This window comes from Arachis stenosperma, chromosome 6 (genome assembly GCF_014773155.1).
Source record: "Arachis stenosperma cultivar V10309 chromosome 6, arast.V10309.gnm1.PFL2, whole genome shotgun sequence".
Classification (NCBI taxonomy): Eukaryota; Viridiplantae; Streptophyta; class Magnoliopsida; order Fabales; family Fabaceae; genus Arachis; species Arachis stenosperma.
The window spans coordinates 60,004,208-60,076,296 of record NC_080382.1 but is presented as its reverse complement, the minus strand read 5'-3'; the positions used below and the strand labels follow the sequence as shown (position 1 = coordinate 60,076,296).

Genomic DNA, 72,089 nt, shown 5'->3' with positions numbered 1-72,089 from the left:
AAAAGGAATGAAGATAGATAAGCATATATGTCCTTATTAGTAGGTAATTGAATGTGGATCATGGGGTTTTATGCAGACAGAATGCAGTTCAATTATTATAAACTTCCAAATGTAAAATGCCTCTTTGAGTGCTAACTAGAGTTGCTGTGATGAAACCTTTATTCCTTATTGATCCTTGTTAGAAAAATTTTCTTTCTTTCCTTTACTTTAGAAACTTATTTTTCAATTGTAGCTCAGTGTCAAGTGTTGCAGCAGATTTTTGGCTCAATTTTCAATCAACACATCTTCACTACAGACACTTGGCTCACAATTCTTAAGAATATTGATGCCTAGCACCTCTTTGGGTTACTAAGTGTCTTGTGACTAGGTTGCTCTTGATAGTAGACTTTTGGTTGATAATCCCAGGTTAGTTAACCCAAGTTACCAAGTGTTGAAACACTCCTTAGAACCTAATCATCCAAGCAGATCCGAGTACAAAGACACCACATGCATGTGTCTTAAGGTCCAAGCTATTGGTGTCTAGCATTTATTCTTTGTTTCTTTCATTTGGTTGTTGCCAATTCTTGGCTCTTCTTTCTTTCCTTCTTACTTTTTCTTCTCTTCCAAGGACAATTATTTATCAAAGATTCACAACAACACTTAAGTTTACACTAACAAGAGACATTCTATCCTTTGTTAATCATTGTTCATATTTCTAGTCTTCTTACTGCCATATTAACTGTTTGATCAATTGCATCAACCAAGCTAACAACTAACAAGGGTTTTTACTTCACTTATCCTTTGCTGGCTGTTTGTTGAATGTATGACAGGTAGAAGGGGAGAAACTTCATCCTCCTTCGATAGTGAACCTGAGAGGACCTTCCTTAGATTAAGGAGGGAAGCAAGAGGCAAAGGCATAGTTGGAGAAGAAGTAGTGGAGGAGGAACTGAGAACTACTATGGAGGAAGAGGTGCATAACCATGTTAGAGAGGACGCTGGCAATCATATTGGGCAAGAGAGGAGAGTCTTAGGCTCTTACATCAACCCAAATCCAGGAAACTGTGGCAGTAGCATTCTAAAGCCAACAATCCATGCTAACAACTTTGAGTTTAAATCTCAACTCATCACACTTGTCCAGAATAATTATTCATATGGAGGGGGTGCTCAAGAGGACCCAAACCAACATCTCACTAAATTTTTGAGGATATGTGACACTGTGAAATCCAATAGTGTACACCCTGACACTTACAAGCTACTCTTGTTTCCTTTCTCACTCAGAGATAAGGCAGCAAAGTGGTTGGAGGCATTCCTCAAAGAAAGCTTGACCACTTGGGAGGAGGTTGTGAATAAATTTCTAACAAGATTCTACCCTCCAAAGGAGTCAATAGGTTGAGAACTGAGATGCAAACCTTCAGGCAATAAGAAGGTGAAACATTTTATGAGGCCTAGGAGAGGTTCAAAGACTTGACAAGGAAGTGCCCTCCAAATATGTTCAATGAATGGGTTCAACTACACATCTTCTATGAGGGGCTATCATATGAAGCAAAGAAAGTTGTAGACCACTCTTCAGGAGGTTCACTCAACAAGAAGAAGACCATTGAAGAGGCCATAGATGTTATTAAGACTGTAGCCAAAAATGAGTACTTCTATGCTTCAGAAAGGGCTCAAAATAGAGGAGTGCTGGAACTCATCTCTATGGATGCCTTATTAGCATAAAACAAGGCAATTGTAGCATAATTAGCATCCTTAATAAAGAAGGTGGAGGCAAGCCAAGTCTCAGTTATCCAAGCTCAAGCATCACCACAAGAAGAAGATGCACCAGAAGCTGAATGTGAATGGAAGCAGGCAAACTATGTGAACAACCCATCTAGACCACCATATGATCCAAACTCTAAAACATACAACCAAGGTTGGAAGAACCACCCAAATTTTGGGTGGGGAAACCAACAAGGCCACAAACCATATCACTCCAATCATCACAACAGCCACAACCCCAACCACCAATCAAGCAACAACAGACCCTACCACAACTCACAAAACACATTATATCACCCTACACAGTAAACACACAACAGCCACCACCAAGATACGTCAGCCCCCACCATGCAACCATGTGAAACCAGCAGTAGTTTCTCAAAATTGGAGGCAGCCATAGCTCGATTATCAACACAACTGATCGCAACTATCTCCACTATTCTGGAAAGACAGCTACAGGTTGACAGAAAGATAGATGCTTGGTGCACGAAATTATGATCACACTTTTCACAACTCTACACAACTAACCAGCAAGTGCACTGGGTCGTCCAAGTAATAAAACCTTACGCGAGTAAGGGTCGATCCCACAGAGATTGTCGGCTTGAAGCAAGCTATGGTCATCTTGTAAATCTCAAACAGGCAGATTCAAATGGTTATGAGGATTTGATAATTAAAAGATAAATAAAACGGAAAATAACATAGAGATACTTATGTAATTCATTGGTGGAAATTTTAGATAAGCGTTTGGAGATGCTTTGTTGCTTCTGAACCTCTACTTTCCTATTGTCTTCATCCAATCATGTGTGCTTCCTTATATGGCAAGCAGTATGATCCTCTCAGTGAAAATGGTTCGGCTACAGTTTCTGTACGGCTAATCAACTGTTAGATTTCTCGTATCGGATGAAAAATACCAGGCACAGCTACCGCAGGGCTAATCATCTGTCGGTTCTAACTTGTGTCGGAATAGGATCCCTTGATCCTTTTGCACACTGTCACTGCGCTCAATAGTCGCGAGTTTGAAGCTCTTCATAGTTATCCCTTTCCAAATCTTACTCGGAATACCACAGACAAGGTTTAGACTTTTCAGATCTCAGGAATGCTGCCTATTGGTTCTAGCCTATACCACGAAGGTTCTAATCTTAGATTCGGATGCTCTGTTGTCAGGAGAGATGATGCAAATCGCGGATCAGAGACCCAAGAGAATATACTCCAGCTGGCGTCCAATGACTATGTTGAACATCATGTAGACCGCTTTATGGTTGTTAGGCACGCGGATCTTGGCTAAGCGAGTACTGAAGATAGTGGGTGATTGTCACGGGTCACCCCTTCAGTCTGATTTAACTTAATTAAGTACGAGAGTATATCTTGGAGAAGAAGTAGGCATGAATTGAAAGAAAAACAATAGTACTTGCATTAATTCATAAGGAACAGCAGAGCTCTTCACCTTAATCTATGTGGTGTAGAAACTCCACCGTTGAAAATACATAAGAACAAAAGGTCTAGGCATGGCCGAATGGCCAGCCTCCCAAATGGCATAAGAATTCAAAAATATGGGAAGAAGACCTGATCAAAGGATCAAAAAGTCATCCAAAGATCTGAATACAATAGTAAAAAGTGCTATTTATACTAAACTAGTGAACTAGGTTTACAGAAAATGAGTAACTAAGTGCAGATAGTGCAAAAATCCACATCCAGGGCCCACTTGGTGTGTGATTGGGCTGAGACTTGAAGCTTTCATGTGCATAGGCCATCCTTGGAGTTAAATGCTGGCTTGGGTGCCAGTTAGGGAGTTTAACGCCAGCCTTGATGCCAGTTCCGGCACTTTACGCCAGAAAAGGGTCTCTGGTGGGCGTTTAGACGCCAGTTTGGGCCATCAAATCTTGGGCAAAGTATGGACTATTATACATTTCTAGAAAGCGGAAGATGTCTACTTTCCAACGCAATTGACAGAGCAGCAATTGGGTTTCTGTAGCTCCAGAAAAACCACTTTGGGTACAAGAGGGTCAGAATCCAACAACATCTGCAGTCCTTTCTCAGCCTCTGAATCAGATTTTAGCTCAAGTCCCTTAATTTCAGCTAGAAAATACTTGAAATCACAGAAAAATACGCAAACTCATAGTAAAGTCCAAAAATGTGATTTTTGCATAAAAATATATTAAAAAGTAACTAAAACTTACTAAAAACTACCTAAAAAATGTCAAAAAGCATATAAATTATCTACTCATCACAACACCAAACTTAAATTATTGCTTGTCCCCAAGCAATGAAAAACAAAATAGGATAAAAAGAAGAGAATATACAATAAATCTCAAAATATCAATGAAGTTTAGTTCTAATTAAATGAGCGGGGCTAGTAGCTTTTTGCTTCTGAACAATTTTGGCATCTCACTTTATCCTTTGAAGTTCAGAATGATTGGCATCTATAGGAACTCAGAATTTAGATAGTGTTATTGATTCTCCTTGTTTAGTATGTTGATTCTTGAACACAGCTACTTATGAGTCTTGGCCGTGACCCTAAGCATCTTGTTTTCTAGTATTACCACCGGATACATAAATGCCACAGACACATAACTCGGTGAAACTTTTCAGATTGTGACTCAACTTTGCAAGAGTCCCCAGTTAGAGGTGTCCAGAGTTCTTAAGCACACTCTTTTTGCTTTGGATCATGACTTTAACCACTTAGTCTCAAACTTTTCACTTGGACCTTCATGACACAAGCACATGGTTAGGGACAGCTTTATTTAGCCGCTTAGGCCAGGATTTTATTCCTTTGGGCCCTCCTATCCATTAATGCTTAAAGCCTTGAATCCATTTTACCATTGCCTTTTAGTTTAAATGGTTACTGGCTTTTTCTGCTTGCTTTTTCTTTTTCTTTCTTTTTCTTTTTTTTGCCTTTTTTTTCTCTTTTATTTTCGCAAGCTTTGTGTTTTTCACTGCTTTTTCTTGCTTCAAGAATCAATTTTATGATTTTTTAGATTATCAATAACATTTCTCTTTTTCATTATTCTTTCAAGAGCCAAAAATTTTAACATTCATAAGCTTCACTATAAAAAATAAGCATTGTTCAAGCATTCATTCAGAAAACAAAAAGTATTGCCACCACATCAAAATAATTAAACTAATTTCAAGATAGAATTCGAAATTCATGTACTTCTTGTTCTTTTGCAAATAGAAACATTTTTCATTTAAGAAAGGTGAAGGATTCATGGAACACTCATAGCTTTAAGACATAGACACTAGACACTAATGATCATGTAATAAAGACACAAACATAGACAAAACATCAAGCATAAAAAACCGAAAAACAGAAAAATGAGAACAAGAAAATTAAAGAACGGGTCCACCTTAGTGATGGCAGGTAGTTCTTCCTCTTGAAGATCCTATGGAGTGCTTGAGCTCCTCAATGTCTCTTCCTTGCCTTTGTTGCTCTTCCCTCATGGCTCTTTGGTTCTCTCTAATTTCATGGAGGATAATGGAGTGCTCTTGGTGCTCCATCCTTAGTTACTCCATGTTGGAACTCAAATCCCCTAAAAAGGTGTTGAGTTGTTCCCAATAGTTGTGTGGAGGAAAATGCATCCCTTGAGGCATCTGAGGGATTTCTTGATGAGGGACTTTCTCATGCTCTTGTTGAGGTCCATGAGTGGGCTCTCTTGTTAGCTCCATCCTCTTTTTTAGTGATGGGCTTGTCCTCTTCAATGAGGATGTCTTCCTCTATGACAATTTCGGCTAAATTGCATAGGTGACAGATAAGATGAGGAAAGGCTAACCTTGCCAAAGTGGAGGGCTTGTCGGCCACCTTGTATAGTTCAAGAGGTATGATCCCACTTCCTCTCCAATCATGATGCTATGGATCATGATAGCCCGATCCACAGTTACTTCGGATCGGTTGCTAGTAGGAATGAGAGAGCGTTAGATGAACTCTAACCATCCTCTAGCTATGGGTTTGAGGTCAAGCCTTCTCAGTTGAATCGGCTTGCCTTTGGAGTCTCTCTTCCATTGGGCTCTTTCTACACAGATGTCCATGAGGACTTGGTCCAACCTTTAATCAAAGTTGACCCTTCTTGTGAAAGGATAAAGATCTCCTTGCATCATTGGCAAGTTGAATGCCAACCTCACATTTTCCGGACTGAAATCTAAGTATTTCCCCCGAAATATTGTGAGCCAATTCTTTGGGTTCGGGTTCCCACTTTGATCATGGTTCTTAGTAATCCATGCATTAGCATAGAACTTTTGAACCATTAAGATTCTGACTTGTTGGATGGGGTTGGTGAGAGCTTCCCAACCTCTTCTCTGAATCTCTTGTCGGATCTCTGGATATTTGCTCTTTTTGAGCTTGAAGGGGACCTTGGGGATCACCTTCTTCTTGGCCACAACTTCATAGAAGTGGTCTTGATGGAACTTTGAGATGAACATCTCCATCTCTCATGACTCAGAGGTGGAAGCAATTGCCTTCCCTTTCATTTTTCTAGAGGTCTCTCCAGTCTTAGGTGCCATTAATGGTTATGAAAAAAGAAAAAGCAGTGCTTTTTCCCACACCAAACTTAAAAGGTTTGCTCGTCCTCTAGCAAAAAAAGAAAGAAAGAAGTAGAAAGAAAGGAGTGGTTCGGCCAAGGGAGGTTTGGAGTGTTTGTGATGTGTGAAAATGAAGGAGTAAGGAGGGATATATATAGGGTAAGAGGGAGAGGGAATCCGTGTAAGAGGGGTTGGGTTTGGGAGGGAAATGGTTTGAATTTGAGTGGGTGTGGGTAGATAGGTTATATGGTGGGAAATAATGGATAGATGTGAGTGGTGAAGAGGTTATGGGGAAGATGGTAGGATTTGATAGGTGAATGGTGTTTGGGGAAGGGTGTTATGGAAAGGTGTGAAGAGGAGTGAGAATGAGTTGGGGTAGGTAGGGATCCAGTGGGATCCACAGATCCTGAGGTGTCAAGGAATTCTCATCCCTGCACCTTTCTGGCGTTTAATTGCCCTCTGTGTGGCATTTCTGGCATTGAACGCCAGGCTGCTGCCTATTTCTGGCGTTAAACGCCAGTTTGGCTACCAGTTCTAGCGTTTAACGCCTAGAATGCTACCAGACTGGGCGTTAAACGCCCATTCTGCTACCCTTACTGGCGTTTAACGCTAGCTAGACGCCAAACACCCTTTTTCGGTGTTAAACGCCAGTCTGTGTGCCATTTCTGGCGTTTAACGCCCAGAATGGTGCCAGACTGGACGTTAAATGCCCACTTTGCTAGCTTTACTAGCATTTAAACGCCAGTAAACTCGCCCTCCAAGGTGTGCTATTTTTTGCTATTTTTGATTCTTGCTTTAATTCTGCAGCTATTTTTGTGACTCCACATGATCATCAACCTAAAGAAGACGTAGACTAACAATGGAAAATAAAATGAAAGAGTAATTAATATAGATAAATAAAATTGGGTTGCCTCCCAACAAGTGCTTCTTTAATGTCAATAGCTTGACAGGAAGCTCTTACAGAGCTTCACACACTACAAGAAAAAAGGCCTGTCGGCACCCTTTTTTCTTGTCACGCTTTTAAAGCGTGCCCAAAAGTGGTCTATGGGCACGCTTTTGCGAGGGTGGCCACTGATTTGGAATTTGGCCACGCTTTTTTTTGCCATGCTTAAAAAGCGTGGCCATAGAGAGAAATCGGCACGCTTTTATGAGGGTGGCTACTAATTTGTGATTTGGCCACGCTTTTATTTGGCACGCTTCAAAAGCGTGACCATAGAGAGAAACCGGCACGCTTAAAAAGCGTGGCTAGTTAGTTTTTCAATGGTCACCTTTCTAAAACGTGCCCATATCTTATGTTTATTTGGACACCCTACAAAAGCGTACCGATAGAGTTCCCTCCTTCCAAAATTTAGTTTCCCACCCCTTTTTTTCACACCACTTTTTTTTTCTAAGTTTCATGTTTTAACCCTAGACTAGAAGTGTTGGTTTCGAAAATCACTTTTAACCCTATGTGGCCGTCACTCACCCTTCTCATATCTGCAACCCTAACTCCCTCTCCCAACAACGCCGCTGTCTCCCTTTCTCAACCCGTCACAACCCCTCCCTCCAACTCGTCGCAGCACCACCAACCATCAGCACCACTCGTCGCTCATGCCCCACGCCGCCGTCTCCCTCTCTCACGCGTGGCGCCAACCATCAGCACCACTCGTCAGCGCCACTCGTCAGTGGCAACCCGTCAGCGCCACTCGTCAGTGGCAACCCGTCAGCGCCAACCGTCATTCTGCTAGTGCCGACGTCTCTGGTGTTTATAGGAAACGACCGGTGGCATCTCCATTGAGCTTGGCGTCGGATGCATCGCTGGCGTCAGCGGTAAAGATTTGATTCATGGTTTAGGGTTTCTCTGAAGTCGCTGCTTGAAAGGTTCGATTCCTTGCCCCTCGTCTTGCTTGAAACCATCGTGAAGAATTGCGAGAAGGCTTTCTCTGAAGTCGCTGCTGAGAGGGTTCTTGATGATATGGTTAGGTTAATTGACGATCCTCAAACAGTTTTAATAACCGCAACAAGGCTTTGATCATGATTGAGGCTTGAGGCGAATCCACCATCGAGCTTCATTATCTCCCTGTTTATGAAGAAACTTACAAGGTACTACTACCTTTTTTTCCTATTTCATGCATATCTGCTTTATTGTTAAGTTGATGTCAAGGGACAATTTTGATAATCATATCATGCCTAGAAACTAGAAACTCAAAATCCTATGCTAAATTGATTGGGTTAGTTACTAGCTCTAGCTGTTGAATTTGCTAGTGTGGGTTATTGTTAGTGTTATTGTTGATTGCTTGTTTCCATTTTGTGGTTCAGAGTCTGAAATCAAGGGGTATTCAGTTCCCTGGCCGTCACAACGAGAGCTTGGCGCCTATTTTCAGTGTCTGAGGTTGAACTTGATCTTTCATGCCAGACTCAGCATGATGATATTCCTGTGCAGAGTTTTACTCCTGAACAAACTAAGGAAGCTTTTGATGTTGCTAGAAACAGCATTGAGCTTCTTTCTACTGTGTTGTCTTCTCCACAACAAGATGTCTTGTAGGTAGATTTTATATATTTAGTTTGGTGTAATATTTGTTAGTATATATAGAAATATGCATGATAGTGGAAAAATATGTGCACACAGCAGGGTCCAAATTAATTAAAGGTTCCACTATGGAATTAGGTGTCTCTTGTACCTGGGTGAGTGAACAAACTCAGCTTTCATTCACGTGCCTTGTTCAAAATGTGATTTTTTTTATGCTATGGAAGCGTTATAATGTGCCTACATGATTGCATAGTTTCTGTTTTGTGAGGCTGTGTCTGTGTTCGTCTTTGGTAAGTGTATGTGTCTGTGTTCTTCTTTTTGTCAGTGGCTTTTTCTTACTATTGATTGGAACTGGTTTTTTCTCTTTTTTTTGGTGTGTCTTTCTCTGTTTGTTCTTGATTCATGTGTAGTAATTGAATTGTTCATTAGAGACTATTAATACCAAATTGTAATTGTCTCAATATGTGACTCACACTACTGTTTTGTGATTAAATTTAATCTTAGTAATTCTTATCTGATTGAGAAACAATTGTCATTGGCTTGTTTGTAGTATATATAACTATATAGCTCTTAGTTCTATGGATTAATTTGGTTGTTGGAGAAATACTAGGTGTTAATTCTAGACGTTTCATATTAGATTATTTTGGGAGTGAAGTGTTTATGGGTTGACTTTAGCTCTGTAGAGTGCATGGCTATAAAAGATTGCTCTTTTTTCCCTGTACAGTGAAGAAGAGATTGCTCTTTTTTCCTATCAACAAGGATGTCTGGGTGTGTTCCATTTGATTTTACTCATGTCTTATTTATTCAATTTTCTCATAGATTCATAAAAAAATGTCACTTTTCTCATAGATTTCATATCTGAAAACTGTCCCTGCTAATGCTTCAGGTATAGATCTCTCCTATTTCAATCTGGGTACATTCCTATCTTTCTCAAATCCATTGTTTTCAACTTCTCTTTTCTTTTTTCGTCATCGGGTTCACTTCAAAACTGGACTTTTTTTTGCCCCGTTATATGGATTCGTGTTCATTATGCTAAGAAAAACTCGTGAGGTTTTAGCTTCCAAAAACCGTGTTTAAAACTTTTTTTGGGAAGGGAAATGGGTGGTAATGTGGTGATTTAGCTTCATGTGTTTATAAGAGGCAAAATTTTAAGGATATTGTGGGATTTCAAATTCAGAGGGCTTTTAGTTAATCATGTTTAACATTTTCTTCTGGTTTTCAGGTAAAGAGTGTTGGTGTTCTAATCTAGCTTGGTACCAAATCCAACGCTTATGAGGTACTATTTCAGTATTTCTTGCTCCCTTCCTTTTCTTTTGGTTCATCATCTTTGTATTAGCAAAAATAGCCAGAAGAAAATGAGAGTGGAAATATTTTATTTTTAAAGTCATATACCCAAAATTAGCTGGTGAATTGGTGATAGCGCTGCCATATTTATTTACTTATTTATTATATATAATTGATAATTGAATTTTTACCTAACAAGATTAGATTATAAGGCCCAGTTATGATTTAAGTAAGAAAACTATTGTATTCCTAGAGATTGAATTTTTCTTCGATTATTTGTATGTACTTTCTAAATAATTTTTCAAATGTTCCAATAAAAAGTTGAATCAAATGCATGAGCTATTTGCCACTTATGAAGAAAATAGCTTATTTTGTCAAACTGAAATCATCTTTGGGGAGCCAAAATGTCATTTTTCCCTCTTTCAGAAGGGTCATTTTATCAAAACTTGAATTTTTTTAAGGCCAAAATGGTAGTTAGTTGATACCCTTTTTATCATACTCTTAATCTGCAGTGAAGAAGGTCTTGTTGTGGCTGCTGAGCCAGCAGCTCCTGCTGAGCATAATGTTAGTTTGCTAACAGTTCCAAGTGCAAAGACTCTTGGAGAATAGGCTGGGGTAAGTCTTTGAAACTTTGTTCTGCCGTGCAAGATTGATTCCGAAGGAAAAGCTAGGAAGGTAACTGGTTGCTCCTGCGTAGTTGTGAAGGTATCATGTTTTGCTTTGCTTTTGTACAAGTTGAACCTTTTGCTAATTGCTATCGTCTCTTGCTTTATTCATTATTATTATTATTATAGTATTTCTTAAACTATTCGTCCCTGTAGGATTTTGGAGAAGAACATGAAGCCTATAATGTTGTCCTTCAGCACGTTAAAGCTCAATGAGTAATTTCTGGAAATTTCTGTGTGTTTTATAGCATTGAAAACTATGATTTATTTATCTGTACTTGACTGAGATATTGCATTATCTTGTTCTATTTTCATTGATAAGGTGATTTGTAGTATCTGATCTATATGAAATTTGGAACTTGTAATGCTATACGCTAGGCAATTATTTGACCTCAGAAATTTTGTTTTTCTCGAGCATAAATGGATCAAGCATTGTTTTGTTTTAGCTTTATGAAATTTATGCATCCTTGCTGAGATTTTATTTTTACTTCCTTCATTACAAAGTTCACAGGAAAAAGGAGACACGGTTGATTTTTCAGGACCCTTAATATCTCAAATTCACACCGTCCATGAGATCTTAGAAAGACATGAGCGACACATACGGCGTACTGTCTGGCGATCGTGGTTTCAGAAAGGTATAACATCATTTTCAAGCTGATAGTTACAGTACAAAACTGCAGTATGTTTTGTGTAATTGTGCCTAGACTTGTTGAAATCATTATTAAATGAAGATAAAATTGTTGAGTGTGTTTTCATGGCATTTCTTTTAAACTTGTTGTTGCAGGTAAGAAGAATGGGAAGTAAAAAAACTGCATTGATAGTCATGCATGAAGAATATAAAATCCTCAAGTGCTACAAAAATGATAGAAGTTCTTCCAAGAGGGCCATCTCCTTTCTCTAAATCACAATGATGTGAGCTACAAGATTCAGCATCATGAGTTTTTGCCTATAAACTGCGAAACTCAACAATATTATGTTTGGATTGTTCATATTAATTTTTTTTATTTTTTTTATTTTCTACACAAAAAATGACAGATAGAATAAGTTAATGACTTTTAATAAGTTTTATATGTATTGATATTTTTTATCCCACTGTATTTTATAACTACTTTGGTTATAAGAGATTGATATAGCTAATTTGGTTTGAATTTTATTAATGTAATACTAATTTTCATTAGTTAATTTTTTTAAATGATATTCACATATTTTTGTCGATGTTTTTTTATTGTTTTTGGAGTGCATTAGAGTACTTTAAAAGTATAGCCAGATTTTTTTTTAATTTGATAAGGGTATAGCCACGCTTTAAAAGCGTGGCAATAGGTCTATGTTTCTTTGACTATTGGCACGCTTCAAAAGTGACACTATATCTTTTACTGTTGGCACGTTTCAAAAGCGTAGCCATATCTTTCATTTTTCGGTACGCTTTTAAAGCGTGCCGATAGGTTAATACATATCGCCACGTTTTTAAGCGTGGCAAGAGTTAAAAGCGTGGCAAAAAAGAAAGCGTACCGATAGATCTACAAAAGCGTGGCGATAGAGCAACCGGCACGCTTGCAGATGTGACCCTTTCAAAAGCGTGCCGATAGCTCAAAAAGCGTGGCGAAAAGCTGTCGGCACCCTTTTTAGCACTTTTCGGCACGCTTTAAAAGCGTGGCAGAAAGCTTATTTTCTTGTAGTGACAGGTGCTCGAGCATGATTGTGACCTCCCAACACCAAACATAGATGTTGAGTGTGGGGGCTCTGTCTGACTCGGTGATGAGCGGATAATTTATACGCTTTTTGGCATTGTTTTTAGGAAGTTTTTAATAAGTTCAAGCTACTTTTAGGGATGTTTTCCTTAGTTTTTATGTTAAATTCACATTTCTGGACTTTACTATGAGTTTGTGTGTTTTTCTGTGATTTCAGGTAAATTCTGACTGAAATTGAGGGACTTGAGCAAAACTCTGAAAAAGGCTGACAAAAGGACTGCTGATGCTGTTGGAATCTGACCTCCCTGCACTCGAAATGGATTTTCTGGAGCTACAGAACTCCAAATGGCGTGCTCTCAACGGCGTTGGAAAGTAGACATCCAGAGCTTTCCAGCAATATATGCTGCTGTCTAGAGTTAAACGCCAGAAAAACGTCATGATCCGGAGTTGAACGCCCAAAACACGTCATAACTCGGAGTTCAACTCCAAGAGAAGCCTCAGCTCGTGGATTGATCAAGCTCAGCCCAAACATACACCAAGTGGGCCCCGGAAGTGGATTTATGCATCAATTACTTACTCATGTAAACCCTAGGAGCTAGTTTATTATAAATAGAACTTTTTACTATCATATTATCATCCTGGATTGTATTTTTGATCTAGTGATCACGTTTTGGGGGCTGGCCTCTCGGCCATGCCTGAACCTTTCACTTATGTATTTTCAACAGTGGAGTTTCTACACACCATAGATTAAGGGTGTGGAGCTCTGCTATACCTCAAGTTTCAATGCAATTACTATTATAATCCTATAAACTTCATTTATTCTTATTCCAAGATATTCATTCGCACCCAAGAACATGATGAATGTGATGAGTTAGATAACCCTCATCATCATTCTCACTCATGAACGCGCGTGACTGACAACCACTTCCGTTCTACATGCAACAGAGCTTGAATGCATATCTCTTAGATTCCCCAACAGAATCTTCGTGGTATAAGCTAGATAGATGGCGGCATTTATGAGGATCCGGAAAGTCCAACCTTGTCTGTGGTGTTCCGAGTAGGATCCTGGGAATCCGGAAAGTCTAACCTTGTCTGTGGTATTCCGAGTAGGATTCCGATAATGAATGACTGTGACGTGCTTCAAACTTGCAACCTGCTGGGCGTTAGTGACAGATGCAAAAGAATCAAGGGATTCTATTCCAGTAGGAGCGGGAACCAACCGGTGATTGGCCGTACTGTGACAGAGTGCGTGAGCATTAGCTTTCACTGCGAGGATGGGATGTAGCCATCAGCCATGGGTGATGCCTCCAGACTGGTTAGCTGTGCGAGTGACAGCCGCATAGGATATTTCCCCGAGAGGATTGAAAGTAGCCACAGCTGATGGTGAACCCCTATACAAAGCTTGCCATGGAAAGGAGTAAGAAGGATTGGAAGAGAGAATAGTGAAGCAGAGTTTCAAAGAGGAGCACAGCATCTCCATACGCTTATCTGAAATTCCCACTCTTGATTTACATAAGTATTTCTATCCTTTTTATTTTCCTTTTATTATTAATATTCGAAAACCATAAACAATATTTAATCCGCCTAACTGAGATTTACAAGGTGACCATAGCTTGCTTCATACCAACAATCTCTGTGGATTCGACCCTTACTCACGTAAGGTATTACTTGGACGACCTAGTACACTTGCTGGTTAGTTGAGCGAGACTGTGAAGTTGATTTTAGACCATGGTATTGTGCACCAAGTTTTTGGAGCCATTACCGAGGAATATTATTCGAGTTGTGTGAAAGTATAAATCACAATTTCGCCCACCAAGTTTTTGGCGCCGTTGCCGGGGATTGTTCGAGTATGGACAACTGACGGTTCATCTTGTTGCTCAGATTAGGTAATTTTTATTTTATAAAAAAAAAAAATTTCGAAAATCTTTTCAAAATCTTCTCCCTATTTTCGAAAATTATTCAAAAAATTTTTTAATATGCATTCTAGAATTTCATGAAGCATGTTGAAGCCTGGCTGGCTGTAAAGCCATGTCTAAATTCTTTTGGACTGAGGCTTCCAATAATAAGTATATGAAGTTAGATGAAATATCAACTGCTGTATGCTTGATTTGTCACTTAAGGCTTAGCTGGCCATTGGCCATGTCTAGTGTTTTGGACTGGAGCTTTCATTGAAAGCTTGGCTGGCTATTAAGCCATGTCTAATTCCTGGACCGGAGCTTTAGACTAACATTGCATGATTCCTGGAATTCATATTAAAAACTTTGAATTTCTTATTTTCCTTTTCTTATATGTTTTTCGAAAAAATCAAATAAAATACAAAAAAATTAGAAAATCATAAAAATAAAAAAATATTTTGTGTTTCTTGTTTGAGTCTTTTGTCAAGTCATAAGTTGGTGTCAATTGCATGTTCATCTTTTTCTTGCATAAAATTTTCGAAAAATTCATGCATTCATAGCATTCATCATGATCTTCAAGTTGTTCTTGATGAACTTTCTTGTTTGATCTTCATATTTTCTTGTTTTGTGTTGTATGGTGTTTTTCATATGCATTCTTGCATTCATAGAGTCTAAACATGAAAAATTTCTAAGTTTGGTGTCTTGCATGTTTTCTTTACATTAAAAATTTTTCAAAAATATGTTCTTGATGTTCATCATGATCTTCAAAGTGTTCTTGGTGTTCATCTTGACATTCATAGTGTTCTTGCATGCATCATGTGTTTTGATCCAAAATTTTCATGCATTGAGTATTTTTAGTGTTTTTCTCTCTCATCAAAAAAAAAATTTTCAAAAATCAAAAAAATATCTTATCTTTTTAAATCTTATCTTTTTAAAATCTTTTTCAAAAATCATATCTTTTCCATTTTTTCATCATTTTCAAAAATTTCAAAAATCTTTTTCAAAATATTTTCAAAATCTTTTCTTAACTTTACATCATATTTTCGAAAATTGCATCAAAAATTAATGTTTTGATTCAAAAATTTCAAGTTTGTTACTTTCTTGTTAAGAAAGATTCAAATTTTAAGTTCTAGAATCATATCTTGTGATTTCTTGTGAGTCAAGTCATTAATTGTGATTTTAAAATTCAAATCTTTTTCAAAACTAATTTCAATCTTATCTTTTCAAAATCATATCTTTTTAAATCATATCTTTTATATCATATTTTTTTCAAAATTTTATCTTTTTCAAAAATTTGATTTTAAAATATCTTTTCTAACTTCTTATCCTCTTATCTTTTCAAATTTGATTTTAATATCTTTTTCAACTAACTAATTAATTTTTTGTTTGTTTCTTATCTTTTTCAAAACCACCTAACTACTTTTCCCTCTCTAATTTTCGAAAATACCTCCCTCTTTTTCAAAAATTCTTTTTAATTCATTAATTGTTTCAAATTTTAGTTTTAATTTTCGAAAATTACTAACCCATTTTTCAAAATTATTTTCGAAAATTCTCCTTCTCTTTTCTTATTTATTTAATTAATTATTTACTAACACTCTCTTCACTTCTCTTCATCTAAAAATCCGAACCATTCTCCTTTCCTTATCCCCTTTCTTTCTTCTACTAACAATAAGGAACCTCTTTACTGTGACATAGAGGATTTCTCTTTCTTTTCTTGTTCTCTTCTTCCCCATATGAGCAGGAACAAGGAAAAAGGCTTTCAAAAAAAAAAAAAAAGAGAAAAAGGAAAGACAAAAAGCTTCCACCTCCAAGTCATGGGAGATGGAAAGACTAAAATATAAGCCGTCATAGCTCAGTGGTAGAACATGTGGCTGCAAATCAAGAGATTCCTGAGATACCTCAGGGGATAAGTGGTCCTCCACACAATATTGGAAGCAACTAAGGGGAGGAACACCAAATTACTATGAATCATTCAACAGAAGCAAGGAAGAGACATAGAGAAGCTCAAAGAGCACCATTGGACCTTCAAGAAGGCGCCACCCTCACTCAGGTGGATTCATTCCTTGTTCTTTATTTCTTTCTATTTTTCGGTTTTTAGTATTATGTTTATCTATGTTTTGTGTCTTTATTTCATGATCATTAGTATGTAACCATGCCTTAAAGCTATGAATAAATTCCATTAATCCTTCACTTCTCTTAAAAGAAAAATGTTTTAATTCAAAAGAACAAGAAGTACATAAATTTCGAAAATAGCTCTTGAATTTAGTTTAATTATATTGATGTGGTGACAATACTTTTTGTTTTCTGAATGAATGCTTGAACAGTGCATATGTCTTTTGATCTTGTTGTTTATGAGTGTTAAAATTGTTGGCTCTTGAAAGAATGATGAACAAAGAGAAATGTTATTGATGATCTGAAAAATCATGAAATTGATTCTTGAAGCAAGAAAAAGCAGTGAAAAAGAAAGCTTGTGAAAAAAAAAATTAGCGAAAAAAAAAAGAAGGAGCAATAGAAAAAGCCACGAGCCCTTAAAACCAAAAGGCAAGGGTAAAAAGGATCCAAGGCTTTGAGCATCAATGGATAGGAGGGCCCAAGGAAATAAAATCCAGGCCTAAGCGGCTAAATCAAGCTGTCCCTAACCATGTGCTTGTGTCATGAAGGTCCAAGCAAAAAGCTTGAGACTAAGTGGTTAAAGTCGTGATCCAAGGCAAAAGAGTGTGCTTAAGAGCTCTGGACACCACTAACTGGGGACTTTAGCAAAGCTAAGTCACAATCTAAAAAGGTTCACCCAGTTATGTGTCTGTGGCATTTATGTATCCGGTGGTAATACTGGAAAACAAAATGCTTAGGGCCACGGCCAAGACTCACAAGTAGCTGTGTTCAAGAATCAACATGCTTAACTAGGAAAGTCAATAACACTATCCGAAATTCTAAGTTCCTAGAGAAGCCAATCATTCTAAACTTCAAAGGAAAAAGTGAGATGCCAAAACTATTCAGAAGCCAAAAAGCTACAAGTCCCGCTCATTTAATTATAATTAATATTCATTGATATTTCTGAATTTATAGTATATTCTCTTCTTTTTATCCTAATTGATTTTCAGTTGCTTGGGGACAAGCAACAATTTAAGTTTGGTGTTGTGATGAGCGGATAATTTATACGCTTTTTGGCATTGTTTTTAGGAAGTTTTTAATAAGTTCAAGCTACTTTTAGGGATGTTTTCCTTAGTTTTTATGTTAAATTCACATTTCTGGACTTTACTATGAGTTTGTGTGTTTTTCTGTGATTTCAGGTAAATTCTGACTGAAATTGAGGGACTTGAGCAAAACTCTGAAAAAGGCTGACAAAAGGACTGCTGATGCTGTTGGAATCTGACCTCCCTGCACTCGAAATGGATTTTCTGGAGCTACAGAACTCCAAATGGCGCGCTCTCAACGGCGTTGGAAAGTAGACATCTAGAGCTTTCCAGCAATATATAATAGTCCATACTTTATTCGGAAATTGACGACGTAACTTGGCGTTGAACGCCAAGTTCATGCTGCTGTCTGGAGTTAAACGCCAGAAAAACGTCATGATCCGGAGTTGAACGCCCAAAACACGTCATAACTCGGAGTTCAACTCCAAGAGAAGCCTCAGCTCGTGGATTGATCAAGCTCAGCCCAAACATACACCAAGTGGGCCCCCGGAAGTGGATTTATGCATCAATTACTTACTCATGTAAACCCTAGGAGCTAGTTTATTATAAATAGAACTTTTTACTATCATATTATCATCCTGGATTGTATTTTTGATCTAGTGATCACGTTTTGGGGGCTGGCCTCTCGGCCATGCCTGAACCTTTCACTTATGTATTTTCAACAGTGGAGTTTCTGCACACCATAGATTAAGGGTGTGGAGCTCTGCTATACCTCAAGTTTCAATGCAATTACTATTATAATCCTATAAACTTCATTTATTCTTATTCCAAGATATTCATTCGCACCCAAGAACATGATGAATGTGATGAGTTAGATAACCCTCATCATCATTCTCACTCATGAACGCGCGTGACTGACAACCACTTCCGTTCTACATGCAACAGAGCTTGAATGCATATCTCTTAGATTCCCCAACAGAATCTTCGTGGTATAAGCTAGATAGATGGCGGCATTTATGAGGATCCGGAAAGTCCAACCTTGTCTGTGGTGTTCCGAGTAGGATCCTGGGAATCCGGAAAGTCTAACCTTGTCTGTGGTATTCCGAGTAGGATTCCGGTAATGAATGACTGTGACGTGCTTCAAACTTGCAACCTGCTGGGCGTTAGTGACAGATGCAAAAGAATCAAGGGATTCTATTCCAGTAGGAGCGGGAACCAACCGGTGATTGGCCGTACTGTGACAGAGTGCGTGAGCATTAGCTTTCACTGCGAGGATGGGATGTAGCCATCAGCCATGGGTGATGCCTCCAGACTGGTTAGCTGTGCGAGTGACAGCCGCATAGGATATTTCCCCGAGAGGATTGAAAGTAGCCACAGCTGATGGTGAACCCCTATACAAAGCTTGCCATGGAAAGGAGTAAGAAGGATTGGAAGAGAGAATAGTGAAGCAGAGTTTCAAAGAGGAGCACAGCATCTCCATACGCTTATCTGAAATTCCCACTCTTGATTTACATAAGTATTTCTATCCTTTTTATTTTCCTTTTATTATTAATATTCGAAAACCATAAACAATATTTAATCCGCCTAACTGAGATTTACAAGGTGACCATAGCTTGCTTCATACCAACAATCTCTGTGGATTCGACCCTTACTCACGTAAGGTATTACTTGGACGACCCAGTACACTTGCTGGTTAGTTGAGCGAGACTGTGAAGTTGATTTTAGACCATGGTATTGTGCACCAAGTTTTTGGAGCCATTACCGAGGAATATTATTCGAGTTGTGTGAAAGTATAAATCACAATTTCGCCCACCACTCGGTATTGAGAGAAGCTTTTCACGCTTCTTCTACATGTTTACAGAAGAAGATCCTTGAGTCTTGAACACAAGGTAGTCCTCATTCAATTGAAGGACTAACTCTCCTCTGTCCACATCAATCACAACCCTTACTATGGCTAGGAAGGGTCTTCCAAGGATGATGAATTCATCCTCATCCTTCCCAGTGTCTAGGATTATGAAGTCAGCAGGGACGTAAAGGCCTTCAACCTTTAATAAGACATCCTTTACAAGTCCATAAGCTTGTTTCATTGATTTGTCTACCATCTCTAGTGAGATTCTTGTAGCTTGTACCTCAAAGATCTCTAGTTTCTCCATTACAGAGAGTAGTATGAGGTTGATACCTGATCCTAGGTCACACAGAGCCTTTTTAAATGTCATGGTGCCTATGGTGCAAGGTATTAAAAATTTTCTGAGATCCAGTTTCTTTTGAGGCAATGTTTGCTGAATCTATGTATTCAGTTCATTGATGAGTGTAACGACCCAACTTCCAGTATGCCATGGTCATATAAGAAGCTAAGTGTTACTAACTTATCCTTCCTAAATATTAACTATTATTTAATATATGATTCTGTTCCTTGTTAGAACGATGCCAATTTTACGAGTAACTTTTTTTTTATTCGTTGCGGTGAAGAGATAAAATAAACAAGCATACATTGAGGGCAATAAAAGGGAGCATAGGAAAATATAGAAATATAACAGATAATATACATCATGTACACTATAACAAAACATGTTGCGTTTACACAAGATCAAGTCAATTTACATCCTCATCATCCTACGTAGCTAATATATACACGATACTCCCAGGGCCTGGCCCATACAAAAAGCTGCTAAACTGGCACCCAGGCTAGCCTAACCACTATATAGCTCCTAGCTCTCGGGTGTAGTAACACAACTGAGAGACTAACTAACAGATAACGTCAGACTAGAGTGTCATCAAAAGAATGCTCATACTGCTGTCAAACTATATCTACACGTGGCCGTTTGGAGAATCGCCGTGAGGCTCGTCCATCTCCTCATCCTGCTCTATCTCTATCTTAGGATCCTCATCCTCCTCATCATCCACAGCTACAGCTATACCCTTAGATCCACCAGAAATACTGCTGTCACTATGTACAAAACCATTCGCGAGCACAGATCCGTTCGCATATTGGTGCACAAATTTGCAATCCGTACAACTAACCAGCAAGTGCACTGGTTTGAAGCAAGCTATGTTTATTTTATTAATCTTAGTCAGGATGCCAATAAGGTTATTTGGATTTAATTGTAAGAAGTAAAAGTGTTTGGAATAAGTAATTGTTACTTTATTAATGGAGAATATGTTGGAGTTTTGGAGATGCTTTGTCCTCTGAATTTCTGCAATGTAATATTCAACTCAATTGTTTGTAAAGTTCCATCCATGGCAAGCTGTATGTAGGGTGTCACCATTTTCAGTGGCTACTTCCCATCCTCTCAATGAAAACGGTCCAGATGCTCTGTCACAGCACGGCTAATCAGCTGTTGGTTCTCGATCATGTTGGAATAGGATCCATTGATCCTTTTGCATTTGTCATCACGCCCAGCAATCGCGAGTTTGAAGCTCGTCACAGCCATTCAATCCTTGAATCCTACTCAGAATACCACAGACAAGGTTTAGACTTTCCGGATCCTCAAGAGTGGCCGCCATCAGTTCTAGCTTATACCACGAAGATTCTAATTAAGGAAGCTAAGAGATGCTCATTCAATCTGATGTAGAATGGAGGTGTTTGTCAGGCACACGTTCATGGATTGAGGAAGGTGATGAGTGTCACGGATCATCACCTCCTTCACAATTAAGCGCGAATGAACATCTTAGATAGGAACATACACACGTTTGAATGGAGAAATAGAAACAATTGCATTAATTCATTGAGACGCTGCAGAGCTCCTCACCCCCAACAATGGAGTTTAGAGACTCATGCCGTCAATGTGTATAAAATTCAGATCTGAAAATGTCATGAGATGCAAAATAAGTCTCTAAAAGTTGTTTAAATAGTAAACTAATAACCTAGGTTTACAGAAAATGAGTAAATTATGATAGATAGTGCAGAAATCCACTTCTGGGGCCCACTTGGTGTGTGCTGGGGCTGAGACTTAAGCTTCTCACGTGCCTGAGCTGTTTTGGGCGTTCAACGCCAGGTTGTAACCTGTTTCTGGCGTTGAACTCCAACTTGTAACTTGTTTCTGGCGCTGGACGCCAGACTGCAACATGGAACTGGCGTTAAACACCAGTTTATGTCATTTATCTTCGCGCAAAGTATGGACTATTATATATTTCTGGAAAGCCCTGGATGTCGACTTTCCAACCCAATTGAGAGCGCGTCAATTGGACTCCTGTAGCTCCAAAAAATCCATTCTGAGTGCATGGAGGTCAGGATCCAACAGCATCAGCAGTCCTTTTTCAGCCTCACTCAGATTTTTGCTCAGCTCCCTCAATTTCAGCCAGAAAATACCTGAAATCACAGAAAAATACACAAACTCATAGTAAAGTCCAGAAATATGATTTTTGCCTAAAAACTAATAATATTCTACTAAAAACTAATTAAAACATGCTAAAATCTACATGAAATTACCCCCAAAAAGCGTATAAAATATCCGCTCATCACAACACCAAACTTAAACTGTTGCTTGTCTTCAAGCAACTAGACAAATAAAATAGGATGAAAAGAAATTAAGAAGTAATAAGATCTCAGAGTTTTAAATGGAGCTCAGATTCTTATTAGATGAGCGAGGCTTGTAGCTTTTTGTTTCTGAACAGTTTTGGCATCTCCCTTTATCCTTTGAAATTTAGAATGATTGGCATCCATAGGAACGTAGAATTCCAATAGTATTATTGATTCTCCTAGTGTAGTATGTTGATTCTTGAACACAGTTGATGAGCGGATATTTTATACGCTTTTTGGGGGTAATTTCATGTAGATTTTAGCATGTTTTAATTAGTTTTTAGTTAAATATTATTAGTTTTTAGGCAAAAATCATATTTCTGGACTTTACTATGAATTTGTGTGTTTTTCTGTGATTTCAGGTATTTTCTGGCTGAAATTGAGGGAGCTGAGCGAAAATCTGAGTTAGGCTGAAAAAGGACTGCTGATGCTGTTGGATCCTGACCTCCCTGCACTCGAAATGGATTTTCTGGAGCTACAAGAGTCCAATTGGTGCGCTCTCAACGGTGTTGGAAAGTAGACATGCAGCGCTTTCCAGAATTATATAATAGTCCATACTTTGCACGAAGATAAATGACGTAACTTGGCGTTGAACGCCAAGTACATGCTGTTGTCTGGAGTTAAACGCCAGAAACACGTCATGATCCGGAGTTGAACGCCCAAAACACGTTATAACTTGGAGGTCAACTCCAAGAAAAGCCTCAGCTCGTGGATAGCTTTAGTCTCAGCCCCAACACACACCAAGTGGGCCCCAGAAGTGGATTTCTACACCAATTATCTTAGTTTACTCATATTCTGTAAACCTAGGTTACTAGTTTACTATTTAAACAACTTTTAGAGAATTATTTTGTACCTCATGACATTTTCAGATCTGAATTTTATACATTTGATGGCATGAGTCTCTAAACTCCATTGTTGGGGGTGAGGAGGTGAGGAGCTCTGCAGCGTCTCGATGAATTAATGCAATTGTTTCTATTTCACTCAAACGTGTGTATGGTCCGATCTAAGATGTTTATTTGTGCTTAATTATGAAGGAGGTGATGATCCATGACACTCATCACCTCCCTCAATCCATGAACGTGTGCCTGACAAACACCTCCGTTCTACATCAGACTGAATGAGCTTCTCTTAGATTCCTTAATCAGAATCTTCGTGCTATAAGCTAGAATTGATGGCGGCCACTCTTGAGAATCCGGAAGGTCTAAACCTTGTCTGTGGTATTCCAAGTAGGATTCAAGGATTGAATGGCTGTGACGCTCTTCAAACTCGCGATTGCTGGGCGTGATGACAAACGCAAAAGGATCAATGGATCTTATTCCAACATGATCGAGAACCAACAGCTGATTAGCCGTGCTGTGACAGAGCATCTGGACCGTTTTCACTGAGAGGATGGGAGGTAGCCACTGACAATGGTGACACCCTACATACAGCTTGCCGTAGACGTGCTTTACAAACAATTGAGTTGAATATTACATTGCAGAGATTCAGAGGACAAAGCATCTCCAAAACTCCAACATATTTCCCATTACTGCACAACAAGTAACGATTTTATTCTCTTTTATTTTTCCAATCTAATAATTCCAACTGATAATTTTAATTAATATCCTGACTAAGAATAATAAAATAAACATAGCTTGCTTCAAACCAATAATCTCCGTGGGATCGACCCTTACTCACGTAAGGTATTACTTGGACAACCCAGTGCACTTGCTGGTTAGTTGTACGGATTGCAAATTCGTGCACCAAGTTTTTGTCGCCGTTGCCGGGGATTGTTCGAGTTTGAACAACTAATGGTTTATTTTATTTCTTAGATTAGGAATAATTTATTTTATTGTTATAGAGTCATCAAATCCTGATAGGATAGTTTCTTTTCAAAAATTTCTTTTCAAAAATATTATTTTTCTTTATTAATTGTTAATTTTTCGTGAGTCTAGTGTCTTGTTCTAAGTTTGGTGTCAATTGCATCTTTTATATTTTTCTCTAAAATTTTCGTATTAGTGTTCTTTGTTCTTCCATGATCTTCAAGTTGTTCTTGTTTATTTTCCTTGTTTGATCTTTACTTTTTCTTGTTCGGTGTCTTTTCTTGTTTCACTTGTGTTCTTTTTAAAGCATTAATCTTTCAAAAGGAATATACCTATTTAGAACAAGTGTTACATTTACTCCCAATTGGCTAGAGCATTGGTTTATATTCTTGATGATTGGGCACTAGTTCTTTTGAAAATCTTTTTCAAGAATAATTTTTCTTGATTTAATCTTGTGCCAAACTTTAAGTTTGGTGTTCTCTTGTTAATTTTAAGATAATTTTCGAAAATTTATCTTGATTTTCTAAAAAATTTTAAGTTTGGTGTTCTTTCTTTTGTTCTTGGTGTTCTTGAGTTTTTCTTGTGTTTTGATCTTAAAATTTTTAAGTTTGGTGTTCCTTAGTGTTTTCCCTCCAAAATTTTCGAAAATAAGGAGCAGTAGATCTAAAAATTTTAAGTCTTGTGTCTTTTAAGTGTTTTTCTCTTTCATCATAAAATTCAAAATTCAAAAAAATTTTATATCTTTTCTAACTAATTTTAAACCACATTTTCGAAATTTTTATATAAAAATTCAGATTTCAATTTCAAAATTTTTCGAAAAATTTTCACAAAATATTTTCAAATTTTTTTTATATATTCCGTTTTTATTTATTCCACTTCTATAAAATAAATAATATCAACATACATATCATCTCCCTTGTTCCATCATGGAATTAAGTGGAAATGAACAGTCTAGGAGGACTCTGGGGTCATATGCTAACCCCACTACTGCTTCATATGGGAGTAGTATCTGTATACCCTCCATTGGAGTTAGTAGCTTTGAGTTGAATCCTCAGCTCATTATCATGGTGCAGCAAAACTGCCAGTATTCCGGTCTTCCACATGAAGAACCTGCAGAGTTTCCGGCACAATTTTTACAAATTGCTGACACAGTACATGATAAGGAAGTAGATCAGGATGTCTACAGATTATTACTGTTTCCATTTGCTGTAAAAGATCAAGCTAAGAGGTGGTTAAATAACCAACCTAAGAACAGCATAAAAACATGGAAACAGCTGTCAGAAAAATTCCTGAATCACTATTTCCTTCCAAAACGGATGACACAGCTAAGGCTAAGCATCCAAGGCTTCAAACAAGGAGATAATGAATCCCTTTATGATGCCTGAGAGAGATACAGAGAGATGCTAAGAAAATGCCCTTCTGAAATGTTTTCAGAGTGGGTGCAATTAGACATCTTCTACTATAGGCTTACAGAAAAAGCTCAGATTTCTCTAGACCACTCAGCTGGTGGATCTATACATATGAGAAAAACAATTGAAGAAGCTCAAGAGCTTATTGATACAGTTGCCAGAAATCAGCATCTGTACCTAAGCAGTGAATCTTCCATGAAAGAAGAAGCTAAAACAGTAACTGCTGAACTCAGTCCTGTAGATCAGGCTAATGAATTCAATCAGCAATTAGACTTTCTAACTCAGCAGCTAGCCGAATTCAAAGAAATACTACAGGAAACAAGAATGGCTAACAGGAATATGGAAGTACAGTTAAAGCAAACAGAAAAGCAATTGTCAAAACAAATAGCAGAAGAATGCCAAGCAGTTCAATTAAGAAGTGGGAAAACATTAAATACCTCACTTCAAAGCAGCAAGAAGCCAAGAAATGAACAAATGGCTACTCAAAATCCCTCTGAGAACAATCAGAGCCCAGAAAGGAATAAAGCTGGCGCTGAATGCCCAGACCATGCTCATTCCTGGCATTCAACGCCAGAAACAAGCATGAATCCGGCGTTGAACGCCCAAAGGGAGCACAGTTCTGGCATTCAGACGCCAGTAACAGATAAGGAGTTGGCGTTTAACGCCACTCCAGCTTCCACCCCTGGCATTCAAATGCCAGTGGGGGATCAGTCACATACAAGTGCTGATAACAACCCTTCTAAAAAGGCTTCCCAACCCACTTCTGTAGGTAATAAACCTGCAGCAACTAAGGTTGAAGAATATAAAGCCAAAATGCCTTATCCTCAAAAACTCTGCCAAGCGAAACAGGATAAGCAATTTGCCCGCTTTGCAGACTATCTCAGGACTCTTGAAATAAAGATTCCGTTTGCAGAAGCACTTGAGCAAATACCCTCTTATGCTAAGTTCATGAAAGAGATCTTAAGTCATAAGAAGGATTGGAGAGAAACTGAAAAAGTTTACCTCACTGAAGAATGCAGTGCAGTCATTCTAAAAAGCTTACCTGAGAAGCTTAAAGATCCTGGGAGCTTTATGATACCATGCACATTAGAGGGTACTTGTACCAAGCAAGCTTTATGTGATCTTGGGGCAAGTATCAAACTAATACCTGCATCTACTATCAAAAAGCTCGGTTTAACTGAAGAAATCAAACCAACCAGGATATGTCTTCAACTTGCTGATGGCTCCATTAAATACCCATCAGGTGTGATTGAAGACATGATTGTCAAGGTTGGGCCATTTGCCTTTCCTACTGACTTTGTGGTGCTGGAAATGGAGGAGCACAAGAGGGCAACTCTCATTCTAGGAACACCTTTCCTAGCAACTGGCCGAACCCTCATTGACGTCCAAAAAGGGGAAGTAACCTTGAGAGTCAATGAGGAGGAGTTCAAGTTGAATGTTGTCAAAGCCATGCAACATCCAGACACCCCAAATGACTGCATGAGTGTTGATATTATTGACTCTCTGGTAAGAGAGGTCAATATGGCTGAGAGTCTCGAATCAGAGCTAGAGGACATCTTTAAAGATGTTCAGCCTGATCTGGAGGAATCAGAGGGAATAGTAGAACCTCTGAAAATCCCTCAGGGAGAGGAGAAACCTCCTAAACCCGAGCTCAAACCATTACCACCATCCCTAAAATATGCATTTCTGGGAGAAGGTGATACCTTTCCTGTGATCATAAGCTCTACCTTAGAGCCATAGGAAGAGGAAGCACTAATTCAAGTGCTAAGGACACACAAGACAGCTCTTGGGTGGTCCATCAGTGATCTCAAGGGCATTAGCCCAGCCAGATGTATGCACAAGATCTTACTGGAGGGTGACGCCAAGCCAGTGGTTCAACCACAAAGGTGGCTGAATCCAGCCATGAAGGAGGTGGTGCAGAAAGAGGTCACTAAGTTACTAGAGGCTGGGATAATTTATCCTATTTTTGATAGCCCCTGGGTAAACTCTGTCCAAGTCGTCCCTAAGAAAGGTGGCATAACAGTGGTTCATAATGAAAAAAATGAACTGGTTCCTACAAGAATAGTTACTGGGTGGCGTATGTGTATTGATTACAGAAGGCTCAATACAGCTACCAGAAAGGATCATTTTCCTTTACCATTCATAGACCAGATGCTAGAAAGACTGGCAGGTCATGAATACTACTGCTTCCTGGATGGATATTCAGGTTATAATCAAATTGCAGTAGATCCAAAAGATCAAGAGAAAATGGCATTCACATGTCCATCTGGAGTATTTGCATACAGAAGGATGCCATTTGGCCTGTGCAATGCACCTGCAACCTTTCAGAGATGCATGCTCTCAATTTTCTCTGATATGGTGGAAAATTTTCTGGAAGTCTTCATGTATGACTTTTTAGTATTTGGAGACTCATTCAGCTCCTGTCTTGACCATCTAGCACTTGTTCTAAAGAGATGCCAAGAGACTATCCTGGTTTTAAATTGGAAAAAATGCCACTTTATGGTGACTGAAGGAATTGTCCTTGGGCACAAAATCTCAAACAAGGGAATAGAGGTGGATCAAACTAAGGTAGAGGTAATTGAAAAATTACCACCACCTGCCAATGTTAAGGCAATCAGAAGCTTTCTGGGGCATGCAGGATTTTATAGGAGGTTTATAAAGGATTTTTCGAAAATCGCCAAACCTCTGAGCAACCTGTTAGCTGCTGACACACCATTTGTCTTTGATAAAGAGTGTCTGCAGGCATTTGAGACTCTGAAAGCTAAATTGGTCACTGCACCAATAATCTCTGCACCAAACTGGACATTGCCATTTGAATTAATGTGTGATGCCAGTGACCATGCCATTGGTGCAGTGTTGGGACAAAGGCATGACAAGCTTCTGCACGTCATTTACTATGCCAGCCATGTTCTAAATGACGCACAGAAGAATTACACAACAACAGAAAAAGAGCTACTTGCAGTGGTTTACGCCATTGACAAATTCAGATCCTATTTAGTAGGATCAAAAGTGATTGTGTACACTGATCATGCTACTCTTAAATATCTACTCACAAAGCAGGATTCAAAACCCAGACTTATAAGATGGGTGTTGCTTCTGCAAGAGTTTGATATAGAAATAAGAGACAGAAAAGGGACAGAAAACCAAGTAGCAGAAAAACCAAGTAGCAGATCACCTGTCCCAAATAGAACCAGTAGAAGGGGCATCCCTCCCTCTCACTGAGATCTCTGAAACCTTTCCGGATGAGCAACTCTTTGCCATCCAGGAAGTGCCATGGTTTGCAGATATTGCAAACTACAAGGCAGTGAGATTCATACCCAAAGAGTACAGTAGGCTGCAATCAAAGAAATTGATCACAGATGCAAAGTACTATCTTTGGGATGAACCATATCTCTTCAAGAGATGTGCAAACGGAGTAATCCATAGATGTGTGCCTAAGGAAGAAGTGCAGAAGATTCTATGGCACTGCCATGGATCTCAGTATAGAGGACATTTTGGAAGTGTGCGAACAGCCACAAGAGTCCTCCAATGTGGCTTCTACTGGCCTACTCTCTATAAAGATTCCCGAGCATTTGTACTTAATTGTGACAGTTGCCAAAGATCTGGCAATCTGCCTCACAGTTATGCCATGCCTCAACAAGGGATCTTGGAGATTGAGTTGTTTGATGTATGGGGTATTCACTTTATGGGACCTTTCCCACCATCATACTTAAACACTTACATTCTAGTGGCAGTGGATTATGTATCCAAATGGGTAGAGGCTATTGCAACTCCCACTAATGACACTAAAACAGTGTTAAAATTCCTCTAGAAACACATCTTCAGCAGATTTGGTACCCCTAGAGTATTAATCAGTGATGGGGGCACTCATTTCTGCAATAAACAGCTTTACTCTGCGTTGGTTCGTTATGGAGTTAGTCACAGGGTAGCTACTCCATATCACCCACAGACTAACGGGCAAGCTGAAGTCTCAAATAGAGAACTCAAAAGAATCCTAGAACGGACTGTAATTAACCGTAGAAGGGATTGGGCAAGAAGCTTGGATGATGCTCTATGGGCATACAGAACAGCATTCAAGACCCCTATAGGGACCTCTCCATACCAGCTTGTGTATGGAAAGGCATGTCACTTGCCAGTGGAACTGGAACATAAGGCCTACTGGGTAACCAGATTCCTAAACCTTGATGCCAAGTTAGCTGGAGAAAAACGATTGCTCCAGTTAAATGAGCTAGAGGAATTTAGACTCAATGCTTTCGAGAATGCAAAAATTTACAAAGAGAAAGCAAAAAGATGGCATGTTAAGAAATTGTCATCCAGAGTCTTTGAGCCGGGGCAGAAAGTTCTGCTATTTAATTCTAGGCTCAAATTATTCCCTGGGAAATTAAAATCCCGGTGGAGAGGTCCATATGTAATTACAAGTGTATCACCATATGGATATGTAGAGCTTCAGGATAATGACTCTAACAAAAAGTTCATTGTTAATGGACAGAGAATTAAACATTATCTTGAAAGTAACTTCGAGCAAGAATGCTCAAAACTGAGACTTGATTAGAGCTCAGTGGTAGTCCAGCTAAAGACAATAAAGAAGCGCTTGCTAGGAGGCAACCCAGCCAATCACAAAATTTAATTTCATTTGTTTTTGTTGATTTTTATAGGTATATGTCAAAGTATCTTCAAGGTAAAAAAGCAATTGATTGAATTCACAGAGTTACAGGGGAATTTGGAAGCTCACTGGCGTGAAAAAGCCAGTAAGAAATGTTTTGGGCGTTGAACGCCCAAAAGAAGCACCCACTGGGCGTTTAACGCCAGTAAAGGTAGCTATTTGGGCGTTAAACGCCAGAAAGGAGCATCTTCTGGGCGTTGAACGCCAGAAAGAAGCACCTTCTGGGCGTTTAACGCCAGATTGACAGCATCCTGGGCGTTCAGAAAAATGCCCAGTGACAAAGGACTTCCTGGCGTTCAACGCCAGAAAGAAGCACCATCTGGGCATTGAACGCCCAGGAGAAGCAACATTTGGGCGTTAAACGCCCAAAACATGCAGCGTTTGGGCGTTTAACGCCAGGATGGTGGGGAGGAGGTAAAATTCGTTTTTCTTTACAAATTTTCTAATTTTTTATGTTTCAATTCATGATTTCTTGCATAAACATGTTTCAAATTATCATCCCTCAAATCAAATTAGTTTTCTAAAAATCCTAATTTCTAAAGCCCTTTCTTTTTAAATATGGCTTCATACATAAACATAAACTTTTTTTTCAATCCAATCAAACTCTTTTTCCAATTTCTTTTCAAACTTAATTATCTTTTAAAATCTTTTTCAAATTATAAATTTCAAAATTATTTTTAAATATCATTCATATCTTTTTGAATTATATCATTTTCTTGTCATATTTATCTTTTATAAATCATATCTTTTATCTTATATCTTTGTTTATTTTCGAAAACCCACCCCCCCTTTATATTCCCTTTCGGCGCCCCTCTCCCCATCCACCATTCCACACTTGCTCTCCTCCTATTCCTCTTCTCGCTATTCTTTTGCTTGAGGACAAGCAAACCTCTAAGTTTGGTGTGCTTATCCGTGATCACTTTGATCATGGCCCCTAAAGGAAAACAACCCAACCCAAGAGGCAAGAAAGAGAATATTCCAAAGCCACTTTGGAATCAAGGGAAGTTCTTAACTAAAGAACATTCAGACCACTACTACAAAATAATGAGTCACAGATCAGTGATCCCGGAAGTCAAATTTGACCTGAAGGAAGATGAATATCCGGAGATCCAACAGCAAATTCGAAATAGGAACTGGGAGATCCTAGCTAATCCTGAAACGAAAGTGGGAAGGAACATGGTTCAGGAGTTCTATGCTAATCTATGGCAGATAGACATGCAAAGAATAATTGGAGCTGTCCTCTATGACCATCGGACCTTAGTCAGAGGAAAGATTGTTCATACCCATCCTGACAAAATCAGGGAGATCTTTAAGCTCCCTCAACTGAAAGATGACCCAGACTCCTTTAATAGGAGAATAATGAGGGTAAATAAAGGTCTGGACAAGATTCTAGAGGATATATGCATCCCCGAAGCCAGGTGGACCACCAGCACGACTGGCATCCCAAATTAACTCAAAAGAGAAGATCTCAAACCAGAAGCCAGAGGCTGGCTGGATTTCATTGGGCGTTCCATACTGCCCACCAGCAACCATTCTGAAGTTACCATTAAAAGAGCAGTGATGATTCATTGCATCATGTTGGGAAAAGAAGTAGAAGTCCATCAACTGATCTCGTGTGAACTATACAAAATAGCAAACAGGAATTCCAAGGATGCCAGATTGGCCTATCCAAGCTTAATTTCTATGCTCTGCAGAGATGCCGGAGTGAAGATGGGAATAACAGAGTATATCTCAGTTGAAAGGCCAATCACTAGAATATCAATGGACAGACAACAGCTGCAGGATGATCCAATCAAGAGGAGAGCACAGGAAGTCCTCCCAGAACTTCCTCAATTCGAATATTGGGAACATATTGAAGCATCTATTTCTAAATTACAAGAAGCTATGAACCAAATAAAGGAAGAACAGAACAATCAAAGTAGCATGCTTTGCAAACTGCTTAAAGAACAGGAAGAGCAAGGGCGTGATCTAAGGGAGCTGAAGCGCAAGAAATTAATCCTTGAAAAGCACCCCACAGACTAGAGGAACATCTACTTCTCAAAACACAGGTTGCTGAGTTCTAATTTTAGCTTTAACTCTGTGATAGTGTTATTATAGAAATTTACCTTAGGAGATATATATAGTAGTAGTAGTAGTAATTAGTATATCTATTCTGGTTTTATTTCCAATTTAGTTATAATTTATTTTTCTCATCATCATCAGACATGAATAAAATAGTAGATAATTAGAATAAAGAAGTAATTTATTTTTTCGAGTTCTTAATAATAAAAATTATAATTAACTATATGTGGTGGCAACACTTTTTTTTCTCTGAATGAATGCTTGAACAGTGCATAATTTTATCTTAAATTTTATGAATATTGGCTCCTGAAAGAATGAGGAACACGAAAAACATGATTGATGATCTGAAAAATCATGAATTTGATTCTTGAAGCAAGAAAAAGCAGTGAAAAAAAAATATTTTTTACAAGAAATCATTGGATTAAGAAAAGGATCCAAGGCTTTGAGCATCAGTGGATAGGAGGGCCCAAGGAAGTAATTCCAGGCCTAAGCGGCTAAATCAGGCTGTCCCTAACCATGTGCTTGTGGCATGCAGGTCCAAGTGAAAAGCTTGAGACTGAGTGGTTAAAGTCGTGATCCAAAGCAAAAAGAGTGTGCTTAAGAGCTCTGAACACCTCTAACTGGGGACTCTAGCAAAGCTGAGTCACAATCTGAAAAGGTTCACCCAGTTATGTGTCCGTGGCATTCATGTATCCGGTGGTAATACTGGAAAACAGAGTGCTTAGGGCCACGGCCAAGACTCATAAAAGTCGCTGTGTTCAAGAATCAACATACTTAACTAGGAAAATCAATGATACTATCTAACTTCTGAGTTCCTATGGATGCCAATCATTCTGAATTTCAAAGGATAAAAGGAGATGCCAAAACTGTTCAGAAACAAAAAGCTACAAGCCCCGCTCATCTAATAAGAATCTGAACTCCATTTAAAAACTCTGAGATATTGTTACTTCTTAATTTCTTGTTATCCTATTTTATTTATCTAGTTGCTTGAGGACAAGCAACAGTTTAAGTTTGGTGTTGTGATGAGCGGATATTTTATACGCTTTTTGGTGGTAATTTCATGTAGATTTTAGCATGTTTTAATTAGTTTTTAGTTAAATATTATTAGTTTTTAGGCAAAAATCATATTTCTGGACTTTACTATGAATTTGTGTGTTTTTCTGTGATTTCAGATATTTTCTGGCTGAAATTGAGGGAGCTGAGCAAAAATCTGAGTTAGGCTGAAAAAGGACTGCTGATGCTGTTGGATCCTGACCTCCCTGCACTCGAAATGGATTTTCTGGAGCTACAGAAGTCCAATTGGCGCGCTCTCAACGGTGTTGGAAAGTAGACATCCAGGGATTTCCATCAATATATAATAGTCCATACTTTGCGCGAAGATAGACGACGTAACTTGGCGTTGAACGCCAAGTACATGCTGCTGTCTGGAGTTAAACGCCAGAAAAACGTCATGATCCGGAGTTGAACGCCCAAAACACGTTATAACTTGGAGTTCAACTCCAAGAAAATCCTCAGCTGGTGGATAACTTTAGTCTCAGCCCCAACACACACCAAGTGGGCCCCAGAAGTGGATTTCTACACCAATTATCTTAGTTTACTCATATTCTGTAAACCTAGGTTACTAGTTTACTATTTAAACAACTTTTAGAGAATTATTTTGTACCTCATGACATTTTCATATCTGAATTTTATACATTTGACGGCATGAGTCTCTAAACTCCATTGTTGGGGGTGAGGAGCTCTGCAGCGTCTCGATGAATTAATGCAATTGTTTCTATTTCACTCAAACGTGTGTATGGTCCGATCTAAGATGTTTATTCGCGCTTAATTATGAAGGAGGTGATGATCCATGACACTCATCACCTCCCTCAATCCATGAACGTGTGCCTGAAAAACACCTCCGTTCTACATCAGACTGAATGAGCTTCTCTTAGAATCCTTAATCAGAATCTCCGCGGTATAAGCTAGAATTGATGGCGGCCACTCTTGAGTATCCGGAGGGTCTAAACCTTGTCTGTGGTATTCCGAGTAGGATTCAAGGATTGAATGGCTGTGACGCGCTTCAAACTCGCGATTGCTGGGCGTGATGACAAACGCAAAAGGATCAATGGATCCTATTCCAACATGATCGTGAACCAACAGCTGATTAGCCGTGCTGTGACAGAGCATCTGGACCGTTTTCACTGAGAGGATGGGAGGTAGCCACTGACAATGGTGACACCCTACATACAGCTTGCCGTAGACGTGCTTTACAAACAATTGAGTTGAATATTACATTGCAGAGATTCAGAGGACAAAGCATCTCCAAAACTCCAACATATTTCCCATTACTGCACAACAAGTAACGATTTTATTCTCTTTTATTTTTCCAATCTAATAATTCCAACTGATAATTTTAATTAATATCCTGACTAAGAATAATAAAATAAACATAGCTTGCTTCAAACCAATAATCTCCATGGGATCGACCCTTACTCACATAAGGTATTACTTGGACGACCCAGTGCACTTGCTGGTTAGTTGTACGGATTGCAAATTCGTGCACCAACAGTCACTTTATGAGTCTTGGCCGTGGCCCTAAGAACTTTGTTTTCCAGTATTACCACCGAATACATAAATGCCACAGACACATGACTGGGTGAACCTTTTTAGATTGTGACTCAGCTTTGCTAAAGTCCCCAGTTAGAGGTGTCCAGAGCTCTTAAGCACACTCTTTTTGCTTTGGATCACGACTTTAACCACTCAGTCTCAAGCTTTTCACTTGGACCTGCATGCCACAAGCACATGGTTAGGGACAGCTTGATTTAGCCGCTTAGGCCTAGAACTACTTCCTTGGGCCCTCCTATCCACTGATGCTCAAAGCCTTGGATCCTTTTCACCCTTGCCTTTTGGTTTTAAGGGCTATTGGCTTTTGTTCCTTTTCTTGATCCAATGATTCCTTGTAATTTTTTTTTCACTGCTTTTTCTTGCTTCAAGAATCAAATTCATGATTTTTCAGATCATCAATAATATTTTTCGTGTTCCTCATTCTTTCAGGAGCCAGCATTCGTCAAATTCAGGATAAAATATGCACTGTTCAAGCATTCATTCAGAGAAAAAAAAGTATTGCCACCACATATAATTAATTATAATTTTTATTATTAAGAACTCGAAAAATATAAATTACTTCTTGATTCTAAAAATCTACTATTTTATTCATGTCTGATGATGATGAGAAAAATAAATTATAACTACTGTATAACTTCTAAGGTAAATTTCTATAATAACACTATCACAGAGTTAAAGCTAAAATTAGAACTCAACAACCTGTGTTTTGGAAAGTGGATGTTCCTCTGATCTGTGGGGTGCTTGGTCCTTCAAGGATTAATTTCTGGCGCTTCAGCTCCCTTAAATCACGCCCTTGCTCTTCTTGTTCCTTAAGCAGTTTGCAAAGCATGCTACTTTGATTGTTCTGTTCTTCCTTTATTTGGTTCATAGCTTCTTGCAATTTGGAAATAGATGCCTCAAGATGTTCCCAATATTCGAATTGAGAAAGTTCTGGGAGGAATTCTTGTGCTCTCCTCTTGATTGGATCATCCTGCAGCTGTTGTCTTTCCATTGATATTTTAGTGATTGGCCTCTCAACTGAGATATACTCAGTTATTCCCATCTTCACTCTGGCATCTCTGCAGAGCATAGAAATTAAGCTTGGATAGGCCAATCTGGCATCCTTGGAGTTCTTGTTTGCTATTTTGTATAGTTCACACGAGATCAGTTGATGGACTTCTACTTCTTTTCCCAATATGATGCAGTGAATCATCACTGCTCTTTTAACAGTAACTTCAAAATGGTTGCTGGTGGGCAATATAAAACGCCCAATGAAGTCCAGCCAGCCTCTGGCAGCTGGTTTGAGATCTTCTCTTTTGAGTTGATTTGGGGTGCCAGTGGTGCTGGTGGTCCACCTGGCTTCAGGGATGCATATATCCTCTAGAATCTTGTCCAGGCCTTTGTTTACCCTCATCATTCTCCTATTAAAGGAGTCTGGGTCATCTTTCAGTTGAGGAAGCTTAAAGATCTCTCTGATTTTGTCAGGATAGGTATGAACAATCTTTCCTCTGACTAAGGTCCGATGGTCATAGAGGGCAGCTCCAATTATTCTTTGCCTGTCTGTCTGCCATAGATTAGCATAGAACTCCTGAACCATGTTCCTTCCCACTTTCGTTTTAGGATTAGCTAGGATTTCCCAGTTCCTGTTTCGAATTTGTTCTTGGATCTCTAGATATTCATCTTCTTTCAGATCGAACTTGACTTCCAGGATCACTGATCTTAGGCTCATTATTTTGTAGTAATGGTCTGAATGTTCTTTAGTTAAGAACTTCCCTTGATTCCAAAGTGGCTTTGGAATATTCTCTTTCTTGCCTCTTGGGTTGGGTTGTTTTTCTTTAGGAGCCATGATCAAAGTGGGTATATTTTTGTGATCACCGATAAGCACACCAAACTTAGAGGTTTGCTTGTCCTCAAGTAAAAGAAAAGAGAGGAGAGGGATAGGAGGAGAGCAAGTGTGGAATGGTGGATGATGAGAGGGTGGCCGAAAGTGGATATAAAGGGAGGGGGTGGGTTTTCGAAAATAAGAAAAAGATATAAGATAAAAGATAAATATGATAAGAAAAGGATATAATTTAAAAAGATATGAATGATATTTAAAAATAAATTTGAAATTTATAATTTGAAAAAGATTTTAAAAGATAATTAAGTTTGAAAAAAATTGGAAAAAGAGTTGGATTGGATTGGAAAAAGGTTTATGTTTATGTATGAAGCTATATTATTTTTGAAAAAAAAAAGGGATTTTAGAAATTAGCGTTCTTAGAAAACTATTTTGATTTAAAGGATGACATTTTGAAACATGTTTATGCAAGAAATCATGATTTGAAACATAAAAAATTAGAAAATTTGTAAAGAAAAAACGAATTTTACCTCCTCCCCACCATCCTGGCGTTAAACGCCCAACTGCTGCATGTTTTGGGCGTTTAACGCCCAATTGTTGCTTCTCCTGGGCATTCAACGCCCAGCTATTGCTTCTTTTTGGCGTTGAACGCCAGGAAGTCCTTTGTCACTGGGCATTTTTCTGAACGCCCAGGACGCTGTCAATCTGGCATTAAACGCCCAGAAGGTGCTTCTTTCTGGCGTTCAACGCCCAGAAGATGCTCCTTTCTGGCGTTTAACGCCCAGATGGCTACCCTTACTGGCGTTGAACGCCCAGTGGGTGCTTCTTTTGGGCGTTCAACGCCCAAAATGTTTCTCACTGGCTTTTTTACGCCGGTGAACTTCCAAATTCTCTTATAACTTTGTGAATTCAAGCAATTGCTATTTTACCTTGAAGATACTTTGACATATGCCTGTAAAAATCAATTAATTAACAAAAACAAATAAAATTAAATTTTGTGAATGGCTGGGTTGCCTCCCAGCAAGCGCTTCTTTAATGTCGTTAGCTGGACTATTACTGAGCTTTAATCAAGTCTCAGTTTTGAGCATTCTTGCTCAAAATTGCTTTCAAGATAATGTTTAACTCTCTGTCCATTAACAATGAACTTTTTGTTAGAGTCATTATCCTGAAGCTCTACGTATCCATATGGTGATACACTTGTAATTACATATGGACCTCTCCACCGGGATTTTAATTTCCTGGGGAATAATTTGAGCCTAGAATTAAATAGCAGAACTTTCTGCCCCAGCTCAAAGACTCTGGATGACAATTTCTTATCATGCCATCTTTTTGCTTTCTCTTTGTAAATTTTTGCATTCTCGAAAGCATTGAGTCTAAATTCCTCTAGCTCATTTAACTGAAGCAATCGTTTTTCTCCAGCTAACTTGGCATCAAGGTTCAGGAATCTGGTTGCCCAGTAGGCCTTATGTTCCAGTTCCACTGGCAAGTGACATGCCTTTCCATACACAAGCTGGTATGGAGAGGTCCGCATAAGGGTCTTGAATGCTGTTCTATATGCCCACAGAGCATCATCCAAGCTTCTTGCCCAATCCCTTCTACGGTTAATTACAGTCCGTTCCAGAATTCTTTTGAGTTCTCTATTTGAGACTTCAGCTTGCCCATTAGTCTGTGGGTGATATGGAGTGGCCACCCTGTGGCTAACTCCATAACGAACCAAAGCAGAATAGAGCTGTTTATTGCAAAAATGAGTGCCCCCATCACTGATTAGTACTCTAGGGGTACCAAATCTGCTGAAGATGTGTTTCTGGAGGAATTTTAACACAGTCTTAGTGTCATTAGTGGGTGACCCATTTGGATACATAATCCACTGCCACCAGAATATAAGTGTTTGAGTATGATGGTGGGAAAGGTCCCATGAAGTCAATACCCCATACATCAAACAACTCAATCTCTAAGATCCCTTGTTGAGGCATGGCATAACTGTGAGGTAGATTACCAGATCTTTGGCAACTGTCACAATTAAGTACAAACACTCGGGAATCTTTATAGAGGGTAGGCCAGTAGAAGCCGTATTGGAGGACTCTTATGGCTGTTCGCTCACTTCCAAAATGTCCTCCATACTGGGATCTATGGCAGTGCCATAGGATCTTCTGCGCTTCTTCTTTAGGTACACATCTACGGATTACTCCGTCTGCACATCTCTTAAAGAGATACGGCTCATCCCAAAGATAATACTTTGCATCCGTGATCAGCTTCTTTGATTGCTGCCTACTGTATTCTTTGGGTATGAATCTCACTGCCTTGTAGTTTGCAATGTCTGCAAACCATGGCACTTCCTGGATGGCAAAGAGTTGCTCATCCGGAAAGTTTTCAGAGATCTCAGTAAGAGGGAGGGACGCCCCTTCTACTGGTTCTATTCGGGACAGGTGATCTGCTACCTAATTTTCTGTCCCTTTTCTGTCTCTTATTTCTATATCAAACTCTTGCAGAAGTAACACCCATCTTATGAGTCTGGGTTTTGAATCCTGCTTTGTGAGTAGATATTTAAGAGCAGCATGGTCAGTGTACACAATCACTTTTGATCCTACTAAATAGGATCTAAACTTGTCATTGGCGTAAACCACTGCAAATAGCTCTTTTTTTGTGGTTGTGTAGTTCTTCTGTGCGTCATTTAGAACACGACTGGCATAGTAAATGACGTGCAGGAGCTTGTCATGCCTTTGTCCCAACACTACACCAATGGCATGGTCACTGGCATCACACATTAGTTCAAATGGCAATGTCCAGTTTGGTGCAGAGATTATTGGTGCTGTGACCAATTTAGCTTTCAGAGTTTCAAATGCCTGCAGACACTCTTTATCAAAGATAAATGGCGTGTCAGCAGCTACCAGGTTGCTCAGAGGTTTGGCGATTTTTGAAAAATCCTTTATAAACCTCCTATAGAATCCTGCATGTCCCAGAAAGCTTCTGATTGCCTTAACATTGGCAGGTGGTGGTAATTTTTCAATTACCTCTACCTTAGCTTGATCCACCTCTATTCCCTTGTTCGAAATTTTGTGCCCAAGGACAATTCCTTCAGTCACCATAAAGTGACACTTCTCCCAGTTTAAAACCAGGTTAGTCTCTTGGCATCTCTTTAGAACAAGTGCTAGATGGTCAAGACAGGAGCTGAATGAGTCTCCAAATACTGAAAAGTCATCCATGGAAACTTCCAGAAATTTTTCCACCATATCAGAGAAAATTGAGAGCATGCACCTCTGAAAGGTTGCAGGTGCATTGCACAAGCCAAATGGCATCCTTCTGTATGCAAATACTCCAGAGGGACATGTGAATGCCGTTTTCTCTTGATCCTGGGGATCTATTTCAATTTGATTATAACCTGAATATCCATCCAGGAAGTAGTAGTATTCATGACCTGCTAGTCTTTCTAGCATCTGGTCTATGAATGGTAAAGGAAAATGATCCTTTCTGGTGGTTATATTGAGCCTTCTATAATCAATACACATACGCCACCCTGTATCTGTTCTTGTAGGAACCAGTTCATTTTTTTCATTATGAACTACTGTCATGCCTCCCTTCTTAGGGACGACTTGGACAGGGCTTACCTAGGGGCTATCAGAAATAGGATAAATAATCCCAGCCTCTAGTAATTTAGTGACCTCCTTCTGCACCACTTTCTTCATGGCTGGATTCAGCCGCCTTTGTGGTTGGACCACTGGCTTGGCGTCACCCTCCAATAGGATTTTGTGCATGCATCTGGCTGGGCTAATGCCCTTAAGGTCACTGATGGACCACCCAAGAGCTGTCTTGTGTGTCCTTAGCACTTGAATTAGTGCTTCCTCTTCCTGTGGCTCTAAGGTAGAACTTATGATTACAGGAAAGGTATCACCTTCTCCCAGAAATGCATATTTCAGGGATGGTTGTAATGGTTTGAGCTCGGGTGGGAGGTTTCTCCTCTTCCTGATGGATTTTCAGAGGTTCTATTATTCTCTCTGATTCCTCCAAATCAGGCTGAACATCTTTAAAGATGTCCTCTAGCTCTGATTCGAGACTCTCAGTCATATTGACCTCTCTTACCATAGAGTCAATAAGATCAACACTCATGCAGTCATTTGGGGTCTCTGGATGTTGCATGGCTTTGACAACATTCAATTTAAACTCCTCCTCACTGACTCTTAGGGTTACTTCCCCTTTTTGGACGTCAATGAGGGTTCGGCCAGTTGCTAGGAAAGGTCTTCCTAGAATGAGAGTTGCACTCTTGTGCTCCTCCATTTCCAGCACCACAAAGTCAGTAGGAAAGGCAAATGGCCCAACCTTGACAATCATGTCTTCAATCACGCCTGATGGGTATTTAATGGAGCCATCAGCAAGTTGAAGACATATCCAGGTTGGTTTGACTTCTTCAGTCAAACCAAGCTTTGTGATAATAGATGCAGGTATTAGGTTGATACTTGCCCCAAGGTCACATAGAGCTTGCTTGGTGCAATTACCCTCTAATGTGCATGGTATCATGAAGCTCCCGGGATCTTTAAGCTTCTCAGGTAAGCTTTTCAGAATGACTGCACTGCATTCTTCAGTGAGGTAAACTTTTTCAGTCTCCCTCCAATCCTTCTTATGACTTAAGATCTCTTTCATGAACTTAGCATAAGAGGGTATTTGCTCAAGTGCTTTTGCAAACAGAATCTTTATTTCAAGAGTCCTGAGATAGTCTGCAAAGCGGGAAAATTGCTTATCCTGTTCTGCTTGGCGGAGTTTTTGAGGATAAGGCATTTTGGCTTTATATTCCTCAACCTTAGTTGCTGCAGGTTTATTACCTATAGAAGTGGGCTGGGAAGCCTTTTTAGAAGGGTTGTTATCAGCACTTGTATATGACTGATCACCCATTGGCGTTTGAATGCCAGGGGTGAAAGCTGGAGTGGCATTAGACGCCAACTCCTTATCTGTTACTGGCGCCTGAACGCCAGAACTGTGCTCCCTTTGGGCGTTCAACGCCGGATTCATGCTTGTTTCTGGCGTTGAACGCCAGGAATGAGCATGGTCTGGGCGTTCAGTGCCAGCATTATTCCTCTCTAGGCTCTGATTGTCCTCAGAGGGATGTTGAGTAGCCATTTGTTCATTTCTTGGCTTCCTGCTGCTTTGAAGTGAGGTATTTAATGTTTTCCCACTTCTTAGTTGAACTGCTTGGCATTCTTCTGTTATTTGTTTTGACAGTTGCTTTTCTGTTTGCTTTAACTGTACTTCTATATTCCTGTTAGCCATTCTTGTTTCCTGTAGTATTTCCTTGAATTCGGCTAACTGATGAGTTAGAAAGTCTAATTGCTGATTGAATTCATTAGCCTGATCTACAGGACTGAGTTCAGCAGTTACTGTTTTAGCTTCTTCTTTCATGGAAGATTCACTGCTTAGGTACAGATGCTGATTTCTGGCAACTGTATCAATGAGTTCTTGGGCTTCTTCAATTATTTTTCTCATATGTATAGATCCACCAGCTGAGTGATCTAGAGAAATCTGAGCTTTTTCTGTAAGCCCATAGTAGAAGATGTCTAATTGCACCCACTCTGAAAACATTTTAGAAGGGCATTTTCTCAGCATCTCTCTGTATCTCTCCCAAGCATCATAAAGGGATTCATTATCTCCTTGTTTGAAGCCTTGGATGCTCAGCCTTAGCTGTGTCATCTGTTTTGGAGGAAAATAGTGATTCAGGAATTTTTCTGACAGCTGTTTTCATGTCTTTATGCTGTTCTTAGGTTGGTTATTTAACCACCTCTTAACTTGATCTTTTACAGCAAATGGAAACAGTAATAATCTGTAGACATCCTGATCTACTTTCTTATCATGCACTGTGTCAGCAATTTGTAAAAATTGTGCCAGAAACTCTGTAGGTTCTTCATGTGGAAGACCAAAATACTGGCAGCTTTGCTGCACCATGATAATGAGCTGAGGATTCAACTCAAAGCTACTAACTCCAATGGAGGGTATACAGATACTACTCCCATATGAAGCAGTAGTGGGGTTAGCATATGACCCCAGAGTCATCCTGGACTGTTCATTTCCACTTAGTTCCATGATGGAGCAAAGGAGATGGTATGGATGTTGATATTGTCTATTTTATTATAAGAATAATTTTCGAAATAATAAAATAAAACAAAAACCGAAATAAAAATAAAATAAATAAAGAAAGAAAATTAAAAATTAAAATTTATAAAAATTTGAAAAAGTTTATGAAGGTTTTCAAAAAATTTGAGGAAAAAGAGAAAGTGGTTAGGATATTTTTGAAAAAGATAATAAAATATATATTAAAAATACCCTTTTTTTAAAAAAAAAACTTAAAAAGATAAGAATTGAAAAATTTTGAAATTGAAATCTGAATTTTTATATAAAAATTTCGAAAATGTAGTTTAAAATTAGTTAGAAAAGATATTTTTTTTTGAATTTTGAATTTTATGATGAAAGAGAAAAACACACAAAAGACACAAGACTTAAAATTTTTAGATCTAATGCTCCTTATTTTCGAAAATTTTGGAGGGAAAACACCAAGGAACACCAAACTTAAAAATTTTAAGATCAAAACACAAGAAAGACTCAAGAATACCTTGAAGATTCACAAGAACACCAAGAACAAAAGAAAGAACACCAAACTTAAAATTTTTAGAAAACCAAGATAAATTTTCAAAAATTAAAGAAAGATCAACAAGAAGACACCAAAGTTAAAGTTTGGCACAAGATTAAATCAAGAAAAATTATTTTTGGAAAGAGATTTTAAAAAGAAGATACCCAATTGCCAAGAACATAAGCCAACGCTCTAACCAACTGAGCTAAAAATGTAACGTGTTTTAAAGATGTATTATCTTTATAGATAAGAATAAATTTTTTTTGAAAACTAATGTTTTGAAAAAGCAAAAGAAAAACAAGAAAAGACACAGAACAAGACAAACCAAAGATCAAACAAGAAAATTGACAAGAACAATTTGAAGATCAAGGAAAAACAAAGAACACTAATTCGAAAATTTAAAGGAAAATACAAGATATGCAATTGACACCAAACTTAGAACATGACATTAAACTCATGAAAAAAATTAAAATTTGATAAAGAAAAATAATATTTTTGAAAAATTTTTGAAAAGAGAATAAAGGACTCAGAATTTAATGACTCTATAACAACAAAAATAAATTATTCCTAATCTAAGCAACAAAATAAACCTTTAGTTGTTCAAACTCGAACAATCCCCTGCAACGGTGCCAAAAACTTGGTGCACGAATTTGCAATCCGTACAACTAACCAGCAAGTGCACTGCGTCATCCAAGTAATACCTTACGTGAGTAAGGGTTTTTCCCACGGAGATTATTGGTTTGAAGCAAGCTATGTTTATTTTATTAATCTTAGTCAGGATGCCAATAAGGTTATTTGGATTTAATTGTAAGAAGTAAAAGTGTTTGGAATAAGTAATTGTTACCTTATTAATGGAGAATATGTTGGAGTTTTGGAGATGCTTTGTCCTCTGAATTTCTGCAATGTAATATTCAACTCAATTGTTTGTAAAGTTCCATCCATGGCAAGCTGTATGTAGGGTGTCACCATTGTCAGTGGCTACTTCCCATCCTCTCAGTGAAAACGGTCCAAATGCTCTGTCACAGCACGGCTAATCAGCTGTTGGTTCTCGATCATGTTGGAATAGGATCCATTGATCCTTTTGCGTTTGTCATCACGCCCAGCAATCGCGAGTTTGAAGCTCGTCACAGCCATTCAATCCTTGAATCCTACTCGAAATACCACAGACAAGGTTTAGACTTTCCGGATCCTCAAGAGTGGCCGCCATCAGTTCTAGCTTATACCACGAAGATTCTGATTAAGGAAGCTAAGAGATGCTCATTCAATCTGATGTAGAACGGAGGTGTTTGTCAGGCACACGTTCATGGATTGAGGAAGGTGATGAGTGTCACGGATCATCACCTCCTTCACAATTAAGTGCGAATGAACATCTTAGATAGGAACACACACACGTTTGAATGGAGAAATAGAAACAATTGCATTAATTCATTGAGACACTGCAGAGCTCTTCACCCCCAACAATGGAGTTTAGAGACTCATGCCGTCAACGTGTATAAAATTCAGAGCTGAAAATGTCATGAGATGCAAAATAAGTCTCTAAAAGTTGTTTAAATAGTAAACTAATAACCTAGGTTTACAGAAAATGAGTAAACTATGATAGATAGTGCAGAAATCCACTTCTGGGGCCCACTTGGTGTGTGCTGGGGCTGAGACTTAAGCATTTCACGTGTCTGGGCTGTTTTGGGCATTCAACGCCAGGTTGTAACCTGTTTCTGGCGTTGAACTCCAAATTGTAACTTGTTTCTAGCGCTGGACACCAGACTGCAACATGGAACTGGCGTTGAACGCCAGTTTACGTCATTTATCTTCGCGCAAAGTGTGGACTATTATATATTTCTGGAAAGCCCTGGATGTCTACTTTTCAACCCAATTGAGAGCGCGTCAATTGAACTCCTGTAGCTCCAAATAATCTATTCTGAGTGCAGGGAGGTCAGGATCCAACAGCATCAGCAGTCCTTTTTCAGCCTCACTCAGATTTTTGCTCAGCTCCCTCAATTTCAGCCCGAAAATACCTGAAATCACAGAAAAATACACAAACTCATAGTAAAGTCCAGAAATATGATTTTTGCCTAAAAACTAATAATATTCTACTAAAAACTAATTAAAACATGCTAAAATCTACATGAAATTACCCCCAAAAAGCGTATAAAATATCCGCTCATCACATATATCAGAGCTACCCCACCATCCGGTAGTGCCGGCTCATCAGGCTGTGGAAAGTCAGGGATCGACTCAGGGGAAAAGTTCCACTCTGGTGGTATTACAGGTACGTAGTCACCAGCTAACTCGGGCTCATCAGGAATGATAGGCTCAGGTTCCACCTCATTCAAAGGTTGAGCTGGTATAGGGTGCTCAAGATCATCAGGAAAAAGGATGTACAGGTGTGTCAGGATTTAACCAGGATAAGGGATAGTCGTAAGGAGCATTGGGGTCAAAATGCGGCTCCAATCCCATGATAAAGTAACTATGATGTATCAGATCCTCGTAGACATAGGGGTCCTCAAACTCATAGAATATCACGCCCGTCTCCATCTGAAGGGGAGGAAGGGAGAGAAGGGGTAAGAACTGGGGAGTTCTTAGTAGGATCGGGGTTATTAGTTATGTTCATTTATTCAGTGTCGATTAGCAGACGAATAACAGAATATAGCAAAGCAGTAAACCGAAGATAAAGATAGCAAGAGAAAGTAGAGACAACAGAAAGCAGAACACAAACAAAAGAATATAAGAAAATAAAACACAGAAATGGCATGCAAGCAGACAAACATAAAGAAATAGATCACACATAGAAAGAAATGCAACAGAGAATGATGTGCAAACAAGAATGATGCATGTCTAGCTCTAGCACAGGCCATGAGCTCATGTGTCGGTTAGCACCTGCATTCCCGACATTTATCCGGTCACAAGTTCACGATTTCCCAGATACGATTTTCCGTTCAAATAAATGTGCATATAATTATTAGCATCTCTATTGAGATAGCCTCTGCTTTCTACTTGCATGAAATATACTCTTGGGAGCGGAAAATTACTGTAGGTATCCTAGTTTCCCTATAGAAGCTCTTGTTAACGGAAAATTGCTGTAGGTATCGTAGTTTCCCTACAGAAGCTCTTGGGTTGCTTTAAGCAACGGATAAATAAACATTATCTCTTGGGTTGCATTAAGCAATGAATAAGCAAACAATATCTCTTGGGTTGCCTCAAGCAACAAATAACTCTTCGATAAGCATTCTGCTCTTAGTCTCTTTACTATGCTCTTATTTCCCTGTTTAACGTATGTATTTAAGACTTATGTAAATTTCGGTATGAATAGTTAGCCTGTCCCGGGTATAGGTTCATTAAGTCTATACTGAAACAGTTTAACTTTTCATATAATACCTAATCCTAGTCGCAACTCAAGGACTAACTATGTTGCCCTAGTTTGTTCACTAGTCTCTATCTGTTTTTTTGTCATTAAAACTTTGCAGACATTTTCTTCAGCTTTTATCTTTTCTTCAACTTTTTATCTTTCTTTTATCTTTGCCTCACTAATATGTTCTTACCACTCCATAAGTGTTTTATGAAGGTAATTATGAGATTCTACGCTTAAAATTGTCTTTCTAAAGCTTTTATAGAAAACTGCCTTTTCCGCATTATTTTATTATGAGTAAATTACCAATTATGACCCCGAATTTGTAAAACGCTGACAATAATAATCCTAATATTTGTTAACGACAATTACACCTTGGATTTCCGTCTTCCACATCACCAAGTTCCGTTTAACGGAGAAGGGCTCTCTTAACAGTTGGGTAGATTTGTTACGTTTTTAAAAATTTAATGGGTGTAATTGTCGTTAACAAATATTAGGGTTATTATTGTCAGCATTTTACAAATTTGGGGTCATAATTGGTAATTTACTCTTTTATTATTTTTAGTAAAATATTATTTTTAATTAAATATTATTGTTTAATATTTTATTATTATTTATTATTTTATCATTAATTTTCAAAAATTAACTTACCTTTTACTTTTAACCTTTAAAATTCACTGTTTACCACCCGTAACTTTTAATATTTCTACTTTAACCACCCCAACTTTCAGAAATTACCAAATAACCCCTTAAACACCAAAAGTTTTACTTCCTTGCCCTTTTAAGGATCTAAAGCCTGTTCTTCATTGTTCTTCATCACACTCAAAGTGTTCTTCATGTTCTTCATAAATTCTTCAAATTCTTTCTCTGTTTTTACCCGTTTTTCAATCTTTTCAGCAATAGATTTTTACCATAATTCAAAATAAATTAGCAGCCACTAAAACCCCATCTTTTCTACATGATTTTAACACAAATTGAACCATAATTTAGGGCCTAGGGTTACATTTTCCAGGTGCTCCAGGAACATGAACTCAAAGCTTGAATTTCATCAAATTTCATCAAAATTTCACCAAATTTTCACCAAGAATCAATCATATATGCAACCAATTTTTATCATAGCCAAATCATAAAACATTCACACAACTCAAATAAAAATAATCAAGATTAATTTCGTGACACCCTACCTGGTTTTGCTGCTCCTAATTCGGTTAGACTTTCAGGTGGTCCTTAAGCACTTTTTCCTCCTAAATCACATCAAGAACAACTTTAAATCCAAAAACCCTCAACTAACCAAATCTCCCTCAGCATGTTAGGAGGTGATTTATAACCTTATACATGATGGAAACTCATGTTTCTTGGCCCTCAAGTCAAGTTAAGCATGATTCCTAAGGAAGAACATGAAGAAAACACATGTTTAAGCATGTTTCCATGAAATCGAATCAAAAGAGAGATGGTGCAGCCAAATCACCTTGATTCCAGCCTTGATAAGTCATATAATCATGTAGAGAAAGAAGAGAGGATCATTTTGGTTGTATTGGAATTTTGATTTGAGTTTTAGTTCAGTAGAAATCAAGCTTTGAAGATTAAGTGTTCATGAAAGTTTCTCTTTTTTCTCTCTTGTTATTTTTGGCCAAAATGAAGAAATGAGACAGCCTTGGAGGTCTTGGGGGTGTAGGATGAGTTGTGATTGTTTGGCTTAAAGGTGGATTAAAATAATATTAAAATATCTTAGGTGTATAACTACTAAAACTATATGTATCAGAACACTTGTAAAAACATCTCTAAAAATTATTTTCTGAGCTACTAGCATAAATGACACTAGTAACATATTTATTATGAGAGTAAAACCTGTATAACGAGGCCTTAGCATTGCTAAAATCATCAGAGAGTGCTGGTGCTAAGCTGCACCAGTAAACTGTAAACCCAGTTAAACCAATTTTCTGTTTTTAGCTAAAACTAACCAGGTAACCTTATAATATCATTCAAGAAGCTTCTAATACTAATATAATTATGATATTATCCTATTATCTCTCTTCTCTCATGAATCGAGTCCAGTTCATCAAATTGAGACTATTTATGAAAACTAGAACCAAAACTCCTAACCGTTACGGTTCAAAAACTAGGTTCTTCGTGATTGCGTTATCGAGCATGCCTCAGAAAAAGGTTCTATCTTAAAGATGACATAATGACAATGAGGATTAAGATACTTGATGATATAGCAGAAGTTCTCCCCTTACTGATCTTTCGGAGAAATCCGTATTTTCAAAAATGATCTCACGTACTCAAAAATCGGGGTTGTTACATTCTACCCTCCTTAAAGAAAATTTTTCCCTCAAAATTTCAGTTACCTGAGAATAGATGCGGGTAATCAGCTTTCATCTTATCTTCCAGTTCCCAGGTGTGATCTTCTTCTCCTCTTTGTCCCCAAGCTACTTTGACTAAGCGAACAGTCTTGCCTCTTAGCTGCTTATTACTTCTTTCTACGATCTAAACTGGTGATGCTTGATATGTCAAATCATTTCGTAACTGTACTGTCTCTGGTTGTAGAACGTGACTCTCATCGGGAATATATTTCTTAAATTGCGAGACATGAAAAACATCATGAAGGTTTGACAGGTATGGAGGAAGGGCTACTTGATAAGCTACTAGACTGACTCTTTTAAGTATTTGGAAAGGTCCTATGTATCGAGGGTTAAGCTTTTTAGTCTTAAGGGCTCTACCTATTCCAGTAGTTGGTGTTACTTTTAGAAAGACATGGTCTCCCTCACTAAACCCTAAGGGTCTACGTCTATTATCGGCATAGCTCTTTTGGCAGCTTTGTACTGTTTGGATCTTCTGACGAATCCCCTTTATCTTCTTAGTAGTTTCTTACACTAAATCTGGACCCAAGATACTAGCTTCTCCGTCATCATTCCAACACAATGGTGTCTGATATCTTCTTTCATAAAGAGCTTCATAAGGTGCCATACCGATACTTTGTTGGTAGCTGTTATTGTAGATGAATTCGATCAATGGAAAATATTTATCCCAACTGCCTTGGTTATCCATCACACAAGATCTTAGCATGTCTTCTAATGTCTGGATTGTCCGCTCTGATTGTCCGTCTGTTTGAGGATGGTATGTTGTACTCATGTGCAATTCCGTCCCAACGCTTTCTGGAAAGCACCCAAGAATCTAGAAGTAAACCTCGGATCTCGATCTGAAACAATTGACGAAGGTATCCCATGCAATCGTACGATTTCTTGAATATATATTCGTGCCAGCCTTTCTAATGTATAGTCAACTCGAATCAAAAGGAAATGCACCGATTTTGTCAACCAGTCCACAATCACCCAAACAGCATCGTGTCCTATTGAGGTCCTTGGCAATCCCGTGACAAAATCCATAGTGATCTGCTCCCATTTCCATTGTGGTATTTTCTAAGGGTTGTAGGGTTCTTGATGATTTTTGATGTTCCACCTTCACCTTCTGGCAGGTTAAACATTTTGAGACATAGTTAGCTACCTCTTTCTTTAAGCCCGGCCACCAGAACATTTGTTTCAAATCTTGATACATCTTTGTCACTCCAGGATGCATAAAAAATCTAGTTTGATGGGCTTCTGTAAGAATCTTTCGTCGCAAATCTCCAGAGAGAGGCACACAAATCCTATTTTTGTACCTCCATAGACCGCTACGATCTTGTCTTACAGCTTCTGGTTCCTCTGCTTTCATTTGTCTCAGTACCGTCATCATTCCTAAATCCTGTGCTTGTGCTTGCTGAATACTAATCTTAAAATCTGGTGTTATATGCAATTGGGCCAAATGGACTCCACTTGATGTCTCAGTCATAGCCAACTTAAGGTCCTCAAATTTCGTGAGTAACTTTTCTTCCTTTATTATCATCCAAGAGATACTCAAATTCTTCCTGCTCAAGGCGTCTGCCACCACATTCACTTTCCTTGGGTGATAACTTAACTTAAAATCATAGTCCTTCAAAAATTTCATCCACCTTCGCTGTCACATATTAAGATCTTTCTGGTCAAAGATATACTTTAAACTTTTGTGGTCGGAGAAAACTTCTAATTGAGTGTCATACAAATAGTGCCTCCCGATCTTCAGAGCAAACACCACTATAGCTAACTCCAAGTCATGCGTCGGATAATTTCGTTCATGAGGTCTTAGCTGTCGGGAAGCATAAGCCACCACATTTTTGTCTTGCATCAGAACACACCCAAGTACTTTATGAGAGGCATCACAGTATAATTCAAAAGATTTCTGCGGGTCGGGTAGTACTAATATAGGTGCAGTTGTTAACTTTTCCTTAAGCATCTTGAAACTTCTATCACACTCAGCCGTCCAGACAAACAGAACTTCCTTTTGTGTAAGGTAAGTCAAAGGTAAGGCTATCTGTGAAAACCCTTTGATGAACCTCCGGTAATATCCAGCAAGTCTGAGAAAACTCTGAACTTCTGTAATGGTCGTAGGTGGTTCCCATTACACTACTGCTTCAATTTTTGAAGCATCCACTGTAATTCCTCCCTGTGATATAACATGTCCCAAAAATGCCACCTTTTCTGTCCAGAGTTTGCACTTTGATAGTTTAGCATATAACTTTCGACTCCTCAGTATCTGCAATACAGTCCTTAGGTGCTCCTCATGCTCTCTTCCTGTCTTCGAATAGATGAGAATATCGTATATGAAAACTACTAGGAACTGATCAATGTATAGACAGAAAATACGATTCATGTAATCCATGAAAATTGCAGGAGCATTAGTTAGTCCAAACGACATAATCGTATACTCATAGTGACCATATCGAGTTCTAAATGTAGTCTTCGGTATATCTGACTCTTTCACTCGATTCTGGTGATAGCCCGATCGCAAATCAATCTTCGAGAACACAGTTGCACCTTTCAACTGATCCATCAAATCATCTATCCGTGGAAGTGGATACTTGTTCTTGATAGTGACTTTGTTTAGCTGTCGGTAATCTACGCAAAGTCTCATTCCACCATTCTTCTTCTTTACTAGCAATACTGGAGCTCCCCAAGGTGATGCATTGGGACGAATAAATTTCTTTCCAAATAGCTCATCCAACTACTTCTTCAACTCTGCAAGTTCCAATGGTGACATCCGGTACGGTGCTATAGATATTGGTCCAATTCTAGGTACTGGATTAATGCTGAACTCTATCTCTTACTGAGGGGGAAACTCAGGTATGTCATCCGAGAAAACATCATGAAATTCCTTCACCACTCGGATTCGTTCTAAACATAGTTCACTGTCATTCAAGCTAGCCGCTAACAGGACGTACCCCTCACAATCACTCCCATCTAAGGTAACTCTTACGAAATTCTTATATAAAGTATGAGACAGAAATGGTTTAATATCTAAACTATCAGATGGAATAACAGTAGTTCTCTCATAGCAATAAAGGAAAACATGATACTTAGATAACCAATCTAATCCTAGAATAACTTCTAAACCATATAGAGACAAACAGATTAGATCATGTATAAAAGTCCTATTTCTAATAGTTAATGGTACTTGCAGGCACACTAAACTAGTCAAATCATTTTGGGATGCAGGTGTATGGACAATTAGATCAAAGTTCAACTCAGAAAATCAAGTCCCAACTCACGAGCAACAGTTAAAGAAATAAAGGAATGTGATGCACCCAAGTCATACAGTACAGTTAGAAATCGATTCTTGACATAACATTGACCTTGGATCAGGGCGTCTGATTGCATAGCATCATTAGCAGTCATAGCAAAAACTCGACCTTGTTGCTGGGTTCGTACTTGATGAATGCGCATCATGTACCCTTTTTCTTATCTAAAAGAACCATAAAAAGAGCATAATCTCATTTATCAATGCAATTTCATGAACTAAATGATATATATTATGGTACATTTCTTTGAAATGGGTTTGTGTTGAATTTCAGGTGAAAAGAGCCACAAAAAGAGATGAAAATAACATATGAAGCTGGGCGTGCCACTTGAAGCTATGGGCGTGGCACACGAAGACAACATTCCAGCAAAGAAGGTTGAAGAATTTCACATGGGCGTGCCACTTGGAGCTATGGGCGTGGCACGCCAAGTTGTGAAGCCAAGTCTCAAAGAGGGCATGCCACTTGGTGCTATGGGCGTGGCACGCCAAGTTTGTGAAGCCAAGATGTCAAAGAGGGCGTGTCACTTGGTATTTTGGATGTGGCACGCCAGGCTTAAGTTCCAGAGGAGTGATTTTGAGCCCCACTATGGGCGTGGCACGCTAAGAAGTGGGCGTGGCATGCCGGGGCATATGCCAGCCTGACCTCCTCTCATTTAAATGAAAATATCTTGAGTTACACAACTTCAAATGGGGTGATTCTAGTGCCATTGGAAAGTAGACATCCAGTGCTTTCCAACCATATATAACACTTTATGATAAACACTAGAATTGATGAAGATATTGACCCCGAAAGCACAGGGAGCAAAAGCCGTCACTACAGAGTTACCAGTCTGACCTCTTCTTCTTCAAAGGGACATAACATGAATTGTAGAGGTCCAAATGATGTGATATTGGTGGCGTTAGAAATCTGACATCAAGAGATTTCCAACAATATATAACACTCTAGGGTGAACGTTAAAACCAGAGGTGAAAAAGGCCATTAATTCAGCATTGCAAAACTTGGCGTGCCACTTGATATCGAAGGCGTGGCACGCCAGCTTTATTTTCATAATGGGCATGCCACTTGGGGTTCTGGGCGTGGCACGCCAGTTCTAATGGCCAGAGAGCACCATTTAAGGCGTGGCACGCCAAAGAGTGGGCGTGGCACGCCAGTTTCATAATATATGGGCGTGGCACGCCAGAGTCATAATATATGGGCGTGGCACGCCAGAGAGTGGGCGTGGCACGCCGGGCTACCTGACAGACTGACCTATCCACTTTCAAATGAGCATAACTTGAGCAGCAAAGGTCCAAATGAGTTGATTCTAAAGGTGTTGGAAAGCTAACATCCAGGGCTTTCCAAAAATACATAATACTGCATAGTGTACATTCATTTTGAGGCCCAACCAACTCCATACTTTCAACGTTGCAAAGTGGGTCATACTCCAAAGGGCAAAATCAAAGTGGGTCATTCTCCCTGCAGCCCTTAACCTTCAATCAAGCCCACTCCAACTCTCATTCAAGCCACACTTATCAATCAATCAAGGCCATAAGAAGAGTCTAGAATAGTTTATTTTCATTTCATTGTAATTTGCTTTTAATTTCATTTAAGTTTGTAATTTAGGAGAGCCTATATAAGGGCCTTAGTTTCTTAGAATTACTCATGCTGGATTGGGGGAAGTCCTAGGACCATCTCCATTCACCATCAATTTCTCCTCTTTTCTTTCTTACTTTGTAAATAATTTAGTTATGAATTACTAACTCTTTCCATTGGGAAAGAGAGCTATATTGTTTTTCAATGGATTGATTGCTTTTATTATTCTTCTTCTATTCATCTCTCTTTGATTTACTAGAAAGGATTTCGTTCTTCATTATAGCATTCAATTATCTTGGAAAAGAGATTGAATGTATTTGGATTTTATGGGAATCTTGGGAAAGGAAACATGAAACCATGCTTGAAATCCCTTCTCACACTTGAAATCGTTCTTCATTATAGCATTCAATGCTTATTTTATCTTTCTTTCTTTTATTTACTTTATGGTTGTTTACATTTTCTGCACTTTACATTTCTAGCACTATACTTTCTTGTACTTTACTTTCCTTGCCATTTACTTTCTTGCACTTTATTGCTTTCCTTTATTTTCATATTATTTACATTTCCTTGTTGCTTATCACTCAAAATTTAATCCTTTAACTAGGATAATTAATCAACTATTGCTTGCTTTATCCAATTAATCTCTGTGGATACGATCCCATTCCATTGTGGGTTATTACTTGACGATAATTTGGTGCACTTGCCAAAGAACAGATTCATTATATGTGAGTAGTGAATTCCGGGTCATCAAGTTTTATGTTACTTTCTTGCTTTTTACCTTGATTGGTTGTATGACAGGTAGGAAAAGCAGAGCTTCAACTTCCTTTGATTCTGAACCTGAGAGGACCTTCCTTAGATTAAGGAGGGAAGCAATAGGGAAGAGAGTCATTGGTGCTGAGGAAGATGAAAAGTATTTTGAAACAAACATGGAGGAGAATATGGAGAATCATCATGAAGAAGATGTTCATAACCATGCCAGGGGAGGCCCAGTCAATCATGATAGGCAAGAAAGGAGAGTCTTAGGCTCCTACATCAACCCAAAATCCAGGAAATTATGGCAGCAGTACCCTAAAGTCAACAATTCATGACAATAATTTTGAGCTGAAGCCTCAGCTCAATACACTTGTTCAAAATAATTGCTCATATGTAGGAAGTGCCCAAGAAGATCCTAATCAACATCTCAGCACATTCTTGAGGATATGTGATACTGTAAAGTCCAACGGGGTACACCCAGACATCTACAAACCACTCTTCTTCCCTTTCTCACTCAGAGATAAGGCAGCAAAGTGGTTGGAATCATTCCCCAAGGATAGCCTAACTACATGGGAGGAGGTTGTGAACAGATTCCTTGCGAGATTTTACCCCTCACAAAGAATCAATAGGCTAAGAGCTGAGGTGCAAACTTTCAGACAACAAGATGGAGAAACACTCTATGAGGCCTGGGAGAGATTCAAAGATCTGACAAGAAGATGCCCACCGGAAATGTTCAATGAGTTGGTACAACTACATATCTTTTATAAGGGACTATCCTATGAAGCAAAGAAGGCAGTGGATCATTCTTCAGGAGGCTCACTTAGCAAAAAGAAAACCATTGAAGAGGCCATAGATGTCATTGAGATTGTAGCTAAAAATGAGTATTTCTATGCCTCAGAAAGGACTCAGAAGAAGGGAGTGCTAGAACTCAACTCTGTAGATGCTTTCTTAGCTCAGAACAAGGCAATTGTAGCTCAAATAGTAGTCTTAACCAAAAGGATGGAGGCCAACCAAGCCTCAGTCATTCAAGACCAAACTCCTCAACAAGAAAGTAATGCATCAGAATCTGAAGGTGACTGGGAACAAGCTAATTATGTGCACAATTCATCCAGAATACCATATGACCCATATTCTAAGACATACGACCCAAGTTGGAAGAACCACCCAAACTTTGGGTGGGGAAATCAACAAAACCACAACAAGCCTTATCCATCAAATCAGCATCCCAACCACAACCCCAACCATCAAACAGGGAACCATAGACCCTACCATAACTCACAAAACACATCATATCATAACAACCAACCCATACACAACAACCTCAATGAGGATGCACCATCCTCAACTATGCAACCATGCGAAATCAAGAGCAACTTTGAGAGGATGGAGGCTGAAATAGCACAACTATCATCCCAGATTTCAGGGGCAGTCTCCTCCCTCATGGATAGACAAGCATAAACTGACAGAAAGATAGATGCTAATCAAGAGGAATACAGGTCAAATCTGAAAAATCAAGGTAAAGCAATCTCAAAGTTGGAAGCACAAGTGTGGATTTTATCCAAGAAAATCCCACTTTCTACATACACATTTCCCAGCGATATGGCTAACCCAAGAGGGGAATGCAAAGCCATAACTCTAAGAAGTGGGAAGGTTGTAGAGAAAGGAACCCCAAGCAAAGATAATCATGAAGGGGTTGCACCAAAACTTGGGAATGAGGATGAAGGGGAGATTCCAGCTTCACCTCCACCAAAAGCAGTTTTGAAGCCCTATGTGCCAAAGTCACCATACCCGCAAAGTCTGAGAAAAGATGGGAAGGATGGCCAGTTCTCTAAGTTCCTAGAGATCTTTAAGAGGCTCCAAATCAACATACCATTTGCTGAGGCATTAGAACAAATGCCATTCTATGCCAAGTTCTTGAAGGAGCTTATAACTAAAAAGAGGAACTGTAAGGCAAAAGAAACCATAGTATTGACTGAGGAGTGCAGCTCCATCATACAGAAGAAGTTGCCTCAAAAGCTAAAGGACCTAGGGAGTTTTCAAATCTCCTACATCATAGGGGACATCACTATTGAGAAAGCTTTGTGTGATTTGGAAGCTAACATAAATCTTATGTCCCTAAGTATGATGAGAAGGATGAAGATTGAAGAAGCCAAGCCAACAAGAATAGCACTCCAATTGGCTGACAGAACATTTAAGTTTCCACATGGGGTGGTGGAAGACTTGCTAGTGAAAGTAGGAGAATTCATCTTCCCTGCTGATTTCGTTGTGCTAGACATGGAAAAAGAGGCCAAACGTCAATTATCCTAGGAAGGGGAACTAGTCTTGAGATTGCATAAAGAGAAAATGGTCTTCAACGTCTTTAAAGCAATGAGTTACCCCAAGGAACCCATAGGAGAATACATGCTGGTAGACACCATGGAACAGATAGTTCAAGAAGTCATGGGAGAAGAACAATGTGAAGAAAACATTGAGTTGGCGCAAGCACCAGATGGAAAACTACCACAAGCAACCATGAGGAACTCAATCATGCCAACTACCACAGACAACAAAGATGCAGAGTCACCAAAACTAGAGCTGAAAGCTTTACCACCCAGCTTGAAGTATGCATATCTGGGTGCTAACAATACTTACCCAGTAATCATAAATTCAAGTCTGAGTAAGGAACAAAAAAAGGAACTTATCCAAGTGCTGAGATAACACAAGGATGCCATAGGCTGGACACTCTCAGATTTAAAGGGGATCAGTCCTTCAATGTACATGTATAAAATCTTACTTGAAGAGGATGCCAATCCCTCAAGACAGTAACAAAGGAGGCTTTAACCCAACTATGAATGAAGTGGTTCAGAAAGAAGTGTTGAAATTGTGGCAAGCAGGGGTGATCTACCCCATCTCAGACAGCCCTTGGGTAAGCCCAGTACAAGTAGAAGAAAGGAGGAATCACTGTTGTGGCAAATGAGAAGAATGAACTGATACCCACAAGGACGGTGACTGGATGGCGTATGTGCATTGACTATCGGAAACTTAATGAAGCCACCCGGAAGGATCACTTTCCCCTACCCTTCATGGATCAAATGTTTGAAAGATTGGCAGGACATGAGTATTATTGTTTCCTGGACGGGTACTCGGGCTACAACCAAATTGTTGTAGACCCCAAGGATCAGGAAAAAACTTCATTTACTTGTCCATATGGTGTATTTGCTTATAGGAGAGTGCCTTTTGGATTGTGCAATGCACCTGCAACATTCCAAAGGTGCATGCTCTCCATTTTTTCAGATATGATTGAGAAGTTCATAGAAGTATTTATGGACGACTTTCTGTGTTTGGGGACTCATATTCTGATTGCCTATACCATCTTTTTCTTGTGCTAAAAAGGTGTGAAGAAACCAACCTTGTTTTAAACTGGAAGAAGTGCCATTTTATGGTAACTGAAGGGGTGGTTCTTGGTCACAAGATTTCAAGAGATGGCATAGAAGTAGACAGAGCAAAAGTGGAAGTAATTGAAAAATTACCTCCACCTTGCAATGTCAAAGCAATCAGAAGCTTTTTGGGACACGTTGGGTTCTATAGGAGGTTTATTAAAGATTTTTCAAAGATTGCAAAACCCCTTAGCAATCTACTTGTCTCAAATATTCCTTTTGATTTTGATAGAGAATGTATGGTATCCTTTGATGAACTCAAAAAGAAACTTTCCTCTGCACCTATCATAGTGATGAGCGGATAATTTATACACTTTTTGGCATTGTTTTTAGTATGTTTTTTATAGTTTTAGTTGAGTTTTTAGTATATTTTTATTAGTTTTTAGTTAAAATTCACTTTTCTGGATTTTACTATGAGTTTGTGTGTTTTTCTGTGATTTCAGGTATTTTCTGGCTGAAATTGAGGGCCCTGAGCAAAAATCTGATTCAGAGACTGAAAAGGACTGCAGATGCTGTTGGATTCTGACCTCCCTGCACTCGAAGTGGATTTTCTGGAGCTACAGAAGCCCAATTGGCGCGCTCTCAACGGCGTTGGAAAGTAGACATCCTGGGCTTTCCAGCAATATATGATAGTCCATACTTTGCCCAAGATTTGATGGCCCAAACCGGTGTTCAAAGTCACCTCAAGAAATCCCAGCGTTAAACGCTGGAACTGGCACCCAAATGGGAGTTAAACGCCCAAACTGGCATAAAAGCTGGCGTTTAACTCCAAGAAGAGTCTCTGCACGAAAATGCTTCATTGCTCAGCCCAAGCACACACCAAGTGGGCCCGGAAGTGGATTTTTATGTCATTTACTCATCTCTGTAAACCTTAGGCTACTAGTTATCTATAAGTAGGACCTTTTACTATTGTATTAGAGGACTTTGGTAGCTATCTTCGCTTTATGCTATCTTAGATCATTGGGAGGCTGGCCATTCGGCCATGCCTAGACCTTATGCTTATGTATTTTCAACGGTGGAGTTTCTACACACCATAGATTAAGGTGTGGAGCTCTGCTGTACCTCGAGTATTAATGCAATTACTATTGTTCTTCCATTCAATTCCGCTTGTTCTTGTTCTAAGATATCACTTGTTCTTCAACTTGATGAATGTGATGATCCGTGACACCCATCATCATTCTCACTTATGAACAAGGTGACTGACAACCACTTTTGTTCTACAAGCAACCAAGGCTCTAGTGAATATCTCTTGGATTCCTGATTGCACGATGCATGGTTGATCGCCTGACAACCGAGTGCTCGCCTGACAAACGAGCCAACCATTCCGTGAGATCAGAGTCTTCGTGGTATAGGCGAGAACTGATGGCAGCATTCAAGAGAATCCGGAAGGTCTAACCTTGTCTGTGGCATTCTGAGTAGGATTCAATGACTGAATGACTGTGACGTGCTTCAAACTCCTAGCAGGCGGGGCGTTAGTGACAGACGCAAAAGTATCGATGGATATTATTCCGGCCTGACCGAGAACCGACAGCTGAATTCCGCTATGCCGTGACAGGGCATATGCAATCGCTTTCACTGAGAGGATGGGAGGTAGCCATTGACAACGGTAAAACCCTACACGAGCTTGCCATGGAAAGGAGTAAGAAGGATTGGATGAAGACAGTAGGAAAGCAGAGAGACGGAAGGGAAGGCATCTTCATGCGCTTATCTGAAGTTCCTACCAATGAATTACATAAGTATCTCTATCTTTATCTTTTATGTTATTTTCGTTCATCACCATATACATTTGAGTCTGCCTGACTAAGATTTGCAAGATGACCATAGCTTGCTTCATACTAACAATCTCCGTGGGATCGACCCTTACTCACGTAAGGTATTACTTGGACGACCCAGTGCACTTGCTGGTTAGTTGTGCGAAGTTGTGTAATGCCATGGAATTGAACTACCAAGTTTTTGGAGTTCATGACCGGGGATTATGAGAGTTGTGAAAAGTATTGTTCACAATTTTGCGCACCAAGTTTTTGGCGCCGTTGCCGGGGATTGTTCAAGTTTTGAGCAAGCTTTTGGTAACAATGCCAGGGATTGTTCAGTTTGGACAAACTGACGGTACATCTTGTTGCTTAGATTAGGTATTTTTTTTCGAAATTCTTGAAGATGAATTCTAGAGTTTCATGATGATTTGTTGAAATCTGGCTGGCTGAGAAGCCATGTCTAATCTCATTGGACCGAGGTTTCAACTTATCATCACAAGAGCTTGTTGATTTTTATCAATCTTGCTTTTGGAGCAGTGATCTGCTAAGGCTTGGCTGGCCTTTGGCCATGTCTAGTGTTTTGGACCGAAGCTTTCTTTGAAAGCTTGGCTGGCTGTGAAGCCATGTCTAATTCCTGGACCGGAGTCTTAGACTAGCATTGCACTGATTCCTGGAATTCTCATTAAGAATTTTGATATCTTTTTCCACTTAATTTTCGAAAAACACAAAAAAATAAAAAAAAAATTTCATAAAAACCAAAAATATGTTATGTTCCTTGCTGAGACACTAGTCTCATCTTAAGTTTGGTGTCAATTGCATACATTCATTCATGTATCTTAAGGATCTTCAAGTAATTCTTGATGATTTCTTACTCTGATCTTTGAATTCTTTTGGCTTGAGTGTTTATGTGTCTCATATAGTGTCAGTAATATACAAACTGCTAAGTTTGGTGTCTTGCATGCATTGTTATTTCATTCTTGTTGCATTTTGATTATTAAAAATCCAAAAATATTTTTAATTTGTGTCTTTTCAAGTCAATAATACAAAGAATTGAAGATTCAGAACATGCTGCAGAGGAATTATACAGAAAAAGCTGAGCATTCAAAAATGCCCAGTGAAGAAGACAGACTGGCGTTTAAACGCCAGCCAGGGTACCTGGTTGGGCGTTTAACGCCCAAAGAGGTAGCATTTTGGGTGTTAAACGCCAGAATGGAGGCCATTCTGGGCGTTTAACGCCAGGATGGCAAAGGGGGAAGATTTTGTTTTTCAAATCATTTTTTTTCAAGTTTTCTAAGCTTTTCAAAATCAAATCTTTTTCAAATCATATCTTTTCAATCAAATGTTTTCAAAATCAATTCCTTTCCTTTTTCAAAGATACTTACTAACAATTAATGATTTGATTGAACATCTCAAATATGTTGCCTTTTCTGTTGAGGAAGGTTTAATGTTTGAATCATATCTTTTCTTGTTAGACAAGTCATTGATTTTCAAAATCAAATCTTTTAAAAAATTGTTTTCAAAACATATCTTTTAAAATCGTTTTTAAATCAAATCTTTTCAATCATATCTCTTTAAACTAATCTTTTTCAAAATCAGTTTTCAATCAAATCTTTTTAACTTCTAATTTCAAAATCTTTTTCAAAAATCACTTGATTTCTTTTCCACTTTCAATTTTCGAAAATTATCAATCAATTTTTAAAATGTTTTTGACATCTTTCTAATTAATTTTCGAAAACTCTCTTCCCTCCTTCTCACATCCTTCTATTTATGGAGTACTACTCCTTCTTAATGCACAATTCGAACTTTATCTCATCAAAGTTCGAATTCTTCTACCTTCTTTCTTCTATTTTTCTTTTCCTCTGACACCTCAAGGAATCTCTATACTGTGACATAGAGGATTCCACATCTTCTGCTTCTCTTCTCTTTCATATGAGCAGGAGCAGAGACAAAGACATTCTTGTTGAAGCTGACCCTGAACCTGAAAGGACCTTGAAGCGAAAGCTAAGAGAAGCTAAGGCACAACTCTCTATAGAGGACCTAACAGAAATCTTCAAAGAAGAAGAACCCATGGCAGCCGAAAACAACAACAATGCCAACAATGCAAGGAAGGTGTTGGGTGACTTTACTGCACCTACTCCCGACTTCTATGGGAGAAGCATCTCTATCCCTGCCATTGGAGCAAACAACTTTGAGCTTAAGCCTCAATTAGTTTCTCTAATGCAACAGAATTGCAAATTCCATGGACTTCCAATGGAAGATCCTCATCAGTTTTTAGCTGAGTTCTTGCAAATCTGTGACACAGTCAAGACTAATGGGGTTGACCCTGAGGTCTACAGACTGATGCTATTCCCTTTTGCTGTAAGAGACAGAGCTAGAATATGGTTGGACTCACAACCTAAAGATAGCCTGGACTCTTGGGAAAAGCTAGTCAATGCCTTCTTGGCAAAGTTCTTTCCACCTCAAAAATGGAGTAAGCTTAGAGTGGAAGTCCAAACCTTCAGACAGAAGGATGGAGAATCCCTCTATGAAGCTTGGGAAAGATACAAACAATTAATCAGAAAATGTCCCTCAGACATGCTTTCTGAATGGAGCATCATAGGTATTTTCTATGATGGTCTCTCTGAACTATCCAAGATGTCTTTGGATAGCTCTGCGGGAGGATCTCTTCATCTGAAGAAGACGCCAACAGAGGCTCAGGAACTAATTGAGATGGTTGCAAATAACCAATTCATGTACACTTCTGAAAGGAATCCTGTGAACAATGGGACAAGTCAGAAGAAAGGAGTTCTTGAGATTGATGCTCTGAATGCCATTCTGGCTCAGAACAAGATATTGACTCAACAAGTCAATTTGATTTCTCAAAGTCTGTCTGGAATGCAAAATGCACCTGGCAGTACTAAGGATGCTTCATCTGAGGAAGAAGCTTATGATCCTGAGAACCCTTCAATGGAAGAGGTGAATTACCTAGGAGAGCCCTATGGAAACACCTATAATTCTTCATGGAGAAATCATCCAAATTTCTCATGGAAAGAATCAAGAGAGACCTCAACAAGGTTTCAATAACAATAATGGTGGAAGAAACAGGTTTAGCAATGGCAAGCCTTTTCCATCATCTTCTCAGCAACAGACAGAGAGTTCTAAGCAGAATACCTCTGACTTAGCAACAATGGTCTCTGATCTAATCAAAACCACTCAAAGTTTCATGAATGAAACAAGGTCCTCCATCAGAAATTTGGAAGGACAAGTGGGTCAGCTGAGCAAGAAAATTACTGAACTCCTTCCTAGTACTCTCCCAAGCAACACAGAAGAAAATCCAAAAGGAGAGTGCAAAGCTATTAACATGGCCGAATTCTGGGAGGAAGGAGAGGCAGTGAACGCCACTGAGGAAGACCTCAATGGGCGTGCACTGGCCTCCACTGAGTTCCCCAATGAGGAACCATGGGAATCTGAGGCTCAAAATGAGACCATAGAGATTCCATTGGACTTACTTCTGCCTTTCATGAGCTCTGATGAGTATTCTTCCTCTGAAGAGGATGAGTATGTCACTGAAGAGCAAGTTGTTAAATACCTTGGAGCAATCATGAAGCTAAATGACAAGTTATTTGGAAATGAGACTTGGGAAAATGAACCTCCTTTGCTCACCAAAGAACTGGATGACTTGTCTAGGCAGAAATTACCTCAAAAGAGACAAGATCCTGGGAAGTTTTCAATACCTTGTACCATAGGCACCATGACCTTCAAGAAGGCTCTGTGTGACTTAGGGTCAAGTGTAAACCTCATGCCTCTCTCTGTAATGGAGAAGCTAGGGATCTTTGAGGTGCAAGCTGCAAGAATCTCACTAGAGATGGCAGACAACTCAAGAAAACAAGCTTATGGACTTGTAGAGAATGTTTTGGTTAAGATTGAAGACCACTACATCCCTACTGATTTCATAGTCCTAGAGACTGGGAAGTGCATGGATGAAACCATCATCCTTGGCAGACCCTGCCTAGCCACAGCAAAGGCTGTGATTGATGTTGATAGAGGAGAGTTAATCATTCAAGTGAATGAAGAATCCTTTGTGTTTAAGGCTCAAGGATATCCCTCTATCACCATGGAGAAGAAGCATGAAGAGCTTCTCTCAAATCAGAGACAAACAGAGCCCCCACAGTCAAACTCTAAGTTTGGTGTTGGGAGGCCACAACCAAACTCTAAGTTTGGTGTTGAACCCCCACAGCCAAACTCTAAGTTTGGTGTTGGGAGGTTCCAACATGACTCTGAGTATCTGTGAGGCTCCATGAGAGTCCTCTGTCAAGCTAATGACATTAAAGAAGCGCTTGTTGGGAGGCAACCCAATGTTTTATAATTAACTATTTCCTTTTGTTATTTTATCTTTTTTGTAGGTTGGTGATCATGAGAAGTCACAAAATCAATGAAAAAAGCAAAAACAAAATGAAAAACAGGAAGAAAAATAGCACACCCTGGAGGAAGATGTTGCTGGCGTTTAAACGCCAGTGAGGTTAGCTGTTGAGCGTTTAACACCCAGTCTGGCACCATTCTGGGCGTTTAACGCCAGAAAGGGGCACCAGACTGGCGTTAAACGCCAGAAAAGGGCAAGAACCTGGCGTTAAACGCCAGGAATGGGCACCAGCCCGGCGTTTAACGCCAGAAATGGCTCAAAACGTGATTTTGAGCAACATTTGGTGCATGGATGACTTTTCCTTGACACCACAGGATCTGTGGACCCCACAAAACCCCCACCTAACCTTCCATTCAAATTCAAACCACTTTCCTACCCAAACCCAACCATTATGGCCGAACTCCATCTCCCCTCTCTCCTATAAATACCCTTCTTCACTCCTTCATTTTCACACAACCTAAACACCAATTCTCCCCTTCTTTGGCCGAATACAAAGCCATCCCTTTCTCCCTCATTTCTTTTTCTTCTACTCTCTTCTTTCTTCTTTTGCTCGAGGACGAGCAAACCTTTTAAGTTTGGTGTGGTAAAAGCGTTGCTTTTTCGTTTTTCCATAACCATTTATGGCATCCAAGGCCGGAGAAACCTCTAGAAAGAGGAAAGGGAAGGCAAAAGCTTCCACCTCCGAGTCATGGGAGATGGAGAGATTCATCTCAAGGGTGCATCAAGACCACTTCTATGAAGTTGTGGCCTTGAAGAAGGTGATCCCCGAGGTCCCCTTTTCACTCAAAAAGGGTGAATATCCGGAGATCCGCCATGAGATCCGAAGAAGAGGTTGGGAAGTACTTACCAACCCCATTCAACAAGTCGGAATCTTGATGGTTCAAGAGTTCTATGCCAATGCATGGATCACAAAGAACCATGATCAAAGTATGAACCCGAATCCAAAGAATTATCTTACTATGGTTCAGGGGAATTACTTGGATTTTAGTCCGGAAAGTGTAAGGTTGGCATTCAATTTGCCCATGATGCAAGGAGATGAACATCCTTACACTAGAAGGGTCAACTTTGATCAAAGGTTGGACCAAGTCCTCACAGTCATATGTGAAGAGGGCGCACAATGGAAGAGAGATTTAAGAGGCAAGCCGGTTCAATTGAGAAGGCATGACCTCAAACCCGTGGCTAGAGGATGGTTGGAGTTCATCCAACGCTCAATCATTCCCACTAGCAACCGGTCCGAAGTTACTCTAGACCGGGCCATCATGATTCATAGCATCATGATTGGAGAAGAAGTGGAAGTTCATGAGGTTATAGCCCAAGAACTCTATAAAGTGGCGGACAAGTCTTCCACCTTGGCAAGGCTAGCCTTTCCTCATCTCATTTGTCACCTCTGTTATTCAGTTGGAGTTGACATAGAAGGAGATACCCCCATTGATGAGGACAAGCCCATTACCAAGAAAAGGATGGAGTACACAAGAGACCCCACTCATCATGAGATCGCTGAGATTCCTCAAGGGATGCACTTTCCTCCACAAAACTATTGGGAGCAACTAAACACCTCCCTAGGAGAACTGAGTTCCAACATGGGACAACTAAGGGTGGAGCATCAAGAACACTCCATCATCCTTCATGAAATTAGAGAAGACCAAAGAATCATGAGGGAGGAGCAACAAAGACAAGGAAGAGACACTGAGGAGCTCAAGCACTCCATAGGATCTTCAAGAGGAAGAAAGAGCCGCCATCACTAAGGTGGACCCGTTCTTTGATTTCCTTGTTCTTTATTCTTCTGTTTTTCAAATTTTATGCTTATGTTTATCCATGTTTGTGTCTTGTGATCATTAGTGTCTTAGTGTCTATGCCTTAAAGTTATGAATGCCCTATGAATCCATCACCTTTCTTGAATAAAAACGTGCTTAATTGAGAAAAAAGGAAAGAATTGCATGAATTTTGAATTTTATAATAGTTTAATTATTTTGATGTGGTGGCAATACTCTTGTTCTCTGAATGTATGCTTAAACACTGCATATGTATCTTGAATTTGTGGTTCATGAAGGTTGGCTCTTGAAAGAATGATGAAAAAGGAGACATGTTACTGAGGATCTGAAAAATCATTTAAAAATGATTCTTGAAGCAAGAAAAAGCAGTGAATACAAAAAAAAAAAAGAGAAAGAAGAAAACCGAAAAAAAAAGAAAAAAAAGAAAAAGAAAGAATAAAGTTGTGATCCAAGGCAAAAAGAGTGTGCTTAAGAACCCTGGACACCTCTAATTGGGGACTTTAGCAAAGCTGAGTCACAATCTGAAAAGGTTCACCCAATTATGTGTCTGTGGCATGTATGTATCCGGTGGTAATACTGGAAGACAGAGTGCTTTGGGCCACGGCCAAGACTCAATAAGTAGCTGTGTTCAAAAATCATCATACTTAACTAGGAGAATCAATAACACTATCTGGATTCTGAGTTCCTAAAGAAGCCAACCATTCTGAATTTCAAAGGATAGAGTGAGATGCCAAAACTGTTCAGAGGCAAAAAGCTAAAAGCCCCGCTCATCTAATTAATACTGATCTTCATAGATGTTTTTGGAATTCATTGCATATTCTCTTCTTTTTATCTTATTTGATTTTCAGTTGCTTGAGGACAAGCAACAATTTAAGTTTGGTGTTGTGATGAGCGGATAATTTATACACTTTTTGGCATTGTTTTTAGTATGTTTTTGATAGTTTTAGTTGAGTTTTTAGTATATTTTTATTAGTTTTTAGTTAAAATTCACTTTTCTGGATTTTACTATGAGTTTGTGTGTTTTTCTGTGATTTCAGGTATTTTCTGGCTGAAATTGAGGGACCTGAGCAAAAATCTGATTCAGAGACTGAAAAGGACTGCAGATGCTGTTGGATTCTAACCTCCCTGCACTCGAAGTGAATTTTCTGGAGCTACAGAAGCCCAATTGGCGCGCTCTCAACGGCGTTGGAAAGTAGACATCCTGGGCTTTCCAGCAATATATGATAGTCAATACTTTGCCCAAGATTTGATGGCCCAAACCGGCGTTCAAAGTCACCTCAAGAAATCCCAGCGTTAAACGCTGGAACTGGCACCCAAATGGGAGTTAAACGCCCAAACTGGCATAAAAGCTGGCGTTTAACTCCAAGAAGAGTCTCTGCACGAAAATGCTTCATTGCTCAGCCCAAGCACACACCAAGTGGGCCCGAAAGTGGATTTTTATGTCATTTACTCATCTCTGTAAACCTTAGGCTACTAGTTATCTATAAGTAGGACCTTTTACTATTGTATTAGAGGACTTTGGTAGCTATCTTCGCTTTATGCTATCTTAGATCATTGGGAGGCTGGCCATTCGGCCATGCCTAGACCTTATGCTTATGTATTTTCAACGGTGGAGTTTCTACACACCATAGATTAAGGTGTGGAGCTCTGCTGTACCTCGAGTATTAATGCAATTACTATTGTTCTTCCATTCAATTCCGCTTGTTCTTGTTCTAAGATATCACTTGTTCTTCAACTTGATGAATGTGATGATCCGTGACACTCATCATCATTCTCACTTATGAACAAGGTGACTGACAACCACTTTTGTTCTACAAGCAACCAAGGCTCTAGTGAATATCTCTTGGATTCCTGATTGCACGATGCATGGTTGATCGCCTGACAACCGAGTGCTCGCCTGACAAACGAGCCAACCATTCCGTGAGATCAGAGTCTTCGTGGTATAGGCGAGAACTGATGGCAGCATTCAAGAGAATCCGGAGGGTCTAACCTTGTCTGTGGCATTCTGAGTAGGATTCAATGACTGAATGACTGTGACGTGCTTCAAACTCCTAGCAGGCGGGGCGTTAGTGACAAACGCAAAAGTATCGATGGATATTATTCCGGCCTGACCGAGAACCGACAGCTGAATTCCGCTATGCCGTGACAGGGCATATGCAATCGCTTTCACTGAGAGGATGGGAGGTAGCCATTGACAACGGTGAAACCCTACACGAGCTTGCCATGGAAAGGAGTAAGAAGGATTGGATGAAGACAGTAGGAAAGCAGAGAGACGGAAGGGAAGGCATCTTCATGCGCTTATCTGAAGTTCCTACCAATGAATTACATAAGTATCTCTATCTTTATCTTTTATGTTATTTTCGTTCATCACCATATACATTTGAGTCTGCCTGACTAAGATTTGCAAGATGACCATAGCTTGCTTCATACTAACAATCTCCGTGGGATCGACCCTTACTCACGTAAGGTATTACTTGGACGACCCAGTGCACTTGCTGGTTAGTTGTGCGAAGTTGTGTAATGCCATGGAATTGAACTACCAAGTTTTTAGAGTTCATGATCGGGGATTATGAGAGTTGTGAAAAGTATTGTTCACAATTTCGCGCACCACCAAGCTGGGATCTTCCCTTTGCGCTAATGTGTGATGCATCTGATTTTGCTGTTGGTGCTGTCCTAGGACAGAGGAAAGACAAGCTAGTACATGTTATTTACTATGCTAGCAAGGTCCTTAATGAGAATCAAAGGAAGTATACCACCACAGAGAAAGAACATTTAGCCATAGTTTTTGCTTTTGATAAGTTTAGATCATATCTTATTGGCTCAAAAGTAATTGTGTTCACTGATCATGCAGCACTCAAGTACTTGCTTACCAAACAAGAATCTAAGCCCATACTAATAAGGTGGATCTTACTGCTCCAAAAATTTGATATTGAGATTAAAGATAGGAGTGGAGCAGAGAACAAGGTAGCTGACCACCTCTCAAGGATCCCACAAGAAGAAGAAATGTAGCAAGTAGCAGTAAATGAAAGCTTCCCTGTTGAACAATTGATGATGATTTGAGTAGCCCCTTGGTTCGCAGACATAGCTAATTTCAAGGCCATTGGGGAGCTACCAACCAACATCAATAAGCACATGAGGAGGAAGCTAATCAAGGATGTCAGACACTATATCTGGGATGACCCCTATTTGTTCAAAAAGTGTACTGATGGTGTCCTAAGAAGGTGTATATCCCATGAAGAAGGGTAGAAAGTATTATGGCAGTGCTATGGATCAGCATATAGAGGTCACTTCAGTGGAGAAAGGACAGCAGCAAAAGTGCTCCAATCCGGATTTTCCTGGCCAACAGTATTTAAGGATGCCAAGGAAATTGTGTCAAGGTGTGATGAATGTCAAAGAGCTGGAAATCTAACCAAGAGGAATGAGATGCCACATCAATACATACTAGAGCTGGAACTATTTGATGTATGGGGAATATATTTCATGGGACCCTTCCCAACCTCTTACTCAAATAGCTACATATTAGTGGCTGTTGATTATGTTTCAAGATAGGTAGAGGCCATAGCTACTGCAACAAATGACAACAAGGATGTGATAAGCTTCTTGAGAAGGAACATCTTCAGCAAATTTGGAGTTCCTAGAGCTCTCATTAGTGATGGAGGGTTACACTTCTATAACAAACAACTGGAAGCACTCCTTCTTAGATATGGAGTCAAACACAAAGTGGTAACTCCATACCACCCACAGACCAATGGGCAAGCTGAGATCTCCAACAGAGAGCTAAAACGAATACTTGAAAAAACTGTTGGAAGCTCAGTAAAGGACTGGTCTTGGAAGCTAGACGATGTACTATGGGCCTACAGGACAGCCTTCAAGACCCCCATTGGGATGTCACCATACAAACTAGTATTTGGCAAGGCTTGCCACTTGCCAGTTGAACTAGAGCATAGAGCCTTCTGGGCTCTAAAACTACTGAATTTTGATGAGTAAGCTATTGGAGAAAAGAGATTGATGCAACTCAATGAACTAGAAGAGTTTAGAAATCAAGCATATGAGAATGCAAAAATCTACAAAGAGAACACAAAAAGGTGGCATGACCAAAAGATAGCCAGAAGGGAGTTCACTGAAGGACAGAAGGTATTACTCTACAACTCAAGACTCAAGTTCTTCCCTCGAAAACTTAAGTCTCGATGGTCAGAACCTTTCACCATACTCAAAGTGTTTCCCTATGGTCATGTAGAGCTCATGGAAGACAATACTCAGAGAACTTTTTCTGTCAATGGCCATAGACTCAAACACTACTTGGGAGGCTCCATGGAGGAGTAGAGAGTGAGCTACAAGCTCAGCTAAAGATGAAAGAATGTCAAGCTAATGATAATAAAGAAGTGCTAGTTGGGAGGCACCCCAGCACTTTATCCTTTTTTGATTTAATTGCTTTTCTTAGAAGTAGTTTAAATTCTGTTGATAGTTTAATTTTCAGTAATTAGGATTAGTTGCAATTGTAGATTAGGAAGTTTGATATTAGCTTTGATAGTTAGATCCTTTTTACACTCGTTTATTTCTTTCTATCTGGGAGTTGCAACTTGATGAATGCATAACTAATGATGAGTGAATGGGCTGAGAACTAGCTAAAGTGCTAAGTTTGGTGTGGCCTCTTACCCACTTAATCTAGGCTTACAAATAATTAATAGTTTGAGTTTGAAGAGTAAGCCCAGAGATTAAGTTTGGTGTGGCCACCACCAATGATCACATAGCAGCCCAAGTCACCCAATTTGAAAGCACTTAATGCTTTGGGTAAGAACATAAACATGATTTAATGAGTTCATAGGAGTTGGAATCAAAAGAAAATAAAAAGTTTGATGTTATTCCACTCTTATGAACACATTAAATACACAATGATGAAACCAATTTATTAAGATGCCAAAGAATTAAGTTTGGTGTCCCAAGAGGCACCCATCAGTTGCAACCCAATTTATTCTTGATGAGAAGGAATGTGAAGGGGTTATTTTATCATCACTAATGGGTTCAGTTTCAATTTTAGGAGAGAAGATGGGGCCCACATGGTAAACAACTCACAAAACAAGAAAGTCAAAGTGTACTTGCACTTTGGAACTCAACACACGTAGAAAACACTGTGAGAAAAGAGTTGGCGCCTCTTCCCACGCTAGGCGCTACTTCCCAAAGTGGGAAAACATTCAATCTCTTTTATTTCCCACCTTCGAACCACATCATTCACCCATTATAATAGCTTCACTCCCCATCTCCCCTCCCACTTTAACAACCCCTACACCAATCACCTTCGCTTCTCCTTTCATCTTCTACTATCCCTTACTTTCTTCTTTTTCTTGATTGGGACAACCAAGTCCTAAGTTTGGTGTTGGAGCAAAACCTTGTTTTTCCTTCTTTTTCTTTCAACCCCCTCCCCCATTTTTTTCACACTCTCCCAACCTAATGGCACCACCAAAAAGCTCAGCCTCAAAGAAAAAAAAAAACCCAAAGAACCAACCTCTGGATCCTCAAGCTCTTTTAATACCTACAAGTTCCTCTCCGTATTCAACCAAAATCAATTTTATGGTTGGGTGAGTGAGAGGGAAATCATTCCAGAAGTTAGGTTTCAACTAGGGAGGAATGAGCACATTGAAATCAACATTGAGATTAAACAGAAGGGTTGGTCACTTCTATGCAACCCACCAAGGAAAGTGATAGAGAGCTTGGTGAGGGAGTTTTATGCCAATGCAGTACCTCAACCAGGGCAACAATATGGCTACATTAGCTATGTGAGGGTGAAATCCATTGACTACAGCCCCTCTAGCATAGAAAGAATGCTAATGGTGAAGAGGACAAGCTCCACTTAAAGCTATGAAGAGAGAATGAAGCAACAAGACCCTATGTGATGAATGTGCAGTGGATAAATGACAAGGATGGGATACCCAACCAATTGAGGAGAAGAGATTTGAGCCCCCAAGCTAGAGGGTGTCTAGAATTTGTGAGGAGGTCCCTAATCCCCACATCCAACATTTCAGAGGTGACCAAGGAGAAAGCTGTGCTCATCTACAGTATCATGAAAGAAGAAAACATCAACGTGGGGGAGATGATTGCTAACAACATCAACAAAGTACTGAAAAGCACCAGTGACAACACAAGGTTGGCTTTCCCCAGCGTTATACAGAGGCTATGTGATGAGGCTGGAGTTGAAAAGATCATTGACGAGGTGCTTGTGAAGCAAGACAAGTTCATAACTGTCAAAAAGATGGCCAAAGTGGTGGCTGTCCACCCACTCAACAGGGCTAGAAAACGAAGAGCTCATGCTCATGAACCACAACAACAACAAGAAGAGGGGGAGGTAGAAGAGCAACCTCACTTCCTAGCACTTCAACCACCACCACACTACCAATATCAACAATTTCCAGAGGGATTCAATTGGGAGCAATTGTAAGGAGATGTACACCAAATGAAGGGAGATTTACACCACTTGAGGGAAGATGTCAACCAATTCAAGGAGGCTCAGCAACAATAATGGAGCTAAGC

At 39.2% G+C, this 72,089-nt stretch overlaps 2 protein-coding genes and 1 non-coding gene across 3 annotated transcripts; 1 reads left to right on the top strand and 2 right to left on the bottom strand.

Annotated features, from left to right (window-relative positions):
• Window positions 1–51,426: 51,426 nt before the first annotated feature.
• LOC130934091 (uncharacterized) lies at window positions 51,427–51,998 on the bottom strand. The gene is made up of 2 exons (XM_057863680.1): window positions 51,872–51,998; window positions 51,427–51,710 (listed from the first exon to the last, which is right to left on the bottom strand). Exons 1-2 carry the CDS (start codon window positions 51,996–51,998, stop codon window positions 51,427–51,429), a joined length of 411 nt encoding a protein of 136 aa, XP_057719663.1.
• Window positions 51,999–55,825: 3,827 nt separating this feature from the next.
• Window positions 55,826–56,533, top strand: LOC130934090 (uncharacterized). The gene has a single exon (XM_057863679.1). It carries the CDS (start codon window positions 55,826–55,828, stop codon window positions 56,531–56,533), a length of 708 nt encoding a protein of 235 aa, XP_057719662.1.
• A 5,332-nt stretch (window positions 56,534–61,865) lies between these two features.
• On the bottom strand, window positions 61,866–61,973 carry LOC130937781 (small nucleolar RNA R71). The gene has a single exon (XR_009068981.1). It is a non-coding gene; the product is annotated as a small nucleolar RNA R71 (small nucleolar RNA).
• Between the last annotated feature and the right edge of the window lie 10,116 nt (window positions 61,974–72,089).

Bases quoted from the DNA above. Each gene is read 5' to 3' on its own strand.
- LOC130934090 (XM_057863679.1), top strand. From the start codon at position 55,826: ATGGCTAACCCAAGAGGGGAATGCAAAGCCATAACTCTAAGAAGTGGG.
- LOC130934091 (XM_057863680.1), bottom strand. From the start codon at position 51,998: ATGACTGCTAATGATGCTATGCAATCAGACGCCCTGATCCAAGGTCAA. The intron at 51,711-51,871 runs GTGAGTTGGGAC...TATATGGTTTAG, and splicing joins TATTTCTTTAACTGTTGCTC to AAGTTATTCTAGGATTAGAT.